Genomic DNA, 72,089 nt, shown 5'->3' with positions numbered 1-72,089 from the left:
CACAAAGGGAACGGGTTGCAGGAGAAACTTTTACTCTGTTTCCTCAGTCTGTTTCCTAGTGCCGGTTTGAAGTTCCTGCAGTTTTCAAAGTAAAACCGCGTTGGAGCTAGTACCTCCCCATATATATGTATGGAGTGGAGTTTGCAATTGAAGAGAAACTTTGTGTTCCCAACAAGCTAGGTGAAAGACGGCTTTCACACACACTTATCTCTCAGAACTGAGCATGTGGAGAGACGTTCGTTCATCTATCACAAAGGGAACGGTTTGCAGGGGAAACTTTTACTCTGGTTTCTCAGTGTGTTTCCTACTGCCGGGTTTAGTTCCTGCAGTTTTCACTGTAAAACCGAGTTGGAGCTAGTACCTCCCCATATATATGTATGGAGTGGAGTTTGCAACTGAAAAGAAACTTTGTGTTCCCAACAAGCTAGGTGAAGGAAGGCTTCCACACACACTTTTCTCTCAGAACTGAGCATGTGGAGAGACGTTCGTTCATCTAGCACAAAGGGAACGGGTTGCAGGAGAAACTTTTACTCTGGTTTCTCTGTCTGTTTCCTAGTGCCTGTTTGAAGTTCCTGCAGTTTTCACTGTAAAACCGAGTTGGAGCTTGTACCTCCCAATATATATATATGGAGTGGAGTTTGCAACTGAAGAGAAACTTTGTGTTCCCAACAAGCTAGGTGAAAGACGGCTTTCACAAAAACTTATCTCTCAGAACTGAGCATGTGGAGAGACGTTCGTTCATCTAGCACAAAGGGAACGGGTTGCAGGAGAAACTTTTACTCTGGTTTCTCAGTCTGTTTCCTAGTGCCGGTTTGAAGTTCCTGCAGTTTTCACTGTAAAACCGAGTTGGAGCTAGTACCTACCCATATATATGTATGGAGTGGAGTTTGCAACTGAAGAGAAACTTTGTGTTCCCAACAAGCTAGGTGAAGGACGGCTTTCACACACACATATCTCTTAGAACTGAGCATGTGTAGAGACGTTCGTTCATCTAGCACAAAGGGAACGGGGTGCAGGAGAAACTTTTACTCTGGTTTCTCAGTCTGTTTCCTAGTGCCGGTTTGAAGTTCCTGCAGTTTTCACTGTAAAACCGAGTTGGAGCTAGTACCTCCCCATATATATTTATGGAGTGGAGTTTGCAACTGAAGAGAAACTTTGTGTTCCCAACAAGGTATGTGAAGGACGGCTTTCACTCACACTTATCTCTCAGAACTGAGCATGTGGAGAGACGTTCGTTCATCTAGCACAAAGGGAACGGGATGCTGGACAAATTTTACTCTGGTTTCTCAGTATGTTTCCTAGTGCCGGTTTGAAGTTCCTGCAGTTTTAACTGTAAAACCGAGTTGGAGCTAATACCTCCCCATATATATGTATTGAGTGGAGTTTGCAACTGAAGAGAAACTTTGTGTTCCCAACAAGCTAGGTGAAGGACGGCTTTCACACTCACTTATCTCTCAGAACAGAGCATGTGGAGAGACGTTCGTTCATCTAGCAAAAAGGGAACGGGTTGCAGGAGAAACTTTTTCTCTGGTTCCTCAGTCTGTTTCCTAGTGCCGGTTTGAAGTTCCTGCAGTTTTCACTGTAAAACCGAGTTGGAGCTAGTACCTCCCCTTATATATGTATGGAGTGGAGTTTGCAACTGAAGAGAATCTTTGTGTTCCCTACAAGGTATGTGAAGGACGGCATTCACACACACTTATCTCTCAGAACTGAGCATGTGGAGAGACGTTCGTTCATCTAGCACAAAGGGAACGGGATGCAGTAAAAATTTTACTCTGGTTTCTCAGTATGTTTCCTAGTGCCTGTTTTAAGTTCCTGCAGTTTTCACAGTAAAACCGTGTTGGAGCTTGTACCTCCCCATATATATGTATGGAGTGGAGTTTGCAACTGAAAAGAAACTTTGTGTTCCCAACAAGCTAGGTGAAGGACGGCTTTCACAATCACTTATCTCTCAGAACTGAGCATGTGGAGAGACGTACGTTCATCTAGCACAAAGGGAACGGGTTGCAGGAGAAACTTTTACTCTGTTTCCTCAGTCTGTTTCCTAGTGCCGGTTTGAAGTTCCTGCAGTTTTCACTGTAAAACCGAGTTGGAGCTAGTACCTCCCTATATATATTTATGGAGTGGAGTTTGCAACTGAAGAGAAACTTTGTGTTCCCAACAAGGTATGTGAAGGACGGCTTTCACTCACACTTATCTCTCAGAACTGAGCATGTGGAGAGACGTTCGTTCATCTAGCACAAAGGGAACGGGATGCTGGACAAATTTTACTCTGGTTTCTCAGTATGTTTCCTAGTGCCGGTTTGAAGTTCCTGCAGTTTTAACTGTAAAACCGAGTTGGAGCTAATACCTCCCCATATATATGTATTGAGTGGAGTTTGCAACTGAAGAGAAACTTTGTGTTCCCAACAAGCTAGGTGAAGGACGGCTTTCACACTCACTTATCTCTCAGAACAGAGCATGTGGAGAGACGTTCGTTCATCTAGCAAAAAGGGAACGGGTTGCAGGAGAAACTTTTTCTCTGGTTCCTCAGTCTGTTTCCTAGTGCCGGTTTGAAGTTCCTGCAGTTTTCACTGTAAAACCGAGTTGGAGCTAGTACCTCCCCATATATATGTATGGAGTGGAGTTTGCAACTGAAGAGAATCTTTGTGTTCCCTACAAGGTATGTGAAGGACGGCATTCACACACACTTATCTCTCAGAACTGAGCATGTGGAGAGACGTTCGTTCATCTAGCACAAAGGGAACGGGATGCTGTACAAATTTACTCTGGTTTCTCAGTATGTTTCCTAGTGCCTGTTTTAAGTTCCTGCAGTTTTCACAGTAAAACCGTGTTGGAGCTTGTACCTCCCCATATATATGTATGGAGTGGAGTTTGCAACTGAAAAGAAACTTTGTGTTCCCAACAAGCTAGGTGAAGGACGGCTTTCACACTCACTTATCTCTCAGAACTGAGCATGTGGAGAGACGTACGTTCATCTAGCACAAAGGGAACGGGTTGCAGGAGAAACTTTTACTCTGTTTCCTCAGTCTGTTTCCTAGTGCCGGTTTGAAGTTCCTGCAGTTTTCAAAGTAAAACCGCGTTGCAGCTAGTACCTCCCCATATATATGTATGGAGTGGAGTTTGCAATTGAAGAGAAACTTTGTGTTCCCAAAAAGCTAGGTGAAGGACGGCTTTCACACACATTTATCTCTCAGAACTGAGCATGTGGAGAGACGTTCGTTCATCTAGCACAAAGGGAACGGGTTGCAGGAGAAACTTTACTCTGGTTTCTCAGTCTGTTTCCTAGTGCCGGTTTGAAGTTCCTGCAGTTTTCACTGTAAAACCGTGTTGGAGCTTGTACCTCCCAATATATATATATGGAGTGGAGTTTGCAACTGAAGAGAAACTTTGTGTTCCCAACAAGCTAGGTGAAAGACGGCTTTCACACACACTTATCTCTCAGAACTGAGCATGTGGAGAGACGTTCCTTCATCTAGCACAAAGGGAACGGGTTGCAGGAGAAACTTTTACTCTGGTTTCTCAGTCTGTTTCCTAGTGCCGGTTTGAAGTTCCTGCAGTTTTCACTGTAAAACCGAGTTGGAGCTAGTACCTCCCCATATATATGTATGGAATGGAGTTTGCAACTGAAGAGAAACTTTGTGTTCCCAACAAGCTAGGTGAAGGACGGCTTTCACACACACTTATCTCTCAGAATTGAGCATGTGGAGAGACGTTCGTTCATCTAGCACAAAGGTAAAGGGTTGCAGGAGAAACTTTTACTCTGGTTTCTCAGTCTGTTTCCTAGTGCCGGTTTGAAGTTCCTGCAGTTTTCACTGTAAAACCGAGTTGGAGCTAGTACCTCCCCATATATATGTATGGAGTGGAGTTTGCATCTGAAGAGAAACTTTGTGTTCCCAACAAGCTAGGTGAAGGATGGCTTCCACACACACTTATCTCTCAGGCCTGAGCATGTGGAGAGACGTTCGTTCATCTAGCACAAAGGGAACGGGTTGCAGGAGAAACTTTTACTCTGGTTTCTCAGTCTGTTTCCTAGTGCCGGTTTGAAGTTCCTGCAGTTTTCACTGTAAAATCGAGTTGGAGCTAGTACCTCCCCATATATATGTATGGAGTGGACTTTGCAACTGAAGAGAAACTTTGTGTTCCCAACAAGCTAGTTGAAGGACGGCTTTCACACACACTTATCTCTCAGAACTGAGCATGTGGAGAGACGTTCGTTCATCTAGCACAAAGGGAACGGGGTGCAGGAGAAACATTTACTCTGGTTTCTCAGTCTGTTTCCTAGTGCCGGTTTGAAGTTCCTGCAGTTTTCACTGTAAAACCGAGTTGGAGCTAGTACCTCCCCATATATATGTATGGAGTGGAGTTTGCAACTGAAGAGAAACTTTGTGTTCCCAACAAGCTAGGTGAAGTACGGCTTTCACACACACTTATCTGTCAGAACTGAGCATGTGGAGAGACGTTCGTTCATCTAGCACAAAGGGAACGGATTGCAGGAGAAACTTTTACTCTGGTTTCTCAGTCTGTTTCCTAGTGCCGGTTTGAAGTTCCTGCAGTTTTCACTGTAAAACCGAGTTGGAGCTCGTACCTCCCCATATATATGTATGGAGTGGAGATTGCAACTGAAGAGAAACTTTGTGTTCCCAACAAGCTAGGTGAAGGACGGCTTTCACACACACTTATCTCTCAGAACTGAGCATGTGGAGAGACGTTCGTTCATCTAGAACAAAGGGAAGTGGTTGCAGGATAAACGTTTACTCTGGTTTCTCAGTCTCTTTCCTAGTGCCGGTTTGAAGTTCCTGCAGTTTTCACTGTAAAACCGAGTTGGAGCTAGTACCTACCCATATATATATGTATGGTATGGAGTTTGAAACTGAAGAGAAACTTTGTGTTCCCAGCAAGCTACGTGAAGGACGGCTTTCACACACAATTATCTCTCAGAACCAAGCATGTGGAGAGACGTTCGTTCATCTAGCACAAAGGGAACGGGTTGCAGGAGAAACATTTACTCTGGTTTCTCAGTATGTTTCCTAGTGACGGTTTGAAGTTCCTGCAGTTTTCACTGTAAAACCGAGTTGGAGTTAGTACCTCCCATATATATGTATTGAGTGGATTTTGCTACTGAAGGGAAACTTTGTGTTCCCAACATCCTAGGTGAAGGACGGCTTCCACACAAACTTATCTCTCAGAACTGAGCATGTGGAGAGACGTTAGTTCATCTAGCACAAAGGGAACGGGTTGCAGGAGAAACTTTTACTCTGGTTTCTAAGTCTGTTTCCTAGTGCCGGTTTGAAGTTCCTGCAGTTTTCACTGTAAAACCGAGTTGGAGCTAGTACCTCCCCATATATATGAATGGTGTGGAGTTTGCAACTGAAGAGAAACTTTGTGTTCCCAACAAGCTAGGTGAAGGACGGCTTTCCCACACACTTATCTCTCAGAACTGAGCATGTGGAGAGACGTTCGTTCATCTAGCACAAAGGGAAAGGGTTGCAGGAGAAACTTTTACTCTGGTTTCTCAGTCTGTTTCCTAGTGCCGGTTTGAAGTTCCTGCAGTTTTCACTGTAAAACCGAGTTGGAGCTAGTACATCCCCATATATATGTATGGAGTGGAGTTTGCAACTGAAGAGAAACTTTGTGTTCCCAACAAGCTAGGTGAAGGACGGCTTCCACACACACTTATCTCTCAGAACTGAGCATGTGGAGAGACGTTCGTTCATCTAGCACAAAGGGAACGTGTTGCAGTAGAAACTTTTCTCTGGTTTCTCAGTATGTTTCCTAGTGCCGGTTTGAAGTTCCTGCAGTTTTCACTGTAAAACCGAGTTGGAGCTAGTACCTCCCCATATATATGTATGGAGTGGAGTTTGCAACTGAAGAGAAACTTTGTGTTCCCAACAAGCTAGGTGAAGGACGGCTTTCACACACACTTATCTCTCAGAACTGAGCATGTGGAGAGACGTTCGTTCATCTAGCACAAAGGGAACTGTTTGCAGGAGAAACTTTTACTCTGGTTTCTCAGTCTGTTTCCTAGTGCCGGTTTGAAGTTCCTGCAGTTTTTACTGTAAAACCGAGTTGGAGCTAGTACCTACACGTATATATATGTATGGTATGTAGTTTGAAACTGAAGAGATACTTTGTGTTCCCAACAAGCTAGGTGAAGGACGGCTTTCACACACAATTATCTCTCAGAACTGAGCATGTGGAGAGACGTTCGTTCATCTAGCACAAAGGGAACGGGTTGCAGTAGAAACATTTACTCTGGTTTCTCAGTATGTTTCCTAGTGACGGTTTGAAGTTCCTGCAGTTTTCACTGTAAAACCGAGTTGGAGTTAGTACCTCCCATATATATGTATTGAGTGGATTTTGCTTCTGAAGAGAAACTTTGTGTTCCCAACAACCTAGGTGAAGGACGGCTTCCACCCACACTTATCTCTCAGAACTGAGCATGTGGAGAGACGTTCGTTCATCTAGCACAAAGGGAACGGGTTGCAGGAGAAACTTTTACTCTGGTTTCTAAGTCTGTTTCCTAGTGCCGGTTTGAAGTTCCTGCAGTTTTCAGTGTAAAACCGAGTTGGAGCTAGTACCTCCCCATATATATGAATGGTGTGGAGTTTGCAACTGAAGAGAAACTTTGTGTTCCCAACAAGCTAGGTGAAGGACGGCTTTCACACACACTTATCTCTCAGAACTGAGCATGTGGAGAGACGTTCGTTCATCTAGCACAAAGGGAACGGATTGCAGGAGAAACTTTTACTCTGCTTTCTCAGTCTGTTTCCTAGTGCCGTTTTGAAGTTCCTTCAGTTTTCACTGTAAAACCGAGTTGGAGCTTGTACCTCCCCATATATATGTATGGAATGGCGTTTGCAACTGAAGAGAAACTTTGTGTTCCCAACAAGCTAGGTTAAGGACGGCTTTAACACACACTTATCTGTCAGAACTGAGCATGTGGAGAGACGTTCGTTCATCTAGCATAAAGGGAACTGGTTGCAGGTGAAACATTTACTCTGGTTTCTCAGTCTGTTTACTAGTGCCGGTTTGAAGTTCCTGCAGTTTTCACTGTAAAACCGAGTTGGAGCTAGTACCTCCCTATATATATGTATGGAGTGGAGTTTGCAACTGAAGAGAAATTTTGTGTTCCCAACAAGCTAGGTGAAGGAAGGCTTTCACACACACTTATCTCTCAGAGCTGAGCATGTGGAGAGACGTTCGTTCATCTAGCACAAAGGGAACGGGTTGCAGGAGAAACTTTTACTCTGGTTTCTCAGGTGTTTCCTAGTGCCGGTTTGAAGATCCTGCAGTTTTCACTGTAAAACCGAGTTGGAGATAGTACCTCCCCATATATATGTATGGAGTGGAGTTTACAACTGAAGAGAAATTTTGTGTTCCCAACAAGCTAGGTGAAGGAAGGCTTTCACACACGCTTTTCTCTCAGAACTGAGCATGTGGAGAGACGTTCGTTCATCTAGCACAAAGGGAACGGTTTGCAGTAGAAACTTTTACTCTGGTTTCTCAGTCTGTTTCCTATTGCCGGTTTGAAGTTCCTGCAGTTTTCACTGTAAAACCGAGTTGAAGCTTGACCTCCCCATATATATTTAAGGAGTGGAGTTTGCATCTGAAGAGAAACTTTGTGTTACCAACAAGCTAGGTGAAGGACGGCTTCCACACACACTTATCTCTCAGAACTGAGCATGTGGAGAGACGTTCGTTCATCTAGCACAAAGGGAACGGGTTGCAGGAGAAACTTTTACTCTGGTTTCTCAGTCTGTTTCCTAGTGCCGGTTTGAAGTTCCTGCAATTTTCATTGTAAAACCTAGTTGGAGCTAGTACCTACCCATATATATGTATGGAGTGGAGTTTGCAACTGAAGAGGAACTATGTGTTCCCAACAAGCTAGTTGAAGGACGGCTTTCACACACACTTATCTCTCAGAACTGAGCATGTGGAGAGACGTTCGTTCATCTAGCACAAAGGGAACGGGGTGCAGGAGAAACTTTTACTCTGGTTTCTCAGTCTGTTTCCTAGTGCCGGTTTGAAGTTCCTGCAGTTTTCACTGTAAAAACGAGTTGGAGCTAGTACCTCCCCATATATATGTATGGAGTGGAGTTTGCAACTGAAGAGAAACTTTGTGTTCCCAACAAGCTAGGTGAAGGACGGCTTTAACACACACTTATCTGTCAGAACTGAGCATGTGGAGAGACGTTCGTTCATCTAGCACAAAGATAACTGGTTGCAGGAGAAACGTTTACTCTGGTTTCTCAGTCTGTTTCCTAGTGCCGGTTTGAAGTTCCTGCAGTTTTCACTGTAAAACCGAGTTGGAGCTAGTACCTACCCATATATATATGTATGGTATGGAGTTTGAAACTGAAGAGAAACTTTGTGTTCCCAGCAAGCTACGTGAAGGACGGCTTTCACACACAATTATCTCTCAGAACCGAGCATGTGGAGAGACGTTCGTTCATCTAGCACAAAGGGAACGTTTTGCAGGAGAAACATTTACTCTGGTTTCACAGTATGTTTCCTAGTGACGGTTTGAAGTTCCTGCAGTTTTCACTGTAAAACCGATTTGGAGTTAGTACCTCCCATATATATGTATTGAGTGGATTTTGCTACTGAAGAGAAACTTTGTGTTCCCAACATCCTAGGTGAAGGACGACTTCCACACAGACTTATCTCTCAGAACTGAGCATGTGGAGAGACGTTCGTTCATCTAGCACAAAGGGAACGGGTTGCAGGAGAAACTTTTACTCTGGTTTCTCAGTCTGTTTCCTAGTGCCGGTTTGAAGTTCCTGCAGTTTTCACTGTAAAACCGAGTTGGAGCTAGTACCTCCCCATATATATGAATGGTGTGGAGTTTGCAACTGAAGAGAAACTTTGTGTTCCCAACAAGCTAGGTGAAGGACGGCTTTCACACACACTTATCTCTCAGAACTGAGCATGTGGAGAGACGTTCGTTCATCTAGCACAAAGGGAAAGGGTTGCAGGAGAAACTTTTACTCTGGTTTCTCAGTCTGTTTCCTAGTGCCGGTTTGAAGTTCCTGCAGTTTTCACTGTAAAACCGAGTTGGAGCTAGTACATCCCCATATATATGTATGGAGTGGAGTTTGCAACTGAAGAGAAACTTTGTGTTCCCTACAAGCTAGGTGAAGGACGGCTTCCACACACACTTATCTCTCAGATCTGAGCATGTGGAGAGACGTTCGTTCATCTAGCACAAAGGGAATGTGTTACAGTAGAAACTTTTCTCTGGTTTCTCAGTATGTTTCCTAGTGCCGGTTTGAAGTTCCTGCAGATTTAACGGTAAAACCGAGTTGGAGCTAGTACCTCCCCATATATATGTATGGAGTGGAGTTTGCAACTGAAGAGAAACTTTGTGTTCCCAACAAGCTAGTTGAAGGACGGCTTTCACACACAATTATCTCTCAGAACTGAGCATGTGGAGAGACGTTCGTTCATCTAGCACAAAGGGAACGGGGTGCAGGAGAAACTTTTACTCTGGTTTCTCAGTCTGTTTCCTAGTGCCGGTTTGAAGTTCCTGCAGTTTTCACTGTAAAACCGTGTTGGAGCTAGTATCTCCCCATATATATGTATGGAGTGGAGTTTGCAACTGAAGAGAAACTTTGTGTTCCCAACAAGCTACGTGAAGGACGGCTTTCACACACAATTATCTCTCAGAACCGAGCATGTGGAGAGACGTTCGTTCATCTAGCACAAAGGGAACGGTTTGCAGGAGAAACATTTACTCTGGTTTCACAGTATGTTTCCTAGTGCCGGTTTGAAGTTCCTGCAGTTTTCACTGTAAAACCGTGTTGGAGCTAGTATCTCCCCATATATATGTATGGAGTGGAGTTTGCAACTGAAGAGAAACTTTGTGTTCCCAACAAGCTAGGTGAAGGACGGCTTTCACACACACTTATCTGTCAGAACTGAGCATGTGGATAGACGTTCTTTCATCTAGCACAAAGGGAACGGGTTGCAGGAGTAACTATTACTCTGGTTTCTCAGTCTGTTTCCTAGTGCCGGATTGAAGTTCCTGCAGTTTTCACTGTAATACAGAGTTGGAGCTCGTACCTCCCCATATATATGTATGGAGTGGAGATTGCAACTGAAGAGAAACTTTGTGTTCCTAACAAGCTAGGTGAAGGACGGCTTTCACACACACTTATCTCTCAGAACTGAGCATGTGGAGAGACGTTCGTTCATCTAGCACAAAGGGAACTGTTTGCAGGAGAAACTTTTACTCTGGTTTCTCAGTCTGTTTCCTAGTGCCGGTTTGAAGTTCCTGCAGTTTTTACTGTAAAACCGAGTTGGAGCTAGTACCTACACATATATATATGTATGGTATGGAGTTTGAAACTGAAGAGAAACTTTGTGTTCCCAAAAAGCTAGGTGAAGGATGGCTTTCACACACAATTATCTCTCAGAACTGAGCATGTGGAGAGACGTTCGTTCATCTAGCACAAAGGGAACGGGTTGCAGTAGAAACATTTACTCTGGTTTCTCAGTATGTTTCCTAGTGACGGTTTGAAGTTCCTGCAGTTTTCACTGTAAAACCGAGTTGGAGTTAGTACCTCCCATATATATGTATTGAGTGGATTTTGCTACTGAAGAGAAACTTTGTGTTCACAACAACCTAGGTGAAGGACGGCTTCCACCCACACTTATCTCTCAGAACTGAGCATGTGGAGAGACGTTCGTTCATCTAGCACAAAGGGAACGGGTTGCAGTGGAAACTTTTACTCTGGTTTCTCAGTCTGTTTCCTAGTGCCTGTTTGATGTTCCTGCAGTTTTCACTGTAACCCCTAGTTGGAGCTAGTACCTCCCCATATATATGTATGGAGTGGAGTTTACAACTGAAGAGAAACTTTGTGTTCCCAACAAGCTAGGTGAAGGACGGCTTTCACACACACTTATCTCTCAGAATTGAGATTGTGGAGAGACGTTCGTTCATCTAGCACAAAGGGAACGGGTTGCAGGAGAAACTTTTACTCTGGTTTCTCAGTCTGTTTCCTAGTGCCGGTTTGAAGTTCCTGCAGTTTTCACTGTAAAACCGAGTTGGAGCTAGTACCTCCCCATATATATGTATGGAGTGGATTTTGCAACAGAAGAGAAACTTTGTGTTCCCAACAAGCTAGTTGAAGGACGGCTTTCACACACACTTATCTCTCAGAACTGAGCATGTGGAGAGACTTTCGTTCATCTAGCACAAAGGGAACGGGTTGCAGGGGAAACTTTTACTCTGGTTTCTCAGTCTGTTTCCTAGTGCCTGTTTGATGTTCCTGCAGTTTTCACTTTAAAACCGAGTTGGAGCTAGTACCTCCCCATATATATGTATGGAGAGGAGTTTACAACTCAAGAGAAAGTTTGTGTTCCCAACAAGCTAGGTGAAGGAAGGCTTTCACACACACTTATCTCTCAGAGCTGAGCATGTGGAGAGACGTTCGTTCATCTAGCACAAAGGGAACGGGTTGCAGGAGAAACTTTTACTCTGGTTTCTCAGGCTGTTTCCTAGTGCCGGTTTGAAGATCCTGCAGTTTTCACTGTAAAACCGAGTTGGAGATAGTACCTCCCCATATATATGTATGGAGTGGAGTTTACAACTGAAGAGAAATTTTGTGTTCCCAACAAGCTAGGTGAAGGAAGGCTTTCACACACCCTTTTCTCTCAGAACTGAGCATGTGGAGAGACGTTCGTTCATCTAGCACAAAGGGAACGGGTTGCAGTAGAAACTTTTACTCTGGTTTCTCAGTCTGTTTCCTATTGCCGGTTTGAAGTTCCTGCAGTTTTCACTGTAAAACCGAGTTGGAGCTTGACCTCCCCATATATATGTATGGAGTGGAGTTTGCAACTGAAGAGAAACTTTGTGTTCCCAACAAGCAAGGTGAAGGACGGCTTTCACACACACTTATCTCTCCGAATTGAGATTGTGGAGAGACTTTCGTTCATCTAGCAAAAAGGGAAACGGTTGCAGGAGAAACTTTTGCTCTGGTGTCTCAGTCTGTATCCTAGTGCCGGTTTGATATTCCTGCAGTTTTCACTGTAAAACCAATTTGGAGCTAGTACCTCCCCATATATATGTATGGAGTGGAGTTTGCAACTGAAGAGAAACTTTGTGTTCCCAACAAGTTAGGTGAAGGACGGCTTTAACACACACTTATCTCTCAGAACTGAGCATGTGGAGAGACGTTCGTTCATCTAGCACAAAGGGAATGTGTTGCAGGAGAAACTTTTACTCTGGTTTCTCAGTCTGTTTCCTAGTTCCGGTTTGAAATTACTGCAGTTTTCACTGTAAAACCGATTTGGAGCTAGTACCTCCCCATATATATTTAAGGAGTGGAGTTTGCATCTTAAGAGAAACTTTGTGTTACCAACAAGCTAGGTGAAGGACGGCTTCCACACACACTTATCTCTCAGAACTGAGCATGTGGAGAGACGTTCGTTCATCTAGCACAAAGGGAACGGGTTGCAGTAGAAACTTTTACTCTGGTTTCTCAGTCTGTTTCCTAGTGCCGGTTTGAAGTTCCTGCAATTTTCATTGTAAAACCTAGTTGGAGCTAGTACCTACCCATATATATGTATGGAGTGGAGTTTGCAACTGAAGAGAAACTTTGTGTTCCCAACAAGCTAGTTGAAGGACGGCTTTCACACACACTTATCTCTCAGAACTGAGCATGTGGAGAGACGTTCGTTCATCTAGCACAAAAGGAACGGTTTGCAAGAGAAAATTTTACTCTGGTTTCTCAGTCTGTTTCCTAGTGCCGGGTTGAAGTTCCTGCAATTTTCACTGTAAAACCGAGTTGGAGCTTGTAACTCTCCATATATATGTATGGAGTGGAATTTTCAACTGAAGAGAAACTTTGTGTTCCCAACAAGCTAGGTGACGGACGGCTTTCACACACACTTATCTGTCAGAACTGAGCATGTGGAGAGACGTTCGTTCATCTAGCACAAAAGGAACGGGTTGAAGGGGAAACTTTTACTCTGGTTTCTCAGTCTGTTTCCAAGTGCCGGTTTGAAGTTCCTGCAGTTTTCACTGTAAAACCGTTTTGGAGATTGTACCTCCCCATATATATGTATGGAATGGAGTTTACAACTGAAGAGAATCTTTGTGTTCCCAACAAGCTAGGTGAAGGACGGCTTTCACACTCCCTTCTCTCTCAGAACTGAGCATGTGGAGAGACGTTCGTTCATCTAGCACAAAGGGAACTGGTTGCAGGGGAAACTTTTTCTCTGGTATCTCAGTCTGTTTCCTAGTGCCGGTTTGAAGTTCCTGCAGTTTTCACTGTAAAAAAGATTTGGAGCTAGTACCACCCCATATATATGTATGGAGTGGAGTTAGCAATTGAAGAGAAACTTTGTGTTCCCAACAAGCTAGGTGAAGGACGGCTTTCACTCACACTTATCTGTCAGAACTGAGCATGTGGAGAGACGTTCGTTCATCTAGCACAAAGGGAACGGGGTGCAGGGGAAACTTTTACTCTGGTGTCTCAGTCTGTTTCCTAGTGCCGGTTTGATGTTCCTGCAGTTTTCACTGTAAAACCGATTTGGAGCTAGTACCTCCCCATATATATGTATGGAGTGGAGTTTGCAAATGAAGAGAAGCTTTGTGTTCCCAACAAGTTAGGTGAAGAACTTCTTTCACACACAATTATCTCTCAGATCTGAACATATGGAGAGACGTTCGTTCATCTAGCACAAAGGGAACGGGTTGCAGGAGAAACTTTTACTCTGGTTTCTCAGTCTGTTTCCTAGTGCCGGATTGAAGTTCCTGCAGTTTTCACTGTAAAACCGAGTTGGAGCTAGTACATCCCCATATATATATATGGAGTGGAGTTTACAACTGAAGAGAATTTTTGTGTTCCCTACAAGCTAGGTGAAGGAAGGCTTTCACACACCCTTATCTCTCAGAACTGAGCATGTGGAGAGACGTTCGTTCATTTAGCACAATGGGAACGGGTTGCAGGAGAAACTTTTACTCTGGTTTCTCAGTCTGTTTCCTATTGCCGGTTTGAAGTTCCTGCAGTTTTCACTGTAAAACTGATTTGGAGCTTGTAACTCCCCATATATATGTATGGAGTGGAGTTTGCAACTGAAGAGAAACTTTGTGTTCCCAACAAGCTAGGTGAAGGACGGCTTTCACACACACACATCTGTCAGAACTGAGCATGTGGAGAGACGTTCGTTCATCTAGCACAAAAGGAATGGGGTGCAGCGGAAACTTTTACTCTGGTTTCTCAGTCTGTTTCCTTGTGCCGGTTTGAAGTTCCTGCAGTTTACACTGTAAAACCGTGTTGGAGCTAGTACCTCCCCATATATATGTATGGAGTGGAGTTTGCAACTGAAGAGAAACTTAGTGTTCCCAACAAGCTATGTGAAGGACGGCTTTCACACACACTTATCTCTCAGAACTGAGCATGTGGAGAGACGTTCGTTCATCTAGCACAAAGGGAACGGTTTGCAGGAGAAACTTTTACTCTGGTTTCTCAGTCTGTTTCCTAGTGCCGGTTTGAATTTCCTGCAATTTTCACTGTAAAACCGAGTTGGAGCTTGTAACTCTCCATATATATGTATGGAGTGGAGTTTTCAACTGAAGAGAAACTTTGTGTTCCCAAGAAGCAAGGTGACGGACGGCTTTCACACACACTTTTCTGTCAGAACTGAGCATGTGGAGAGACGTTCGTTCATCTAGCACAAAGGGAACGGGTTGCAGGGGAAACTTTTACTCTGGTTTCTCAGTCTGTTTCCAAGTGCCGGTTTGAAGTTCCTGCAGTTTTCACTGTAAAACCGAGTTGGAGCTTGTACCTCCAAATATATATGTATGGAATGGAGTTTTCAACCGAAGAGAAACTTTGTGTTCCCAACAAGCAAGGTGACGGACGGCTTTCACACACACTTTTCTGACAGAACTGAGCATGTGGAGAGACGTTCGTTCATCTAGCACAAAGGGAACGGGTTGCAGGGGAAACTTTTACTCTGGTGTCTCAGTCTGTTTCCTAGTGCCGGTTTGAAGTTCCTGCAGTTTTCACTGTAAAACCGATTTGGAGCTAGTACCTCCCCATATATATGTATGGAGTGGAGATTGCAACTGAAGAGAAGCTTTGTGTTCCCAACAAGTTACGTGAAGAACTTCTTTCACACACACTTATCTCTCAGAACTGAGCATATGGAGAGACGTTCGTTCATCTAGCACAAAGGGAACGGGTTGAAGGAGAAACTTTTACTCTGGTTTCTCAGTCTGTTTCCTAGTGCCGGTTTGAAGTTCCTGCAGTTTTCACTGTAAAATCGAGTTGGAGCTTGTACCTGCCCATATATATGTATGGATTGGAGTTTGAAACAGAAGAGAAACTTTGTGTTCACAACAAGCTAGGTGAAGGACGGCTTTCACACACACTTATCTGTCAGAACTGAGCATGTGGAGAGACTTTCGTTCATCTAGCACAAAGGGAAAGGGGTGCAGGGGAAACTTTTACTCTGGTTTCTCAGTCTGTTTCCTAGTGCCTGTTTGATGTTCCTGCAGTTTTCACTGTAAAACCGAGTTGGAGCTAGTACCTCCCCATATATATGTATGGAGTGGAGTTTACAACTGAAGAGAAATTTTGTATTCCCAACAAGCTAGGTGAAGGACGGCTTTCACACACCCTTATGTCTCAGAACTGAGCATGTGGAGAGACGTTCGTTCATCTAGCACAAAGGGAACGGGTTGCAGGAGAAACTTTTACTCTGGTTTCTCAGTGTGTTTCCTAGTGCCGGTTTGAAGTTCCTGCAGTTTTCACTGTAAAACCGAGTTGGAGCTAGTACATCCCCATATATATATATGGAGTGGAGTTTACAACTGAAGAGAATTTTTGTGTTCCCAACAAGCTAGGTGAAGGAAGGCTTTCACACACCCTTATCTCTCAGAACTGAGCATGTGTTGAGACGTTCGTTCATCTAACACATAGGGAACGGGTTGCAGGAGAAACTTTTACTCTGGTTTCTCAGTCTGTTTCCTATTGCCGGTTTGAAGTTCCTGCAGTTTTCACTTTAAAGCTGAGTTGGAGCTTGTACCTCACCATATATATGTATGGAGTGGAGTTTGCAACTGAAGAGAAACTTTGTGTTCCCAACAAGCTAGGTGAAGGACGGCTTTCACACACACTTATCTGTCAGAACTGAGCATGTGGAGAGACGTTCGTTCATCTAGCACAAAGGGAACGGGGTGCAAGGGAAACTTTTACTCTGGTTTCTCAGTCTGTTTCCTAGTGCCGGTTTGAAGTTCCTGCAGTTTACAAAGTAAAACCGAGTTGGAGCTAGTACCTCCCCATATATATGTATGGAGTGGAGTTTGCAACTGAAGAGAAACTTAGTGTTCCCAACAAGCTATGTGAAGGACGGCTTTCACACACACTTATCTCTCAGAACTGAGCATGTGGAGAGACGTTCGTTCATCTAGCACAAAGGGAACGGTTTGCAGGAGAAACTTTTACTCTGGTTTCTCAGTCTGTTTCCTAGTGCCGTTTTGAATTTCCTGCAATTTTCACTGTAAAACCGAGTTGGAGCTTGTAACTCTCCATATATATGTATGGAGTGGAGTTTTCAACTGAAGAGAAACTTTGTTTTCCCAACAAGCTAGGTGACGGACGGCTTTCACACACACTTATCTGTCAGAACTGAGCATGTGGAGAGACGTTCGTTCATCTAGCACAAAGGGAACGGGTTGAAGGGGAAACTTTTACTCTGGTTTCTCAGTCTGTTTCCTAGTGCCGGTTTGAAGTTCCTGCAGTTTTCACTGTAAAACCGAGTTGGAGCTTGTACCTCCCCATATATATGTATGGAGTGGAGTTTGAAACTGAAGAGAAACTTTGTGTTCCCAACAAGCTAGGTGAAGGACGGCTTTCACACACACTTATCTCTCAGAACTGAGCATGTGGAGAGACGTTCGTTCATCTAGCACAAAGGGAACGGGTTGCAGGGGAAACTTTTACTCTGGTTTCTCAGTCTGTTTCCTAGTGCCTGTTTGATGTTCCTGCAGTTTTCACTTTAAAACCGAGTTGGAGCTAGTACCTCCCCATATATATGTATGGAGAGGAGTTTACAACTCAAGAGAAAGTTTGTGTTCCCAACAAGCTAGGTGAAGGAAGGCTTTCACACACACTTATCTCTCAGAGCTGAGCATGTGGAGAGACGTTCGTTCATCTAGCACAAAGGGAACGGGTTGCAGGAGAAACTTTTACTCTGGTTTCTCAGGCTGTTTCCTAGTGCCGGTTTGAAGATCCTGCAGTTTTCACTGTAAAACCGAGTTGGAGATAGTACCTCCCCATATATATGTATGGAGTGGAGTTTACAACTGAAGAGAAACTTTGTGTTCACAACAAGCTAGGTGAAGGAAGGCTTTTCCACACCCTTTTCTCTCAGAACTGAGCATGTGGAGAGACGTTCGTTCATCTAGCACAAAGGGAACGGGTTGCAGTAGAAACTTTTACTCTGGTTTCTCCGTCTGTTTCCTATTGCCGGTTTGAAGTTCCTGCAGTATTCACTGTAAAACCGAGTTGGAGCTTGACCTCCCCATATATATGTATGGAGTGGAGTTTGCAACTGAAGAGAAACTTTGTGTTCCCAACAAGCAAGGTGAAGGACGGCTTTCACACACACTTATCTCTCCGAATTGAGATTGTGGAGAGACTTTCGTTCATCTAGCACAAAGGGAAACGGTTGCAGGAGAAACTTTTGCTCTGGTGTCTCAGTCTGTATCCTAGTGCCGGTTTGATATTCCTGCAGTTTTCACTGTAAAACCAATTTGGAGCTAGTACCTCCCCATATATATGTATGGAGTGGAGTTTGCAACTGAAGAGAAACTTTGTGTTCCCAACAAGTTAGGTGAAGGACGGCTTTAACACACACTTATCTCTCAGAACTGAGCATGTGGAGAGACGTTCGTTCATCTAGCACAAAGGGAATGTGTTGCAGGAGAAACTTTTACTCTGGTTTCTCAGTCTGTTTCCTAGTGCCGGTTTGAAATTACTGCAGTTTTCACTGTAAAACCGAGTTGGAGCTAGTACCTCCCCATATATATTTAAGGAGTGGAGTTTGCATCTTAAGAGAAACTTTGTGTTACCAACAAGCTAGGTGAAGGGCGGCTTCCACACACACTTATCTCTCAGAACTGAGCATGTGGAGAGACGTTCGTTCATCTAGCACAAAGGGAACGGGTTGCAGTAGAAACTTTTACTCTGGTTTCTCAGTCTGTTTCCTAGTGCCGGTTTGAAGTTCCTGCAATTTTCATTGTAAAACCTAGTTGGAGCTAGTACCTACCCATATATATGTATGGAGTGGAGTTTGCAACTGAAGAGAAACTTTGTGTTCCCAACAAGCTAGTTGAAGGACGGCTTTCACACACACTTATCTCTCAGAACTGAGCATGTGGAGAGACGTTCGTTCATCTAGCACAAAGGGAACGGGGTGCAGGAGAAACTTTTATCTGGTTTCTCAGTCTGTTTCCTAGTGCCGGTTTGAAGTTCCTGCAGTTTTCACTGTAAAAACGAGTTGGAGCTAGTACCTCCCCATATATATGTATGGAGTGGAGTTTGCAACTCAAGAGAAACTTTGTGTTCCCAACAAGCTAGGTGAAGGACGGCTTTAACACACACTTATCTCTCAGAACTGAGCATGTGGAGAGACGTTCGTTCATCTAGCACAAAGGGAACTGGTTGCAGGAGAAACTTTTACTCTGGTTTCTCAGTCTGTTTCCTAGTGCCGGTTTGAAGTTCCTGCAGTTTTCACTTTAAAACCGAGTTGGAGCTAGTACCTACCCATATATATATGTATGGTATGGAGTTTGCAGCTGAAGAGAAACTTTGTGTTCTCAACAAGCTTGGTGAAGGACGGCTTTCACACACAATTATCTCTCAGAACTGAGCATGTGGAGAGACGTTCGTTCATCTAGCACAAAGGGAACGGGTTGCAGGAGAAACATTTACTCTCGTTTCTCAGTCTGTTTCCTAGTGCCGGTTTGAAGTTCCTGCATTTTTCACTGTAAAACCGAGTTGGAGCTAGTACCTCCCCATATATATGTATAGAGTGGAGTTTGCAACTGAAGAGAATCTTTCTTTTCCCAACAAGCTAGGTGAAGGACGGCTTTCACACACAATTATTTCTCAGAACTGAGCATGTGGAGAGACGTTCGTTCATCTAGCACAAATGGAACGGGTTGCAGGAGAAACTTTACTCTGGTTTCTCAGTCTGTTTCCTGGTGCCGGTTTGAAGTTCCGGCAGTTTTCACTGTAAAACCGAATTGGAGCTAGTACCTCCCCATATATATTTATGGAGTGGAGTTTGCAACTGAAGAGAAACTTTGTGTTCCCAACAAGCTAGGTGAAGGACGGCTTTCACACAAACTTATCTGTCAGAACTGAGCATGTGGAGAGACTTTCGTTCATCTAGCACAAAGGGATCGGGTTGCAGTGGAAACTTTTGCTCTGGTTTCTCAGTCTGTTTCCTAGTGCCTGTTTGATGTTCCTGCATTTTTCACTGTAACCCCTAGTTGGAGCTAGTACCTCCCCATATATATGTATGGAGTGGAGTTTACAACTGAACAGAAACTTTGTGTTCCCAACAAGCTAGGTGAAGGACGGCTTTCACACACACTTATCTCTCAGAATTGAGATTGTGGAGAGACGTTCGTTCATCTAGCACAAAGGGAAACGGTTTCAGGTGAAACTTTTGCTCTGGTGTCTCAGTCTGTTTCCTAGTGCCGGTTTGAAGTTCCTGCAGTTTTCTCTGTAAAACCGATTTGGAGCTATAACCTCCCCATATATATGTATGAAGTGGAGTTTGCAACTGAAGAGAAGCTTTGTGTTCCCAACAAGTTAGGTGAAGAACTTCTTTCACACACACTTATCTCTCAGAATTGAGCATATGGAGAGACGTTCGTTCATCTAGCACAAAGGGAACGGTTTGCAGGAGAAACTTTTACTCTGGTTTCTCAGTCTGTTTCCTAGTGCCGGTTTGAAGTTCCTGCAGTTTTCACTGTAAAATCGAGTTGGAGCTTGTACCTCCCCATATATATGTATGGAGTGGAGTTTGCAACTGAAGAGAAACTTTGTGTTCCCAACCAGCTAGGTGAAGGACGGCTTTCACACACACTTATCTGTCAGAATTGAGCATGTGGAGAGACGTTCGTTCATCTAACACAAAGGGAACGGGGTGCAGGGGAAACTTTTACTCTGGTTTCTCAGTCTGTTTCCTAGTGCCGGTTTGAAGTTCCTGCAGTTTACACTCTAAAACCGAGTTGGAGCTAGTACCTCCCCATATATATGTATGGAGTGGAGTTTGCAACTGAAGAGAAACTTAGTGTTCCCAACAAGCTAGGTGAAGGACGGCTTTCACACACACTTATCTCTCAGAACTGAGCATGTTGGGAGACGTTCGTCCATCTAGCACAAAGGGTACGGTTTGCAGTAGAAACTTTTACTCTGGTTTCTCAGTCTGTTTCCTAGTGCCGGTTTGAATTTCCTGCAATTTTCACTGTAAAACCGAGTTGGAGCTTGTAACTCTCCATATATATGTATGGAGTGGGTTTGCAACTGAAGAGAAACTTTGTGTTCCCAACAAGCTAGTTGACGGACGGCTTTCACACACACTTATCTGTCAGAACTGAGCATGTGGAGAGACGTTCGTTCATCTAGCACAAAGGGAACGGTTTGCTGGAGAAACTTTTACTCTGGATTCTCAGTCTGTTTCCTAGTGCCGGTTTTAAGTTCCTGCAGTTTCACTGTAAAACCGAGTTGAAGCTAGTACCTCCCCATATATATGTATAGAGTGGAGTTTGCAACTGAAGAGAATCTTTCTTTTCCCAACAAGCTAGGTGAAGGACGGCTTTCACACACAATTATTTCTCAGAACTGAGCATGTGGAGAGACGTTCGTTCATCTAGCACAAATGGAACGGGTTGCAGGAGCAACTTTACTCTGGTTTCTCAGTCTGTTTCCTGGTGCCGGTTTGAAGTTCCGGCAGTTTTCACTGTAAAACCGAATTGGAGCTAGTACCTCCCCATATATATTTATGGAGTGGAGTTTTCAACTGAAGAGAAACTTTGTGTTCCCAACAAGCTAGGTGAAGGACGGCTTTCACACAAACTTATCTGTCAGAACTGAGCATGTGGAGAGACTTTCGTTCATCTAGCACAAAGGGATCGGGTTGCAGTGGAAACTTTTACTCTGGTTTCTCAGTCTGTTTCCTAGTGCCTGTTTGATGTTCCTGCAGTTTTCACTGTAACCCCTAGTTGGAGCTAGTACCTCCCCATATATATGTATGGAGTGGAGTTTACAACTGAAGAGAAACTTTGTGTTCCCAACCAGCTAGGTGAAGGACGGCTTTCACACACACTTATCTCTCAGAACTGAGCATGTTGGGAGACGTTCGTCCATCTAGCACAAAGGGTACGGTTTGAAGTAGAAACTTTTACTCTGGTTTCTCAGTCTGTTTCCTAGTGCCGGTTTGAATTTCCTGCAATTTTCACTGTAAAACCGAGTTGGAGCTTGTAACTCTCCATATATATGTATGGAGTGGGTTTGCAACTGAAGAGAAACTTTGTGTTCCCAACAAGCTAGTTGACGGACGGCTTTCACACACACTTATCTGTCAGAACTGAGCATGTGGAGAGACGTTCGTTCATCTAGCACAAAGGGAACGGTTTGCTGGAGAAACTTTTACTCTGGATTCTCAGTCTGTTTCCTAGTGCCGGTTTTAAGTTCCTGCAGTTTCACTGTAAAACCGAGTTGAAGCTAGTACCTCCCCATATATATGTATAGAGTGGAGTTTGCAACTGAAGAGAATCTTTCTTTTCCCAACAAGCTAGGTGAAGGACGGCTTTCACACACAATTATTTCTCAGAACTGAGCATGTGGAGAGACGTTCGTTCATCTAGCACAAATGGAACGGGTTGCAGGAGAAACTTTACTCTGGTTTCTCAGTCTGTTTCCTGGTGCCGGTTTGAAGTTCCGGCAGTTTTCACTGTAAAACCGAATTGGAGCTAGTACCTCCCCATATATATTTATGGAGTGGAGTTTTCAACTGAAGAGAAACTTTGTGTTCCCAACAAGCTAGGTGAAGGACGGCTTTCACACACACTTATCTGTCAGAACTGAGCATGTGGAGAGACTTTCGTTCATCTAGCAAAAAGGGATCGGGTTGCAGTGGAAACTTTTACTCTGGTTTCTCAGTCTGTTTCCTAGTGCCTGTTTGATGTTCCTGCAGTTTTCACTGTAACCCATAGTTGGAGCTAGTACCTCCCCATATATATGTATGGAGTGGAGTTTACAACTGAAGAGAAACTTTGTGTTCCCAACAAGCTAGGTGACGGACGGCTTTCACGCACACTTATCTCTCAGAATTGAGATTGTGGAGAGACGTTCGTTCATCTAGCACAAAGGGAAACGGTTGCAGGAGAAACTTTTGCTCTGGTGTCTCAGTCTGTTTCCTAGTGCCGGTTTGAAGTTCCTGCAGTTTTCTCTGTAAAACCGATTTGGAGCTATAACCTCCCCATATATATGTATGAAGTGGAGTTTGCAACTGAAGAGAAGCTTTGTGTTCCCAACAAGTTAGGTGAAGAACTTCTTTCACACACACTTATCTCTCAGAACTGAGCATATGGAGAGACGTTCGTTCATCTAGCACAAAGGGAACGGGTTGCAGGAGAAACTTTTACTCTGGTTTCTCAGTCTGTTTCCTAGTGCCGGTTTGAAGTTCCTGCAGTTTTCACTGTAAAATCGAGTTGGAGCTTGTACCTCCCCATATATATATATATGGAGTGGAGTTTGCAACTGAAGAGAAACTTTGTGTTCCCAACCAGCTAGGTGAAGGACGGCTTTCACACACACTTATCTGTCAGAACTGAGCATGTGGAGAGACGTTCGTTCATCTAGCACAAAGGGAACGGGTTGCAGGGGAAACTTTTACTCTGGTTTCTCAGTCTGTTTCCTAGTGCCGGTTTGATGTTCCTGCAGTTTACACTCTAAAACCGAGTTGGAGCTAGTACCTCCCCATATATATGTATGGAGTGGAGTTTGCAACTGAAGAGAAACTTAGTGTTCCCAACAAGCTAGGTGAATGACGGCTTTCACACACACTTATCTCTCAGAACTGAGCATGTTGGGAGACGTTCGTCCATCTAGCACAAAGGGTACGGTTTGCAGTAGAAACTTTTACTCTGGTTTCTCAGTCTGTTTCCTAATGCCGGTTTGAATTTCCTGCAATTTTCACTGTAAAACCGAGTTGGAGCTTGTAACTCTCCATATATATGTATGGAGTGGGTTTGCAACTGAAGAGAAACTTTGTGTTCCCAACAAGCTAGTTGACGGACGGCTTTCACACACACTTATCTGTCAGAACTGAGCATGTGGAGAGACGTTCGTTCATCTAGCACAAAGGGAACGGTTTGCTGGAGAAACTTTTACTCTGGATTCTCAGTCTGTTTCCTAGTGCCGGGTTTAAGTTCCTGCAGTTTCACTGTAAAACCGAGTTGAAGCTAGTACCTCCCCATATATATGTATAGAGTGGAGTTTGCAACTGAAGAGAATCTTTCTGTTCCCAACAAGCTAGGTGAAGGACGGCTTTCACACACAATTATCTCTCAGAACTGAGCATGTGGAGAGACGTTCGTTCATCTAGCACAAAGGGAACGGGTTGCAGGAGAAACTTTTACTCTGGTTTCTCAATCTGTTTCCTATTGCCGTTTTGAAGTTCCTGCAGTTTTCACTGTAAAACTGAGTTGGAGCTTGTACCTCCCCATATATATGTATGGAGTGGAGTTTTCAACTGAAGAGAAACTTTGTGTTCCCAACAAGCTAGGTGAAGGACGGCTTTCACACACACTTATCTCTCAGAATTGAGATTGTGGAGAGACTTTCGTTCATCTAGCACAAAGGGAAACGGTTGCAGGAGAAACTTTTGCTTTGGTGTCTCAGTCTGTTTCCTAGTGCCGGTTTGAAGTTCCTGCAGTTTTCACTGTAAAACCGATTTGGAGCTAGTACCTCCCCATATATATGTATGGAGTGGAGTTTGCAACTGAAGAGAAGCTTTGTGTTCCCAACAAGTTAGGTGAAGGACTTCTTTCACACACAATTATCTCTCAGAACTGAGCATATGGAGAGACGTTCGTTCATCTAGCACAAAGGGAACGGGTTGCAGGAGAAACTTTTACTCTGGTTTCTCAGTCTGTTTCCTAGTGCCGGTTTGAAATTCCTGCAGTTTTCACTGTAAAACCGATTTGGAGCTAGTACCTCCCCATATATATGTATGGAGTGGAGTTTGCAACTGAAGAGAAACTTTGTGTTCCCAACAAGCTAGGTGAAGGACGGCTTTCACACACACTTATCTGTCAGAACTGAGCATGTGGAGAGACTTTCGTTCATCTAGCACAAAGGGATCGGGTTGCAGTGGAAACTTTTACTCTGGTTTCTCAGTCTGTTTCCTAGTGCCTGTTTGATGTTCCTGCAGTTTTCACTGTAACCCCTAGTTGGAGCTAGTACCTCCCCATATATATGTATGGAGTGGAGTTTACAACTGAAGAGAAACTTTGTGTTCCCAACCAGCTAGGTGAAGGACGGCTTTCACACACACTTATCTCTCAGAACTGAGCATGTTGGGAGACGTTCGTCCATCTAGCACAAAGGGTACGGTTTGCAGTAGAAACTTTTACTCTGGTTTCTCAGTCTGTTTCCTAGTGCCGGTTTGAATTTCCTGCAATTTTCACTGTAAAACCGAGTTGGAGCTTGTAACTCTCCATATATATGTATGGAGTGGGTTTGCAACTGAAGAGAAACTTTGTGTTCCCAACAAGCTAGTTGACGGACGGCTTTCACACACACTTATCTGTCAGAACTGAGCATGTGGAGAGACGTTCGTTCATCTAGCACAAAGGGAACGGTTTGCTGGAGAAACTTTTACTCTGGATTCTCAGTCTGTTTCCTAGTGCCGGTTTTAAGTTCCTGCAGTTTCACTGTAAAACCGAGTTGAAGCTAGTACCTCCCCATATATATGTATAGAGTGGAGTTTGCAACTGAAGAGAATCTTTCTTTTCCCAACAAGCTAGGTGAAGGACGGCTTTCACACACAATTATTTCTCAGAACTGAGCATGTGGAGAGACGTTCGTTCATCTAGCACAAATGGAACGGGTTGCAGGAGAAACTTTACTCTGGTTTCTCAGTCTGTTTCCTGGTGCCGGTTTGAAGTTCCGGCAGTTTTCACTGTAAAACCGAATTGGAGCTAGTACCTCCCCATATATATTTATGGAGTGGAGTTTTCAACTGAAGAGAAACTTTGTGTTCCCAACAAGCTAGGTGAAGGACGGCTTTCACACACACTTATCTGTCAGAACTGAGCATGTGGAGAGACTTTCGTTCATCTAGCACAAAGGGATCGGGTTGCAGTGGAAACTTTTACTCTGGTTTCTCAGTCTGTTTCCTAGTGCCTGTTTGATGTTCCTGCAGTTTTCACTGTAACCCCTAGTTGGAGCTAGTACCTCCCCATATATATGTATGGAGTGGAGTTTACAACTGAAGAGAAACTTTGTGTTCCCAACAAGCTAGGTGACGGACGGCTTTCACGCACACTTATCTCTCAGAATTGAGATTGTGGAGAGACGTTCGTTCATCTAGCACAAAGGGAAACGGTTGCAGGAGAAACTTTTGCTCTGGTGTCTCAGTCTGTTTCCTAGTGCCGGTTTGAAGTTCCTGCAGTTTTCTCTGTAAAACCGATTTGGAGCTATAACCTCCCCATATATATGTATGAAGTGGAGTTTGCAACTGAAGAGAAGCTTTGTGTTCCCAAAAAGTTAGGTGAAGAACTTCTTTCACACACACTTATCTCTCAGAACTGAGCATATGGAGAGACGTTCGTTCATCTAGCACAAAGGGAACGGGTTGCAGGAGAAACTTTTACTCTGGTTTCTCAGTCTGTTTCCTAGTGCCGGTTTGAAGTTCCTGCAGTTTTCACTGTAAAATCGAGTTGGAGCTTGTACCTCCCCATATATATATATATGGAGTGGAGTTTGCAACTGAAGAGAAACTTTGTGTTCCCAACCAGCTAGGTGAAGGACGGCTTTCACACACACTTATCTGTCAGAACTGAGCATGTGGAGAGACGTTCGTTCATCTAGCACAAAGGGAACGGTTTGCTGGAGAAACTTTTACTCTGGATTCTCAGTCTGTTTCCTAGTGCCGGGTTTAAGTTCCTGCAGTTTCACTGTAAAACCGAGTTGAAGCTAGTACCTCCCCATATATATGTATAGAGTGGAGTTTGCAACTGAAGAGAATCTTTCTGTTCCCAACAAGCTAGGTGAAGGACGGCTTTCACACACAATTATCTCTCAGAACTGAGCATGTGGAGAGACGTTCGTTCATCTAGCACAAAGGGAACGGGTTGCAGGAGAAACTTTTACTCTGGTTTCTCAATCTGTTTCCTATTGCCGTTTTGAAGTTCCTGCAGTTTTCACTGTAAAACTGAGTTGGAGCTTGTACCTCCCCATATATATGTATGGAGTGGAGTTTTCAACTGAAGAGAAACTTTGTGTTCCCAACAAGCTAGGTGAAGGACGGCTTTCACACACACTTATCTCTCAGAATTGAGATTGTGGAGAGACGTTCGTTCATCTAGCACAAAGGGAAACGGTTGCAGGAGAAACTTTTGCTTTGGTGTCTCAGTCTGTTTCCTAGTGCCGGTTTGAAGTTCCTGCAGTTTTCACTGTAAAACCGATTTGGAGCTAGTACCTCCCCATATATATGTATGGAGTGGAGTTTGCAACTGAAGAGAAGCTTTGTGTTCCCAACAAGTTAGGTGAAGGACTTCTTTCACACACAATTATCTCTCAGAACTGAGCATATGGAGAGACGTTCGTTCATCTAGCACAAAGGGAACGGGTTGCAGGAGAAACTTTTACTCTGGTTTCTCAGTCTGTTTCCTAGTGCCGGTTTGAAGTTCCTGCAGTTTTCACTGTAAAACCGATTTGGAGCTAGTACCTCCCCATATATATGTATGGAGTGGAGTTTGCAACTGAAGAGAAACTTTGTGTTCCCAACAAGCTAGGTGAAGGACGGCTTTCACACACACTTATCTGTCAGAACTGAGCATGTGGAGAGACTTTCGTTCATCTAGCACAAAGGGATCGGGTTGCAGTGGAAACTTTTACTCTGGTTTCTCAGTCTGTTTCCTAGTGCCTGTTTGATGTTCCTGCAGTTTTCACTGTAACCCCTAGTTGGAGCTAGTACCTCCCCATATATATGTATGGAGTGGAGTTTACAACTGAAGAGAAACTTTGTGTTCCCAACCAGCTAGGTGAAGGACGGCTTTCACACACACTTATCTCTCAGAACTGAGCATGTTGGGAGACGTTCGTCCATCTAGCACAAAGGGTACGGTTTGCAGTAGAAACTTTTACTCTGGTTTCTCAGTCTGTTTCCTAGTGCCGGTTTGAATTTCCTGCAATTTTCACTGTAAAACCGAGTTGGAGCTTGTAACTCTCCATATATATGTATGGAGTGGGTTTGCAACTGAAGAGAAACTTTGTGTTCCCAACAAGCTAGTTGACGGACGGCTTTCACACACACTTATCTGTCAGAACTGAGCATGTGGAGAGACGTTCGTTCATCTAGCACAAAGGGAACGGTTTGCTGGAGAAACTTTTACTCTGGATTCTCAGTCTGTTTCCTAGTGCCGGTTTTAAGTTCCTGCAGTTTCACTGTAAAACCGAGTTGAAGCTAGTACCTCCCCATATATATGTATAGAGTGGAGTTTGCAACTGAAGAGAATCTTTCTTTTCCCAACAAGCTAGGTGAAGGACGGCTTTCACACACAATTATTTCTCAGAACTGAGCATGTGGAGAGACGTTCGTTCATCTAGCACAAATGGAACGGGTTGCAGGAGAAACTTTACTCTGGTTTCTCAGTCTGTTTCCTGGTGCCGGTTTGAAGTTCCGGCAGTTTTCACTGTAAAACCGAATTGGAGCTAGTACCTCCCCATATATATTTATGGAGTGGAGTTTTCAACTGAAGAGAAACTTTGTGTTCCCAACAAGCTAGGTGAAGGACGGCTTTCACACACACTTATCTGTCAGAACTGAGCATGTGGAGAGACTTTCGTTCATCTAGCACAAAGGGATCGGGTTGCAGTGGAAACTTTTACTCTGGTTTCTCAGTCTGTTTCCTAGTGCCTGTTTGATGTTCCTGCAGTTTTCACTGTAACCCCTAGTTGGAGCTAGTACCTCCCCATATATATGTATGGAGTGGAGTTTACAACTGAAGAGAAACTTTGTGTTCCCAACAAGCTAGGTGACGGACGGCTTTCACGCACACTTACCTCTCAGAATTGAGATTGTGGAGAGACGTTCGTTCATCTAGCACAAAGGGAAACGGTTGCAGGAGAAACTTTTGCTCTGGTGTCTCAGTCTGTTTCCTAGTGCCGGTTTGAAGTTCCTGCAGTTTTCTCTGTAAAACCGATTTGGAGCTATAACCTCCCCATATATATGTATGAAGTGGAGTTTGCAACTGAAGAGAAGCTTTGTGTTCCCAACATGTTAGGTGAAGAACTTCTTTCACACACACTTATCTCTCAGAACTGAGCATATGGAGAGACGTTCGTTCATCTAGCACAAAGGGAACGGGTTGCAGGAGAAACTTTTACTCTGGTTTCTCAGTCTGTTTCCTAGTGCCGGTTTGAAGTTCCTGCAGTTTTCACTGTAAAATCGAGTTGGAGCTTGTACCTCCCCATATATATATATATGGAGTGGAGTTTGCAACTGAAGAGAAACTTTGTGTTCCCAACCAGCTAGGTGAAGGACGGCTTTCACACACACTTATCTGTCAGAACTGAGCATGTGGAGAGACGTTCGTTCATCTAGCACAAAGGGAACGGGGTGCAGGGGAAACTTTTACTCTGGTTTCTCAGTCTGTTTCCTAGTGCCGGTTTGATGTTCCTGCAGTTTACACTCTAAAACCGAGTTGGAGCTAGTACCTCCCCATATATATGTATGGAGTGGAGTTTGCAACTGAAGAGAAACTTAGTGTTCCCAACAAGCTAGGTGAATGACGGCTTTCACACACACTTATCTCTCAGAACTGAGCATGTTGGGAGACGTTCGTCCATCTAGCACAAAGGGTACGGTTTGCAGTAGAAACTTTTACTCTGGTTTCTCAGTCTGTTTCCTAATGCCGGTTTGAATTTCCTGCAATTTTCACTGTAAAACCGAGTTGGAGCTTGTAACTCTCCATATATATGTATGGAGTGGGTTTGCAACTGAAGAGAAACTTTGTGTTCCCAACAAGCTAGTTGACGGACGGCTTTCACACACACTTATCTGTCAGAACTGAGCATGTGGAGAGACGTTCGTTCATCTAGCACAAAGGGAACGGTTTGCTGGAGAAACTTTTACTCTGGATTCTCAGTCTGTTTCCTAGTGCCGGGTTTAAGTTCCTGCAGTTTCACTGTAAAACCGAGTTGAAGCTAGTACCTCCCCATATATATGTATAGAGTGGAGTTTGCAACTGAAGAGAATCTTTCTGTTCCCAACAAGCTAGGTGAAGGACGGCTTTCACACACAATTATCTCTCAGAACTGAGCATGTGGAGAGACGTTCGTTCATCTAGCACAAAGGGAACGGGTTGCAGGAGAAACTTTTACTCTGGTTTCTCAATCTGTTTCCTATTGCCGTTTTGAAGTTCCTGCAGTTTTCACTGTAAAACTGAGTTGGAGCTTGTACCTCCCCATATATATGTATGGAGTGGATTTTGCAACTGAAGAGAATCTTTGTGTTCCCAACAAGCTAGGTGAAGGACGGCTTTCACACACACTTATCTCTCAGAATTGAGATTGTGGAGAGACGTTCGTTCATCTAGCACAAAGGGAAACGGTTGCAGGAGAAACTTTTGCTTTGGTGTCTCAGTCTGTTTCCTAGTGCCGGTTTGAAGTTCCTGCAGTTTTCACTGTAAAACTGAGTTGGAACTTGTACCTCCCCATATATATTTATGGAGTGGAGTTAGCAATTGAAGAGAAACTTTGTGTTCCCAACAAGCTAGGTGAAGGACGGCTTTCACACACACACATCTGTCAGAACTGAGCATGTGGAGAGACGTTCGTTCATCTACCACAAAGGGAACGGGGTGCAGGGGAAACTTTTACTCTGGTTTCTCAGTCTGTTTCCTAGTGCCGGTTTGAAGTTCCTGCAGTTTACACTGTAAAACCGAGTTGGAGCTAGTACCTCCCCATATATATTTATGGATTGGAGTTTGCAACTGAAGAGAAACTTAGTGTTCCCAACAAGCTATGTGAAGAACGGCTTTCACACACACTTATCTCTCAGAACTGAGCATGTGGAGAGACGTTCGTTCATCTAGCACAAAAGGAACGGTTTGCAAGAGAAAATTTTACTCTGGTTTCTCAGTCTGTTTCCTAGTGCCGGTTTGAAGTTCCTGCAATTTTCACTGTAAAACCGAGTTGGAGCTTGTAACTCTCCATATATATGTATGGAGTGGAATTTTCAACTGAAGAGAAACTTTGTGTTCCCAACAAGCTAGGTGACGGACGGCTTTCACACACACTTATCTGTCAGAACTGAGCATGTGGAGAGACGTTCGTTCATCTAGCACAAAAGGAACGGGTTGAAGGGGAAACTTTTACTCTGGTTTCTCAGTCTGTTTCCAAGTGCCGGTTTGAAGTTCCTGCAGTTTTCACTGTAAAACCGTGTTGGAGATTTTACCTCCCCATATATATGTATGGAATGGAGTTTACAACTGAAGAGAATCTTTGTGTTCCCAACAAGCTAGGTGAAGGACGGCTTTCACACTCCCTTCTCTCTCAGAACTGAGCATGTGGAGAGACGTTCGTTCATCTAGCACAAAGGGAACTTTTTGCAGGGGAAACTTTTTCTCTGGTATCTCAGTCTGTTTCCTAGTGCCGGTTTGAAGTTCCTGCAGTTTTCACTGTAAAAAAGATTTGGAGCTAGTACCACCCCATATATATGTATGGAGTGGAGTTAGCAATTGAAGAGAAACTTTGTGTTACCAACAAGCTAGGTGAAGGACGGCTTTCACTCACACTTATCTGTCAGAACTGAGCATGTGGAGAGACGTTCGTTCATCTAGCACAAAGGGAACGGGGTGCAGGGGAAACTTTTACTCTGGTGTCTCAGTCTGTTTCCTAGTGCCGGTTTGAAGTTCCTGCAGTTTTCACTGTAAAACCGATTTGGAGCTAGTACCTCCCCATATATATGTATGGAGTGGAGTTTGCAAATGAAGAGAAGCTTTGTGTTCCCAACAAGTTAGGTGAAGAACTTCTTTCACACACAATTATCTCTCAGAACTGAACATATGGAGAGACGTTCGTTCATCTAGAACAAAGGGAACGGGTTGCAGGAGAAACTTTTACTCTGGTTTCTCAGTCTGTTTCCTAGTGCCGGATTGAAGTTCCTGCAGTTTTCACTGTAAAACCGAGTTGGAGCTAGTACATCCCCATATATATATATGGAGTGGAGTTTACAACTGAAGAGAATTTTTGTGTTCCCAACAAGCTAGGTGAATGAAGGCTTTCACACACCCTTATCTCTCAGAACTGAGCATGTGGAGAGACGTTCGTTCATCTAGCACAATGGGAACGGGTTGCAGGAGAAACTTTTACTCTGGTTTCTCAGTCTGTTTCCTATTGCCGGTTTGAAGTTCCTGCAGTTTTCACTGTAAAACTGAGTTGGAGCTTGTACCTCCCCATATATATGTATGGATTGGAGTTTGCAACTGAAGAGAAACTTTGTGTTCCCAACAAGCTAGGTGAAGGACGTCTTTCACACACACACATCTGTCAGAACTGAGCATGTGGAGAGACGTTCGTTCATCTAGCACAAAAGGAATGGGGTGCAGCGGAAACTTTTACTCTGGTTTCTCAGTCTGTTTCCTAGTGCCGGTTTGAAGTTCCTGCAGTTTACACTGTAAAACCGTGTTGGAGCTAGTACCTCCCCATATATATGTATGGAGTGGAGTTTGCAACTGAAGAGAAACTTAGTGTTCCCAACAAGCTATGTGAAGGACGGCTTTCACACACACTTATCTCTCAGAACTGAGCATGTGGAGAGACGTTCGTTCATCTAGCACAAAGGGAACGGTTTGCAGGAGAAACTTTACTCTGGTTTCTCAGTCTGTTTCCTAGTGCCGGTTTGAATTTCCTGCAATTTTCACTGTAAAACCGAGTTGGAGCTTGTAACTCTCCATATATATGTATGGAGTGGAGTTTTCAACTGAAGAGAAACTTTGTGTTCCCAACAAGCTAGGTGAAGGACGGCTTTCACACACCCTTATGTCTCAGAACTGAGCATGTGGAGAGACGTTCGTTCATCTAGCACAAAGGGAACGGGTTGCAGGAGAAACTTTTACTCTGGTTTCTCAGTGTGTTTCCTAGTGCCGGTTTGAAGTTCCTGCAGTTTTCACTGTAAAACCGAGTTGGAGCTAGTACATCCCCATATATATATATGGAGTGGAGTTTACAACTGAAGAGAATTTTTGTGTTCCCAACAAGCTAGGTGAAGGAAGGCTTTCACACACCCTTATCTCTCAGAACTGAGCATGTGTTGAGACGTTCGTTCATCTAACACATAGGGAACGGGTTGCAGGAGAAACTTTTACTCTGGTTTCTCAGTCTGTTTCCTATTGCCGGTTTGAAGTTCCTGCAGTTTTCACTGTAAAGCTGAGTTGGAGCTTGTACCTCACCATATATATGTATGGAGTGGAGTTTGCAACTGAAGAGAAACTTTGTGTTCCCAACAAGCTAGGTGAAGGACGGCTTTCACACACACTTATCTGTCAGAACTGAGCATGTGGAGAGACGTTCGTTCATCTAGCACAAAGGGAACGGGGTGCAAGGGAAACTTTTACTCTGGTTTCTCAGTCTGTTTCCTAGTGCCGGTTTGAAGTTCCTGCAGTTTACAAAGTAAAACCGAGTTGGAGCTAGTACCTCCCCATATATATGTATGGAGTGGAGTTTGCAACTGAAGAGAAACTTAGTGTTCCCAACAAGATATGTGAAGGACGGCTTTCACACACACTTATCTCTCAGAACTGAGCATGCGGAGAGACGTTCGTTCATCTAGCACAAAGGGAACGGTTTGCAGGAGAAACTTTTACTCTGGTTTCTCAGTCTGTTTCCTAGTGCCGGTTTGAATTTCCTGCAACTTTCACTGTAAAACCGAGTTGGAGCTTGTAACTCTCCATATATATGTATGGAGTGGAGTTTTCAACTGAAGAGAAACTTTGTGTTTCCAACAAGCTAGGTGACGGACGGCTTTCACACACACTTATCTGTCAGAACTGAGCATGTGGAGAGACGTTCGTTCATCTAGCACAAAGGGAACTGGTTGCAGGGGAAACTTTTACTCTGGTTTCTCAGTCTGTTTCCTAGTGCCTGTTTGATGTTCCTGCAGTTTTCACTGTAAAACCGAGTTGGAGCTAGTACCTCCCCATATATATGTATGGAGTGGAGTTTACAACTGAAGAGAAATTTTGTGTTCCCAACAAGCTAGGTGAAGGACGGCTTTCACACACCCTTATGTCTCAGAACTGAGCATGTGGAGAGACGTTCGTTCATCTAGCACAAAGGGAACGGGTTGCAGGAGAAACTTTTACTCTGGATTCTCAGTCTGTTTCCTAGTGCCTGTTTGAAGTTCCTGCAGTTTTCACTGTAAAACCGAGTTGGAGCTAGTACATCCCCATATATATATATGGAGTGGAGTTTACCACTGAAGAGAATTTTTGTGTTCCCAACAAGCTAGGTGAAGGAAGGCTTTCACACAACCTTATCTCTCAGAACTGAACATGTGGTGAGACGTTCGTTCATCTAGCACAAAGGGAACGGGTTGCAGGAGAAACTTTTACTCTGGTTTCTCAGTCTGTTTCCTATTGCCGGTTTGAAGTTCCTGCAGTTTTCACTGTAAAGCTGAGTTGGAGCTTGTACCACCCCATATATATGTATGGAGTGGAGTTTGCAACTGAAGAGAAACTTTGTGTTCCCAACAAGCTAGGTGAAGGACGGCTTTCACACACACTTATCTGTCAGAACTGAGCATGTGGAGAGACGTTCGTTCATCTAGCACAAAGGGAACGGGGTGCAGGGGAAACTTTTACTCTGGTTTCTCAGTCTGTTTCCTAGTGCCGGTTTGAAGTTCCTGCAGTTTACACTGTAAAACCGAGTTGGAGCTAGTACCTCCCCATATATATGTATGGAGTGGAGTTTGCAACTGAAGAGAAACTTAGTGTTCCCAACAAGCTATGTGAAGGACGGCTTTCACACACACTTATCTCTCAGAACTGAGCATGTGGAGAGACGTTCGTTCATCTAGCACAAAGGGAACGGTTTGCAGGAGAAACTTTTACTCTGGTTTCTCAGTCTGTTTCCAAGTGCCGGTTTGAAGTTCCTGCACTTTTCACTGTAAAACCGGGTTGGAGCTAGTACTTCCCCATATATATGTATGGAGTGGAGTTTGCAACTGAAGAGAAACTTTGTGTTCCCAACAAGCTAGGTGAAGGACGGCTTTCAAACACACTTATCTCTCAGAACTGAGCATGTGGAGAGACGTTCGTTCATCTAGCACAAAGGGAACGGGTTGCAGGAGAAACTTTTACTCTGGTTTCTCAGTCTGTTTCGTAGTGCCGGTTTGAAGTTCCTGCAGTTTTCACTGTAAAAACGATTTGGAGCAAGTACCACCACATACATATGTATGGAGTGGAGTTTTCAACTGAAGAGAAACTTTGTGTTCCCAACAAGCTAGGTGAAGGACGGCTTTCACACACACTTATCTCTCAGAACTGAGCATGTGGAGAGACGTTCGTTCATCTAGCACAAAGGGAACGGTTTGCAGGAGAAACTTTTACTCTGGTTTCTCAGTCTGTTTCCTAGTGCCGGTTTGAAGTTCCTGCAGTTTTCACTTTAAAACCGGGTTGGAGCTAGTACTTCCCCATATATATGTATGGAGTGGAGTTTGCATCTGAAGAGAAACTTTGTGTTCCCAACAAGCTAGGTGAAGGACGGCTTTCAAACACACTTATCTCTCAGAATTGAGCTTGTGGAGAGACGTTCGTTCATCTAGCACAAAAGGAACGGGTTGCAGGAGAAACTTTTACTCTGGTTTCTCAGTCTGTTTCCTAGTGCCGGTTTGAAGTTCCTGCAGTTTTCACTGTAAAACCGAGTTGGAGCTAGTAACTCCCCATATATATGTATGGAGTAGAGTTTGCAACTGAAGAGAAACTTTGTGTTCCCAACAAGCTAGTTGAAGAACGGCTTTCACACACAATTATCTGTCAGAACTGAGCATGTGGATAGACGTTCGTTCATCTAGCACAAAGGGAATGGGTTGCAGTAGAAACTTTTACTCTGGTTTCTCAGTCTGTTTCCTAGTGCCGGTTTGAAGTTACTGCAGTTTTCACTGTAAAACCGAGTTGGAGCTCGTACCTCCCCATATATATGTATGGAGTGGAGTTTGCAACTGAAGAGAAACTTTGTGTTCCCAACAAGCTAGGTGAAGGACGGCTTTCAAACACACTTATCTCTCAGAACTGAGCATGTGGAGAGACGATCGTTCATCTAGCACAAAGGGAACGGGTTGCAGGAGAAACTTTTACTCTCGTTTCTCAGTCTGTTTCCTAGTGCCGGTTTGAAGTTCCTGCACTTTTCACTGTAAAACCGGGTTGGAGCTAGTACTTCCCCATATATATATGTATGGTATGGAGTTTGCAACTTAAGAGAAACTTTGTGTTCCCAACAAGCTAGGTGAAGGACGGCTTTCACACACAATTATCTCTCAGAACTGAGCATGTGGAGAGACGTTCGTTCATCTAGCACAAAGGGAACGGGTTGCAGGGGAAACTTTTACTCTGGTTTCTCAGTTTGTTTCCAAGTGCCGGTTTGAAGTTCCTGCAGTTTTCACTGTAAAACCGAGTTGGAGCTTGTACCTCCAAATATATATGTATGGAATGGAGTTTTCAACCGAAGAGAAACTTTGTGTTCCCAACAAGCAAGGTGACGGACGGCTTTCACACACACTTTTCTGACAGAACTGAGCATGTGGAGAGACGTTCGTTCATCTAGCACAAAGGGAACGGGTTGCAGGGAAACTTTTACTCTGGTGTCTCAGTCTGTTTCCTAGTGCCGGTTTGAAGTTCCTGCAGTTTTCACTGTAAAACCGATTTGGAGCTAGTACCTCCCCATATATATGTATGGAGTGGAGATTGCAACTGAAGAGAAGCTTTGTGTTCCCAACAAGTTACGTGAAGAACTTCTTTCACACACATTTATCTCTCAGAACTGAGCATATGGAGAGACGTTCGTTCATCTAGCACAAAGGGAACGGGTTGCAGGAGAAACTTTTACTCTGGTTTCTCAGTCTGTTTCCTAGTGCCGGTTTGAAGTTCCTGCAGTTTTCACTGTAAAATCGAGTTGGAGCTTGTACCTCCCCATATATATGTATGGATTGGAGTTTGAAACTGAAGAGAAACTTTGTGTTCCCAACAAGCTAGGTGAAGGACGGCTTTCACACACACTTATCTGTCAGAACTGAGCATGTGGAGAGACTTTCGTTCATCTAGCACAAAGGGAAAGGGGTGCAGGGGAAACTTTTACTCTGGTTTCTCAGTCTGTTTCCTAGTGCCTGTTTGATGTTCCTGCAGTTTTCACTGTAAAACCGAGTTGGAGCTAGTACCTCCCCATATATATGTATGGAGTGGAGTTTACAACTGAAGAGAAATTTTGTGTTCCCAACAAGCTAGGTGAAGGACGGCTTTCACACACCCTTATGTCTCAGAACTGAGCATGTGGAGAGACGTTCGTTCATCTAGCACAAAGGGAACGGGTTGCAGGAGAAACCTTTACTCTGGTTTCTCAGTGTGTTTCCTAGTGCCGGTTTGAAGTTCCTGCAGTTTTCACTGTAAAACCGAGTTGGAGCTAGTATATCCCCATATATATATATGGAGTGGAGTTTACAACTGAAGAGAATTTTTGTGTTCCCAACAAGCTAGGTGAAGGAAGGCTTTCACACACCCTTATCTCTCAGAACTGAGCATGTGTTGAGACGTTCGTTCATCTAACACATAGGGAACGGGTTGCAGGAGAAACTTTTACTCTGGTTTCTCAGTCTGTTTCCTATTGCCGGTTTGAAGTTCCTGCAGTTTTCACTGTAAAGCTGAGTTGGAGCTTGTACCTCACCATATATATGTATGGAGTGGAGTTTGCAACTGAAGAGAAACTTTGTGTTCCCAACAAGCTAGGTGAAGGACGGCTTTCACACACACTTATCTGTCAGAACTGAGCATGTGGAGAGACGTTCGTTCATCTAGCACAAAGGGAACGGGGTGCAAGGGAAACTTTTACTCTGGTTTCTCAGTCTGTTTCCTAGTGCCGGTTTGAAGTTCCTGCAGTTTACAAAGTAAAACCGAGTTGGAGCTAGTACCTCCCCATATATATGTATGGAGTGGAGTTTGCAACTGAAGAGAAACTTAGTGTTCCCAACAAGCTATGTGAAGGACGGCTTTCACACACACTTATCTCTCAGAACTGAGCATGTGGAGAGACGTTCGTTCATCTAGCACAAAGGGAACGGTTTGCAGGAGAAACTTTTACTCTGGTTTCTCAGTCTGTTTCCTAGTGCCGGTTTGAATTTCCTGCAATTTTCACTGTAAAACCGAGTTGGAGCTTGTAACTCTCCATATATATGTATGGAGTGGAGTTTTCAACTGAAGAGAAACTTTGTTTTCCCAACAAGCTAGGTGACGGACGGCTTTCACACACACTTATCTGTCAGAACTGAGCATGTGGAGAGACGTTCGTTCATCTAGCACAAAGGGAACGGGTTGAAGGTGAAACTTTTACTCTGGTTTCTCAGTCTGTTTCCTAGTGCCGGTTTGAAGTTCCTGCAGTTTTCACTGTAAAACCGAGTTGGAGCTTGTACCTCCCCATATATATGTATGGAGTGGAGTTTGAAACTGAAGAGAAACTTTGTGTTCCCAACAAGCTAGGTGAAGGACGGCTTTCACACACACTTATCTCTCAGAACTGAGCATGTGGAGAGACGTTCGTTCATCTAGCACAAAGGGAACTGGTTGCAGGGGAAACTTTTACTCTGGTTTCTCAGTCTGTTTCCTAGTGCCTGTTTGATGTTCCTGCAGTTTTCACTGTAAAACCGAGTTGGAGCTAGTACATCCCCATATATATATATGGAGTGGAGTTTACCACTGAAGAGAATTTTTGTGTTCCCAACAAGCTAGGTGAAGGAAGGCTTTCACACAACCTTATCTCTCAGAACTGAGCATGTGGTGAGACGTTCGTTCATCTAGCACAAAGGGAACGGGTTGCAGGAGAAACTTTTACTCTGGTTTCTCAGTCTGTTTCCTATTGCCGGTTTGAAGTTCCTGCAGTTTTCACTGTAAAGCTGAGTTGGAGCTTGTACCACCCCATATATATGTATGGAGTGGAGTTTGCAACTGAAGAGAAACTTTGTGTTCCCAACAAGCTAGGTGAAGGACGGCTTTCACACACACTTATCTGTCAGAACTGAGCATGTGGAGAGACGTTCGTTCATCTAGCACAAAGGGAACGGGGTGCAGGGGAAACTTTTACTCTGGTTTCTCAGTCTGTTTCCTAGTGCCGGTTTGAAGTTCCTGCAGTTTTCACTGTAAAACCGAGTTGGAGTTAGTACCTCCCCATATATATGTATGGAGTGGAGTTTGCAACTGAAGAGAAACTTAGTGTTCCCAACAAGCTATGTGAAGGACGGCTTTCACACACACTTATCTCTCAGAACTGAGCATGTGGAGAGACGTTCGTTCATCTAGCACAAAGGGTACGGTTTGCAGGAGAAACTTTTACTCTGGTTTCTCAGTCTGTTTCCTAGTGCCGGTTTGAATTTCCTGCAATTTTCACTGTAAAACCGAGTTGGAGCTTGTAACTCTCCATATATATGTATGGAGTGGAGTTTTCAACTGAAGAGAAACTTTGTGTTCCCAACAAGCTAGGTGACGGACGGCTTTCACACACACTTATCTGTCAGAACTGAGCATGTGGAGAGACGTTCGTTCATCTAGCACAAAGGGAACGGGTTGAAGGGGAAACTTTTACTCTGGTTTCTCAGTCTGTTTCCAAGTGCCGGTTTGAAGTTCCTGCAGTTTTCACTGTAAAACCGAGTTGGAGCTTGTACCTCCCCATATATATGTATGGAATGGAGTTTACAACTGAAGAGAAACATTGTGTTCCCAACAAGCTAGGTGAAGGACGGCTTTCACACACCCTTCTCTCTCAGAACTGAGCATGTGGAGAGACGTTCGTTCATCTAGCACAAAGGGAACGGGTTGCAGGGGAAACTTTTTCTCTGGTTTCTCAGTCTGTTTCCAAGTGCCGGTTTGAAGTTCCTGCACTTTTCACTGTAAAACCGGGTTGGAGCTAGTACTTCCCCATATATATGTATGGAGTGGAGTTTGCAACTGAAGAGAAACTTTGTGTTCCCAACAAGCTAGGTGAAGGACGGCTTTCAAACACACTTATCTCTCAGAACTGAGCATGTGGAGAGACGTTCGTTCATCTAGCACAAAGGGAACGGGTTGCAGGAGAAACTTTTACTCTGGTTTCTCAGTCTGTTTCCTAGTGCCGGTTTGAAGTTCCTGCAGTTTTCACTGTAAAAACGATTTGGAGCAAGTACCACCACATATATATGTATGGAGTGGAGTTTTCAACTGAAGAGAAACTTTGTGTTCCCAACAAGCTAGGTGAAGGACGGCTTTCACACACACTTATCTCTCAGAACTGAGCATGTGGAGAGACGTTCGTTCATCTAGCACAAAGGGAACGGGTTGCAGGAGAAACTTTTACTCTGGTTTCTCAGTCTGTTTCCTAGTGCCGGTTTAAAGTTCCTGCAGTTTTCACTTTAAAACCGGGTTGGAGCTAGTACTTCCCCATATATATGTATGGAGTGGAGTTTGCATCTGAAGAGAAACTTTGTGTTCCCAACAAGCTAGGTGAAGGACGGCTTTCATACACACTTATCTCTCAGAATTGAGCTTGTGGAGAGACGTTCGTTCATCTAGCACAAAAGGAACGGGTTGCAGGAGAAACTTTTACTCTGGTTTCTCAGTCTGTTTCCTAGTGCCGGTTTGAAGTTCCTGCAGTTTTCACTGTAAAACCGAGTTGGAGCTAGTACCTCCCCATATATATGTATGGAGTAGAGTTTGCAACTGAAGAGAAACTTTGTGTTCCCAACAAGCTAGTTGAAGAACGGCTTTCACACACACTTATCTGTCAGAACTGAGCATGTGGATAGACGTTCGTTCATCTAGCACAAAGGAAATGGGTTGCAGTAGAAACTTTTACTCTGGTTTCTCAGTCTGTTTCCTAGTGCCGGTTTGAAGTTACTGCAGTTTTCACTGTAAAACCGAGTTGGAGCTCGTACCTCCCCATATATATGTATGGAGTGGAGTTTGCAACTGAAGAGAAACTTTGTGTTCCCAACAAGCTAGGTGAAGGACGGCTTTCAAACACACTTATCTCTCAGAACTGAGCATGTGGAGAGACGATCGTTCATCTAGCACAAAGGGAACGGGTTGCAGGAGAAACTTTTACTCTCGTTTCTCAGTCTGTTTCCTAGTGCCGGTTTGAAATTCCTGCAGTTTTCACTGTAAAACCGAGTTGGAGCTAGTACTTCCCCATATATATATGTATGGTATGGAGTTTGCAACTTAAGAGAAACTTTGTGTTCCCAACAAGCTAGGTGAAGGACGGCTTTCACACACAATTATCTCTCAGAACTGAGCATGTGGAGAGACGTTCGTTCATCTAGCACAAAGGGAACGGGTTGCAGGGGAAACTTTTACTCTGGTTTCTCAGTCTGTTTCCAAGTGCCGGTTTGAAGTTCCTGCAGTTTTCACTGTAAAACCGAGTTGGAGCTTGTACCTCCCCATATATATGTATGGAATGGAGTTTACAACTGAAGAGAAACTTTGTGTTCCCAACAAGCTAGGTAAAGGACGGCTTTCACACACACTTATCTCTCAGAACTGAGCATGTGGAGAGACGTTCGTTCATCTAGCACAAAGGGAACTGGTTGCAGGGGAAACATTTTCTCTGGTTTCTCAGTCTGTTTCCAAGTGCCGGTTTGAAGTTCCTGCAGTTTTCACTGTAAAACCGGGTTGGAGCTAGTACTTCCCCATATATATGTATGGAGTGGAGTTTGCAAATGAAGAGAAACTTTGTGTTCCCAACAAGCTAGGTGAAGGACGGCTTTCAAACACACTTATCTCTCAGAATTGAGCTTGTGGAGAGACGTTCGTTCATCTAGCACAAAGGGAACGGTTTGCAGGAGAAACTTTTACTCTGGTTTCTCAGTCTGTTTCCTAGTGCCGGTTTGAAGTTCCTGCAGTTTTCACTGTAAAAAGGATTTGGAGCTAGTACCACCCCATATATATGTATGGAGTGGAGTTTGCAACTGAAGAGAAACTTTGTGTTCCCAACAAGCTAGGTGAAGGACGGCTTTCACACACAATTATATCTCAGAACTGAGCATGTGGAGAGACGTACGTTCATCTAGCACAAAGGGAACGGGTTGCAGGAGAAACTTTTACTCTGGTTTCTCAGTCTGTTTCCTAGTGCCGGTTTGAAGTTCCTGCAGTTTTCACTGTAAAACCGAGTTGGAGCTAGTACTTGCCCATATATATGTATGGATTGGAGTTTGCACTGAAGAGAAACTTTGTGTTCCCAACAAGCTAGGTGAAGTACGGCTTTCAAACACAATTATCTCTCAGAATTGAGCTTGTGGAGAGACGTTCGTTCATCTAGCACAAAGGGAACAGGTTGCAGGGGAAACTTTTACTCTGGTTTCTCAGTCTGTTTCCTAGTGCCGGTTTGAAGTTCCTGCAGTTTTCACTGTAAAACCGAGTTGGAGCTAGTACCTCCCCATATATATGTATGGAGTGGAGTTTGCAACTGAAGAGAAACTTTGTGTTCCCAACAAGCTAGGTGAAGAACGGCTTTCACACACACTTATCTGTCAGAACTGAGCATGTGGATACACGTTCGTTCATCTAGCACAAAGGGAACGGGTTGCAGGAGAAACTTTTACTCTGGTTTCTCAGTCTGTTTCCTAGTGCCGGTTTGAAGTTCCTGCAGTTTTCACTGTAAAACCGAGTTGGAGCTCGTACCTCCCCATATATATGTATGGAGTGGAGTTTGCAACTGAAGAGAAACTTTGTGTTCCCAACAAGCTAGGTGAAGGACGGCTTTCACACACACTTATCTCTCAGAATTGAGCATGTGGAGATACGTTCGTTCATCTAGCACAAAGGGAACGGGTTGCAGGGGAAACTTTTACTGTGGTTTCTCAGTCTGTTTCCTAGTGCCGGTTTGAAATTCCTGCAGTTTTCACTGTAAAACCGATTTGGAGCTAGTACCTCCCCATATATATGTATGGAATGGAGTTTGCAACTGAAGAGAAACTTTGTGTTCCCAACAAGCTAGGTGAAGGACATCTTTCACACAAACTTATCTCTCAGATCTGAGCATGTGGAGAGACGTTCGTTCATCTAGCACAAAGGGAACGGGTTGCAGGAGAATCTTTTACTCTGGATTCTCAGTCTGTTTCCTAGTGCCGGTTTGAAGTTCCTGCAGTTTTCACTGTAAAACCGAGTTGGAGCTAGTACCTCCCCATATATATGTATGGAGTGGAGTTTGCAACTGAAGAGAAACTTTGTGTTCTGAACAAGCTAGGTGAAGGACGGCTTCCACACACAATTATCTCTCAGAACTGAGGATGTGGAGAGACGTTCGTTCATCTAGGACAAAGGGAACGGGTTGCAGGAGAAACTTTTACTCTGGTTGCTCAGTCTTTTTCCTAGTGCCGGTTTGAAGTTCCTGCAGTTTTCACTGTAAAACCGAGTTGGAGCTAGTACATCCCCATATATATGTATGGAGTGGAGTTGGGAACTGAAGAGAAACTTTGTGTTCCCAACAAACTAGGTGAAGGACGGCTTTCACACACAATTATCTCTCAGAACTGAGCATGTGGAGAGACGTTCGTTCATCTAGCACAAAGGGAACGAGTTGCAGGAGAAACTTTTACTCTGGTTTCTCAGTCTGTTTCCTAGTGCCGGTTTGAAGTTCCTGCAGTTTTCACTGTAAAACCGAGATATAGCTAGTACCACCCCATATATATGTATGGAGTGGCGTTTGCAACTGAAGAGAATCTTTGTGTTTCCAACAAGCTAGGTGAAGTACGGCTTTCACACACCCTTATGTCTCAGAACTGAGCATGTGGAGAGACGTTCGTTCATCTAGCACAAAGGGAACGGATTGCAGGGGAAACTTTTACTCTGGTTTCTCAGTCTGTTTCCTAGTGCCGGTTTGAATTTCCTGCAGTTTTCACTGTAAAACCGAGTTGGAGCTACTACCTCCCCATATATATATAGAGAGAGGAGTTTGCAACTGAAGAGAATCTTTCTGTTCCCAACAAGCTAAGTGAAGGACGGCTTTCACACACAATTATCTCTCAGAACTGAGCATGTGGAGAGACGTTCGTTCATCTAGCACAAAAGAACGGGTTGCAGGAGAAACTTTTACTCTGGTTTCTCAGTCTGTTTCCTAGTGCCTGTTTGAAGTTCCTGCTCTTTTCACTGTAAAACCGATTTGGAGCTAGTACCTCCCCATATATATGTATGGAGTGGAGTTTGCATCTGAAGAGAAACTTTGTGTTCCCAACAAGCTAGGTGAAGGACGGCTTTAACACAAACTTATCTGTCAGAACTGAGCATGTGGAGAGACGTTCGTTCATCTAGCACAAAGGGAATGGGTTGCATGAGAAACTTTTACTCTGGTTTCTCAGTCTGTTTCCTAGTGCCGGTTTGAAGTTCCTGCAGTTTTCACTGTAAAACCGAGTTAGAGCTAGTACCTACCCATATATATATGTATGGTATGGAGTTTGCAACTTAAGAGAAACTTTGTGTTCCCAACAAGCTAGGTGAAGGACGGCTTTCACACACAATTATCTCTCAGAACTGAGCATGTGGAGAGACGTTCGTTCATCTAGCACAAAGGGAACGGGTTGCAGGAGAAACATTTACTCTCGATTCTCAGTATGTTTCCTAGTGCCGGTTTGAAGTTCCTGCAGTTTTCACTGTAAAACCGAGTTGGAGTTAGTACTTTCCATATATATGTATGGAGTGGAGTTTGCAACTGAAGAGAAACTTTGTGTTCCCAACAAGCTAGGTGAAGGACGGCTTCCACACAAAATTATCTCTCAGAACTGAGCATGTGGAGAGACGTTCGTTCATCTAGCACAAAGGGAACGGGTTGCAGGAGAAACTTTTACTCTGGATTCTCAGTCTGTTTCCTAGTGCCGGTTTGAAGTTCCTGCAGTTTTCACTGTAAAACCGAGTTGGAGCTAGTACCTCCCCATATATATGAATGGTGTGGAGTTTGCAACTGAAGAGAAACTTTTTGTTCCCAACAAGCTAGGTGAAGGACGGCTTCCACACACAATTATCTCTCAGAATTGAGATTGTGGAGAGACGTTCGTTCATCTAGCACAAAGGGAACGGGTTGCAGGTGATACTTTTACTCTGGTTTCTCAGTCTGTTTCCTAGTGCCGGTTTGAAGTTCCTGCAGTTTTCACTGTAAAACCGAATTGGAGCTAGTACCTCCCCATATATATGTATGGAGTGGCGTTTGCAACTGAAGAGAAACTTTGTGTTCCCAACAAGCTAGGTGAAGGACGGCTTTCACACACACTTATCTGTCAGAACTGAGCATGTGGAGAGACGTTCGTTCATCTAGCACAAAGGGAACGGGTTGCAGGAGAAACTTTTACTCTGGTTTCTCAGTCTGTTTCCTAGTGCCGGTTTGAAGTTCCTGCAGTTTTCACTGTAAAACCGAGTTGGAGCTAGTACCTCCCCATATATATGTATGGAGTGGAGTTTACAACTGAAGAGAAACTTTGTGTTCCCAACAAGCTAGGTGAAGGACGGCTTTCACACGCGCTTATCTCTCAGAACTGAGCAGGTGGAGAGACGTTCGTTCATCTAGCACAAAGGGAACGGGTTGCAGGAGAAACTTTTACTCTGGTTTCTCAGTCTGTTTCCTAGTGCCGGTTTGAAGTTCCTGCCGTTTTCACTGTAAAACCGAGTTATAGCTAGTACCACCCCATATATATGTATGGAGTGGCGTTTGCAACTGAAGAGTAACTTTGTGTTCCCAACAAGCTAGGTGAAGGACGGCTTTCACACACACTTATCTCTCAGAACTCAGCATTTGGAGAGACGTTCGTTCATCTAGCACAAAGGGAACGTGTTGCAGGTGTAACTTTTACTCTGGTTTCTCAGTCTGTTTCCTAGTGCCGGTTTGAAGTTCCTGCAGTTTTCACTGTAAATCCGAGTTGGAGCTAGTACCTTCCCATATATATGTATGGAGTGGAGTTTGAAACTGAAGGGAAACTTTGTGTTCCCAACAAGCTAGGTGAAGGACGGCTTACACAAACAGTTATCTCTCAGAACTTAGCATGTGGAGAGACGTTCGTTCATCTAGCACAAAGAAACGGATTGCAGGGGAAACTTTTACTCTGGTTTCTCAGTCTGTTTCCTAGTGCCGGTTTGAAGTTCCTGCAGTTTTCACTGTAAAACCGAGTTGGAGCTACTACCTCCCCATATATATATATATAGAGTGGAGTTTGCAACTGAAGAGAATCTTTCTGTTCCCAACAAGCTAGGTGAAGGACGGCTTTCACACACAATTATCTCTCAGAACTGAGCATGTGGAGAGACGTTCGTTCATCTAGCACAAAGGAACGGGTTGCAGGAGAAACTTTTACTCTGGTTTCTCAGTCTGTTTCCTAGTGCCGGTTTGAAGTTCCTGCTGTTTTCACTGTAAAACCGTGTTGGAGCTAGTACCTCCCCATATATATGTATGGAGTGGAGTTTGCATCTGAAGAGAAACTTTGTGTTCCCAACAAGCTAGGTGAAGGACGGCTTTCACACACACTTATCTCTCAGAACTGAGCATGTGGAGAGACGTTCGTTCATCTAGCACAAATGGAACGGGTTGAAGTAGAAACTTTTACTCTGGTTTCTCAGTCTGTTTCCTAGTGCCGGTTTGAAGTTCCTGCAGTTTTCACTGTAAAACCGAGTTGGAGCTTGTAACTCCCCATATATATGTATGGATTGGAGTTTGCAACTGAAGAGAAACTTTGTGTTCCCAACAAGCTAGGTGAAGGACGGCTTTCACACACACTTATCTGTCTGAACTGAGCATGTGGAGAGACGTTCGTTCATCTAGCACAAAGGGAACGGGTTGCAGGAGAAACTTTTACTCTGGTTTCTCAGTCTGTTTCCTAGTGCCGGTTTGAAGTTCCTGCAGTTTTCACTGTAAAACCGAGTTGGAGCTAGTACCTACACATATATATATGTATGGTATGGAGTTTGCAACTTAAGAGAAACTTTGTGTTCCCAACAAGCTAGGTGAAGGACGGCTTTCACACACAATTGTCTCTCAGAACTGAGCATGTGGAGAGACGTTCGTTCATCTAGCACAAAGGGAACGGGTTGCAGGAGAAAGTTTTACTCTGGTTTCTAAGTCTGTTTCCTAGTGCCGGTGTGAAGTTCCTGCAGTTTTCACTGTAAAACCGAGTTGGAGCTAGTACCTCCCCATATATATGTATGGAGTGGAGTTGGGAAATGAAGAGAAACTTTGTGTTCCCAACAGGCTAGGTGAAGGACGGCTTTCACACACACTTATCTCTCAGAACTGAGCATGTGTAGAGACGTTCGTTCATCTAGCACAAAGGGAACGGGTTGCAGGAGAAATTTTACTCTGGTTTCTCAGTCTGTTTCCTAGTGCCGGTTTGAAGTTCCTGCAGTTTTCACTGAAAACCGAGTTATAGCTAGTACCACCCCATATATATGTATGGAGTGGCGTTTGCAACTGAAGAGAAACTTTGTGTTCCCTACAAGCTAGGTGAAGGACGGCTTTCACACACACTTATCTCTCAGAACTGAGCATGTGGAGAGACGTTCGTTCATCTAGCACAAAGGGAACGGGTTGCAGGAGAGACTTTTACTCTGGTTTCTCAGTCTGTTTCCTAGTGCCGGTTTGAATTTCCTGCAGTTTTCATTGTAAAACCGAGTTGGAGCTACTACCTCCCCATATATATATATAGAGTGGAGTTTGCAACTGAAGAGAATCTTTCTGTTCCCAACAAGCTAGGTGAAGGACGGCTTTCACACACAATTATCTCTCAGAACTAAGCATGTGGAGAGACGTTCGTTCATCTAGCACAAAGGAACGTGTTGCAGGAGAAACTTTTACTCTGGTTTCTCAGTCTGTTTCCTAGTGCCGGTTTGAAGTTCCTGCTGTTTTCACTGTAAAACCGAGTTGGAGCTAGTACCTCCCCATATATATGTATGGAGTGGAGTTTGCTTCTGAAGAGAAACTTTGTGTTCCCAACAAGCTAGGTGAAGGACGGCTTTCACACACACTTATCTCTCAGAACTGAGCATGTGGAGAGAAGTTCGTTCATCTAGCACAAAGGGAACGGGTTGAAGTACAAACTTTTACTCTGGTTTCTCAGTGTGTTTCCTAGTGCCGGTTTGAAGTTCCTGCAGTTTTCACTGTAAAACCGAGTTATAGCTAGTACCACCACATATATATGTATGGAGTGGCGTTTGCAACTGAAGAGAAACTTTGTGTTCCCAACAAGCTAGGTGAAGGACGGCTTTCACACACACTTATCTCTCAGAACTGAGCATGTGGAGAGACGTTCGTTCATCTAGCACAAAGGGAACGGGTTGCAGGAGATAGTTCTACTCTGCTTTCTCAGTCTGTTTCCTAGTGCCGGTTTGAAGTTCCTGCAGTTTTCACTGTAAAACCGATTTGGAGCTAGTACCTCCCCATATATATGTATGGAGTGGAGTTTGCAACTGAAGAGAAACTTTGTGTTCCCAACAAGCTAGGTGAAGGACATCTTTCACACACACTTATCTCTCAGAACTGAGCATGTGGAGAGACGTTCGTTCATCTAGCACAAAGGGAACGGGTTGCAGGAGAAACTTTTACTCTGGTTTCTCAGTCTGTTTCCTAGTGCCGGTTTGAAGTTCCTGCCGTTTTCACTGTAAAACCGAGTTATAGCTAGTACCAGCCCATATATATGTATGGAGTGGCGTTTGCAACTGAAGAGAAACTTTGTGTTCCCAACAAGCTAGGTGAAGGACGGCTTCCACACACACTTATCTCTCAGAACTGAGCATGTGGAGAGACGTTCGTTCATCTAGCACAAAGGGAACGGGTTGCAGGAGAAACTTTTACTCTGGTTTCTAAGTCTGTTTCCTAGTGCCGGTTTGAAGTTCCTGCAGTTTTCACTGTAAAACCGAGTTGGAGCTAGTACCTCCCCATATATATGAATGGTGTGGAGTTTGCAACTGAAGACAAACTTTGTGTTCCCAACAAGGTAGGTGAAGGACGGCTTTCACACACAATAATCTCTCAGAACTGAGCATGTGGAGAGACGTTCGTTCATCTAGCACAAAGGGAACGGGTTGCAGGAGAAACATTTACTCTGCTTTCTCAGTCTGTTTCCTAGTGCTGGTTTGATGTTCCTGCAGTTTTCACTGTAAAACCGAGTTGGAGCCAGTACCTCCCCATATATATATATGGAGTGGAGTTTGCAACTGAAGAGAAACTTTGTGTTCCCAACAAGCTAGGTGAAGGACGGCTTTCACACACACTTATCTCTCAGAACTGAGCATGTGGAGAGACGTTCGTTCATCTAACAAAAAGGGAACGGGTTGCTGGAGAAACCTTTACTCTGGTTTCTCAGTCTGTTTCCTAGTGCCGGTTTTAAGTTCCTGCAGTTTTCACTGTAAAATCGAGTTGGAGCTTGTACCTCCCCATATATATGTATAGAGTGGAGTTTGCAACAGAAGAGAATCTTTCTGTTCCCAACAAGCTAGGTGAAGGACGGCTTTCACACACACTTATCTGTCAGAACTGAGCATGTGGATAGACGTTCGTTCATCTAGCACAAAGGGAACGGGTTGCAGGAGAAATTTTACTCTGGTTTCTCAGTCTGTTTCCTAGTGCCGGTTTGAATTTCCTGCAGTTTTCACTGTAAAACCGAGTTATAGCTAGTACCACCCCATATATATGTATGGAGTGACGTTTGCAACTGAAGAGAAACTTTGTGTTCCCTACAAGCTAGGTGAAGGACGGCTTTCACACACACTTATCTCTCAGAACTAAGCATGTGGAGAGACGTTCGTTCATCTAGCACAAAGGGAACGGGTTGCAGGAGAGACATTTACTCTGGTTTCTCAGTCTGTTTCCTAGTGCCGGTTTGAAATTCCTGCAGTTTTCACTGTAAAACAGATTTGGAGCTACTACCTCCCCATATATATATATAGAGTGGAGTTTGCAACTGAAGAGAATCTTTCTGTTCCCAACAAGCTAGGTGAAGGACGGCTTTCACACACAATTATCTCTCAGAACTAAGCATGTGGAGAGACGTTCGTTCATATAGCACAAAGGAACGGGTTGCAGGAGAAACTTTTACTCTGGTTTCTCAGTCTGTTTCCTAGTGCCGGTTTGAAGTTCCTGCTGTTTTCACTGTAAAACCGAGTTGGAGCTAGTACCTCCCCATATATATGTATGGAGTGGAGTTTGCTTCTGAAGAGAAACTTTGTGTTCCCAACAAGATAGGTGAAAGACGGCTTTCACACACACTTATCTCTCAGAACTGAGCATGTGGAGAGAAGTTCGTTCATCTAGCACAAAGGGAACGGGTTGAAGTACAAACTTTTACTCTGGTTTCTCAGTGTGTTTCCTAGTGCCGGTTTGAAGTTCCTGCAGTTTTCACTGTAAAACCGAGTTATAGCGAGTACCACCCCATATATATGTATGGAGAGGCGTTTGCAACTGAAGAGAAACTTTGTGTTCCCAACAAGCTAGGTGAAGGACGGCTTTGACACACACTTATCTCTCAGAACTGAGCATGTGGAGAGACGTTCGTTCATCTAGCACAAAGGGAACGGGTTGCAGGAGATAGTTCTACTCTGCTTTCTCAGTCTGTTTCCTAGTGCCGGTTTGAAGTTCCTGCAGTTTTCACTGTAAAACCGATTTGGAGCTAGTACCTCCCCATATATATGTATGGAGTGGAGTTTGCAACTGAAGAGAAACTTTGTGTTCCCAAAAAGCTAGGTGAAGGACATCTTTCACACACATTTATCTCTCAGAACTGAGCATGTGGAGAGACGTTCGTTCATCTAGCACAAAGGGAACGGGTTGCAGGAGAAACTTTTACTCTGGTTTCTCAGTCTGTTTCCTAGTGCCGGTTTGAAGTTCCTGCCGTTTTCACTGTAAAACCGAGTTATAGCTAGTACCACCCCATATATATTTATGGAGTGGCGTTTGCAACTGAAGAGAAACTTTGTGTTCCCAACAAGCTAGTTGAAGTACGGCTTTCACACACACTTATCTCTCAGAACTGAATATGTGGAGAGACGTTCGTTCATCTAGCACAAAGGGAACGGGTTGCAGGTGTAACTTTTACTCTGGTTTCTCAGTCTGTTTCCTAGTGCCGGTTTGAAGTTCCTGCAGTTTTCACTTTAAATTCGATTTGGAGCTAGTACCTCCCCATATATATGTATGGAGTTGAGTTTGCAACTGAAGAGAAACTTTGTGTTCCCAACAAGCTAGGTGAAGGACGGCTTTCACAAACACTTATCTCTCAGTACTGAGCATGTGGAGAGACGTTCGTTCATCTAGCGCAAAGGGAACGGGTTGCAGTAGAAACTTTTACTCTGGTTTCTCAGTCTGTTTCCTAGTGCCGGTTTGAATTTCCTGCAGTTTTCACTGTAAAACCGAGTTGGAGCTACTACCTCCCCATATATATATATAGACTGGGTTTTGCAACTGAAGAGAATCTTTCTGTTCCCAACAAGCTAGGTGAAGGACGGCTTTCACACACAATTATCTCTCAGAACTGAGCATGTGGAGAGAAGTTCGTTCATCTAGCACAAAGCGAACGGGTTGCAGGAGAAACATTTACTCTCGATTCTCAGTATGTTTCCTAGTGCCGGTTTGAAGTTCCTGCAGTTTTCACTGTAAAACCGAGTTGGAGTTAGTACCTCCCATATATATGTAAGGAGTGGAGTTTGCAACTGAAGAGAAACTTTGTGTTCCCAACAAGCTAGGTGAAGGACGGCTTCCACACACACTTATCTCTCAGAACTGAGCATGTGGAGAGACGTTCGTTCATCTAGCACAAAGGGAACGGGTTGCAGGAGAAACTTTTACTCTGGTTTCTAAGTCTGTTTCCTAGTGCCGGTTTGAAGTTCCTGCAGTTTTCACTGTAAAACCGAGTTGGAGCTAGTACCTCCCCATATATATGAATGGTGTGGAGTTTGCAACTGAAGAGAAACTTTGTGTTCCCAACAAGCTAGGTGAAGGACGGCTTTCACACACAATTATCTCTCAGAACTGAGCATGTGGAGAGACGTTCGTTCATCTAGCACAAAGGGAACGGGTTGCAGGAGAAACATTTACTCTGCTTTCTCAGTCTGTTTCCTAGTGCTGGTTTGATGTTCCTGCAGTTTTCATTGTAAAACCGAGTTGGAGCTAGTACCTCCCCATATATATGTATGGAGTGGCGTTTGCAACTGAAGAGAAACTTTGTGTTCCCAACAAGCTAGGTGAAAGACGGCTTTAACACACACTTATCTGTCAGAACTGAGCATGTGGAGAGACGTTCGTTCATCTAGCACAAAGGGAACGGGTTGCAGGTGAAACTTTTACTCTGGTTTCTCAGTCTGTTTCCTAGTGCCGGTTTGAATTTCCTGCAGTTTTCACTGTAAAACCGATTTGGAGCCAGTACCTCCCCATATATATGTATGGAGTGGAGTTTGCAACTGAAGAGAAACTTTGTGTTCCCAACAAGCTAGGTGAAGGACGGCTTTCACACACACTTATCTCTCAGAACTGAGCATGTGGAGAGACGTTCGTTCATCTAACAAAAAGGGAACGGGTTGCTGGAGAAACTTTTACTCTGGTTTCTCAGTCTGTTTCCTAGTGCCGGTTTTAAGTTCCTGCAGTTTTCACTGTAAAATCGAGTTGGAGCTTGTACCTCCCCATATATATGTATAGAGTGGAGTTTGCAACAGAAGAGAATCTTTCTGTTCCCAACAAGCTAGGTGAAGGACGGCTTTCACACACACTTATCTGTCAGAACTGAGCATGTGGATAGACGTTCGTTCATCTAGCACAAAGGGAACGGGTTGCAGGAGAAACTTTTACTCTGGTTTCTCAGTCTGTTTCCTATTGCCGGTTTGAAGTTCCTGCAGTTTTCACTGTAAAACTGAGTTGGAGCTTGTACCTCCCCATATATATGTATGGAGTGGGGTTTGCAACTGAAGAGAAACTTTGTGTTCCCAACAAGCCAAGTGAAGGACGGCTTTCACACACACTTATCTCTCAGAATTGAGATTGTGGAGAGACGTTCTTTCATCTAGCACAAAGGGAAACGGTTGCAGGAGAAACTTTTGCTCTGGTGTATCAGTCTGTTTCCTAGTGCCGGTTTGAAGTTCCTGCAGTTTTCACTGTAAAACCGATTTGGTGCTAGTACCTCCCCATATATATGTATGGAGTGGAGTTTGCATCTGAAGAGAAACTTTGTGTTCCCAACAAGTTAAGTGAAGAACTTCTTTCACACACAATTATCTCTCAGAACTGAGCATATGGAGGGACGTTCGTTCATCTAGCACAAAGGGAACGGGTTGCAGGAGAAACTTTTACTCTGGTTTCTCAGTCTATTTCCTAGTGCCGGTTTGAAGTTCCTGCAGTTTTCACTGTAAAACCGAGTTGGAGCTAGTGCCTCCCCATATATATGAATGGTGTGGAGTTTGCAACTGAAGAGAAACTTTGTGTTCCCAACAAGCTAGGTGAAGGACGGCTTTCACACACAATTATCTCTCAGAACTGAGCATGTGGAGAGACGTTCGTTCATCTAGCACAAAGGGAACGGGTTGCAGGAGAAACATTTACTCTGTTTTCTCAGTCTGTTTCCTAGTGCTGGTTTGATGTTCCTGCAGTTTTCACTGTAAAACCGAGTTGGAGCTAGTACCTCCCCATATATATGTATGGAGTGGCGTTTGCAACTGAAGAGAAACTTTGTGTTCCCAACAAGCTAGGTGAAGGACGGCTTTAACACACACTTATCTGTCAGAACTGAGAATGTGGAGAGACGTTCGTTCATCTAGCACAAAGGGAACGGGTTGCAGGTGAAACTTTTACTCTGGTTTCTCAGTCTGTTTCCTAGTGCCGGTTTGAATTTCCTGCAGTTTTCACTGTAAAACCGATTTGGAGCCAGTACCTCCCCATATATATGTATGGAGTGGAGTTTGCAACTGAAGAGAAACTTTGTGTTCCCAACAAGCTAGGTGAAGGACGGCTTTCACACACACTTATCTCTCAGAACTGAGCATGTGGAGAGACGTTCGTTCATCTAACAAAAAGGGAACGGGTTGCTGGAGAAACTTTTACTCTGGTTTCTCAGTCTGTTTCCTAGTGCCGGTTTTAAGTTCCTGCAGTTTTCACTGTAAAATCGAGTTGGAGCTTGTACCTCCCCATATATATGTATAGAGTGGAGTTTGCAACAGAAGAGAATCTTTCTGTTCCCAACAAGCTAGGTGAAGGACGGCTTTCACACACACATATCTGTCAGAACTGAGCATGTGGATAGACGTTCGTTCATCTAGCACAAAGGGAACGGGTTGCAGGAGAAACTTTTACTCTGGTTTCTCAGTCTGTTTCCTATTGCCGGTTTGAAGTTCCTGCAGTTTTCACTGGAAAACTGTGTTGGAGCTTGTACCTCCCCATATATATGTATGGAGTGGGGTTTGCAACTGAAGAGAAACTTTGTGTTCCCAACAAGCCAAGTGAAGGACGGCTTTCACACACACTTATCTCTCAGAATTGAGATTGTGGAGAGACGTTCTTTCATCTAGCACAAAGGGAAACGGTTGCAGGAGAAACTTTTGCTCTGGTGTATCAGTCTGTTTCCTAGTGCCGGTTTGAAATTCCTGCAGTTTTCACTGTAAAACCGATTTGGTGCTAGTACCTCCCCATATATATGTATGGAGTGGAGTTTGCATCTGAAGAGAATCTTTGTGTTCCCAACAAGTTAAGTGAAGAACTTCTTTCACACACACTTATCTCTCAGAACTGAGCATATGGAGGGACGTTCGTTCATCTAGCACAAAGGGAACGGGTTGCAGGAGAAACTTTTACTCTGGTTTCTCAGTCTGTTTCCTAGTGCCGGTTTGAAGTTCCTGCAGTTTTAACTGTAAAATCGAGTTGGAGCTTGTACCTCCCCATATATATTTAAGGAGTGGAGTTTGCAACTGAAGAGAAACTTTGTGTTCCCAACAAGCTAGGTGACGGACGGCTTTCACACACACTTATCTGTCAGAACTGAGCATGTGGAGAGACGTTCGTTCATCTAGCACAAAGGGAACGGGTTGCAGGGGAAACTTTTACTCTGGTTTCTCAGTCTGTTTCCAAGTGCCGGTTTGAAGTTCCTGCAGTTTTCACTGTAAAACCGAGTTGGAGCTAGTACCTCCCCATATATATGTATGGAATGGAGTTTACAACTGAAGAAAAACTTTGTGTTCCCAACAAGCTAGGTGAAGAACGGCTTTCACACACCATTCTCTCTCAGAACTGAGCATGTGGAGAGACGTTCGTTCATCTAGCACAAAGGGAACGGGTTGCAGGAGAAACTTTTACTCTGGATTCTCAGTCTGTTTCCTAGTGCCGGTTTGAAGTTCCTGCAGTTTTCACTGTAAAACCGAGTTGGAGCTAGTACCTCCCCATAAATATGAATAGAGTGGAGTTTGCAACTGAAGAGAAACTTTGTGTTCCCAACAAGCTAGGTGAAGTACGGCTTTCACACACACATATCTCTCAGAACTGAGCATGTGGAGAAACGTTCGTTCATCTATCACAAAGGGAACGGGTTGCAGGAGAAACTTTTACTCTGCTTTCTCAGTCTGTTTCCTAGTGCCGGTTTGAAGTTCCTGCAGTTTTCACTGTAAAACCGAGTTGGAGCTAGTACCTCCCCATATATATGTATGGAATGGAGTTTACAACTGAAGAAAATCTTTGTGTTCCCAAGAAGCTAGGTGAAGAACGGCTTTCACACACCCTTCTCTCTCAGAACTGAGCATGTGGAGAGACGTTCGTTCATCTAGTACAAAGGGAACGGGTTGCAGGAGAAACTTTTACTCTGGATTCTCAGTCTGTTTCCTAGTGCCGGTTTGAAGTTCCTGCAGTTTTCACTGTAAAACCGAGTTGGAGCTAGTACCTCCCCATAAATATGAATAGAGTGGAGTTTGCAACTGAAGAGAAACTTTGTGTTCCCTACAAGCTAGGTGAAGTACGGCTTTCACACACACATATCTCTCAGAACTGAGCATGTGGAGAAACGTTCGTTCATCTATCACAAAGGGAACGGGTTGCAGGAGAAACTTTTACTCTGGTTTCTCAGTCTGTTTCCTAGTGCCGGTTTGAAGTTCCTGCAGTTTTCACTGTAAAACCGAGTTGGAGCTAGTACCTCCCCATATATATGTATGGAATGGAGTTTACAACTGAAGAAAAACTTTGTGTTCCCAACAAGCTAGGTGAAGAACGGCTTTCACACACCCTTCTCTCTCAGAACTGAGCATGTGGAGAGACGTTCGTTCATCTAGCACAAAGGGAACGGGTTGCAGGAGAAACTTTTACTCTGGATTCTCAGTCTGTTTCCTAGTGCCGGTTTGAAGTTCCTGCAGTTTTCACTGTAAAACCGAGTTGGAGCTAGTACCTCCCCATAAATATGAATAGAGTGGAGTTTGCAACTGAAGAGAAACTTTGTGTTCCCAACAAGCTAGGTGAAGTACGGCTTTCACACACACATATCTCTCAGAACTGAGCATTTGGAGAAACGTTCGTTCATCTATCACAAAGGGAACGGGTTGCAGGAGAAACTTTTACTCTGCTTTCTCAGTCTGTTTCCTAGTGCCGGTTTGAAGTTCCTGCAGTTTTCACTGTAAAACCGAGTTGGAGCTAGTACCTCCCCATATATATGTATGGAGTGGCGTTTGCAACTGAAGAGAAACTTTGTGTTCCCAACAAGCTAGGTGTAGGAAGGCTTTAACACACACTTATCTGTCAGACCTGAGCATGTGGAGAGACGTTCGTTCATCTAGCAAAAAGGTAACGGGTTGCAGGAGAAACTTTTTCTCTGGTTTCTCTGTCTGTTTCCTAGTGCCGGTTTGAAGTTCCTGCAGTTTTCACTGTAAAACCGAGTTGGAGCTATTACCTCCCCATATATATGTATGGAGTGGGGTTGGGAACTGAAGAGAAACTTTGTGTTCCCAACAAGCTAGGTGAAGGACGGCTTTCACACACACTTATCTCTCAGAACTGAGCATGTGGAGAGACGTTCGTTCATCTAGCACAAAGGGAACGGGTTGCAGGAGAAACTTTTACTCTGGTTTCTCAGTCTGTTTCCTAGTGCCGGTTTGAAGTTCCTGCAGTTTTCACTGTAAAACCGAGTTGGAGCTAGTACCTCCCCATATATATGTATGGAGTGGAGTTTGCAACTGAAGAGAATCTTTCTGTTCCCAGCAAGCTAGTTGAAGGACGGCTTTCACACACACTTATCTCTCAGAACTGAGCATGTGGATTGACGTTCGTTCATCTAGCACAAAGGGAACGGGTTGCAGGAGAAAATTTTACTCTGGTTTCTCAGTCTGTTTCCTAGTGCCGGTTTGAAGTTCCTGCAGTTTTCACTGTAAAACCGAGTTGGAGCTAGTACCTCCCCATATATATGTATGGAGTGGAGTTTGCAACTGAAGAGAAACTTTGTGTTCCCAACAAGCTAGGTGAAGGACGGCTTTAACACACACTTATCTGTCAGAACTGAGCATGTGGAGAGACGTTCGTTCATCTAGCACAAAGGGAATGGGTTGCAGTAGAAACATTTACTCTGGTTTCTCAGTGTGTTTCCTAGTGCCGGTTTGAAGTTCCTGCAGTTTTCACTGTAAAACCGTGTTAGAGCTAGTACCTCCCCATATATATGTATGGATTGGTGTTTGCAACTGAAGAGAAACTTTGTGTTCCCAACAAGCTAGTTGAAGGACGGCTTTCACACACAATAATCTCTCAGAACTGAGAATGTGGAGAGACGTTCGTTCATCTAGCACAAAGGAACGGGTTGCAGGAGAAACTTTTACTCTGGTTTCTCAGTCTGTTTACCAGTGCCGGTTTGAAGTTCCTGCTGTTTTCACTGTAAAACCGAGTTGGAGCTAGTACCTCCCCATATATATGTATGGAGTGGAGTTTGCTTCTGAAGAGAAACTTTGTGTTCCCAACAAGCTAGGTGAAGGACGGCTTTCACACACACTAATCTCTCAGAACTGAGCATGTGGAGAGACGTTCGTTCATCTAGCACAAAGGGAACGGGTTGCAGTAGAAACTTTTACTCTGGTTTCTCAGTGTGTTTCCTAGTGCCGGTTTGAAGTTCCTGCAGTTTTCACTGTAAAACCGAGTTGGATCTAGTACCTACCCATATATATATGTATGGTATTGAATTTGCAACTTAAGAGAATCTTTGTGTTCCCAACAAGCTAGGTGAAGGACGGCTTTCACACACAATTATCTCTCAGAACTGAGCATGTGGAGAGACGTTCGTTCTTCTAGCACAAAGGGAACGGGTTGCAGGAGAAACATTTACTCTCATTTCTCAGTATGTTTCCTAGTGCCGGTTTGAAGTTTCTGCAGTTTTCACTGTAAAACCGAATTGGAGTTAGTACCTCCTATATATATGTATGGAGTGGAGTTTGCAACTGAAGAGAAACTTTGTGTTCCCAAAAAGCTAGTTGAAGGACGGCTTCCACACACACTTATCTCTCAGAACTGAGCATGTGGAGAGACGTTCGTTCATCTAACAAAAAGAGAACGGGTTGCTGGAGAAACTTTTACTCTGGTTTCTCAGTCTGTTTCCTAGTGCCGGTTTTAAGTTCCTGCAGTTTCAATGTAAAACCGAGTTGGAGCTAGTACCTCCCCATATATATGTATAGAGTGGAGTTTGCAACTGAAGAGAATCTTTCTGTTCCCAACAAGCTAGGTGAAGGACGGCATTCACACACAATTATCTCTCAGAACTGAGCATGTGGAGAGACGTTCGTTCATCTAGCACAAATGGAACGGGTTGCAGGAGAAACTTTACTCTGGTTTCACAGTCTGTTTCCTGGTGCCGGTTTGAAGTTCCTGCAGTTTTCACTGTAAAACCGAATTGGAGCTAGTACCACCCCATATATATGTATGGAGTGGAGTTTGCAACTGAAGAGAAACTTTGTGTTCCCAACAAGCTAGTTGAAGGACGGCTTTCACACACACTTATCTCTCACAACTGAGCATGTGGAGAGACTTTCGTTCATCTAGCACAAAGGGAACGGGTTGCAGGGGAAACTTTAATCTGGTTTCTCAGTCTGTTTCCTAGTGCCTGTTTGATGTTCCTGCAGTTTTCACTATAAAACGGGGTTGGAGCTAGTACCTCACCATATATATGTATGGAGTGGAGTTTACAACTGAAGAGAAATTTTGTGTTCCCAACTAGCTAGGTGAAGTAAGGCTTTCACACAAACTTATCTCTCAGAACTGAGCATGTGGAGAGACGTTCGTTCATCTAGCACAAAAGGAACGAGTTGCAGGAGAAACTTTTAGTCTGGTTTCTCTCTCTGTATCCTAGTACCGGTTTGAAGTTCCTGCAGTTTTCACTGTAAAATCGAGTTGCAGCTAGTACTTCCCCATATATATGTATGGAGTGGAGTTTACAACTGAAGAGAAATTTTGTGTTCCCAACAAGCTAGGTGAAGGAAGGCTTTCACACACCCTTATCTCTCAGAACTGAGCATGTGGAGAGACGTTCGTTCATCTAGCACAAAGGGAACGGGTTGCAGGAGAAACTTTTACTCTGGTTTCTCAGTCTGTTTCCTATTGCCGGTTTGAAGTTCCTGCAGTTTTCACTGTAAAACTGAGTGGGAGCTTGTACCTCCCCATATATATGTATGGAGTGGAGTTTGCAACTGAAGAGAAACTTTGTGTTCCCAACAAGCTAGGTGAAGGACGGCTTTCACACATACTTATCTCTCAGAATTGAGATTGTGGAGAGACTTTCGTTCATCTAGCACAAAGGGAAACGGTTGCAGGAGAAACTTTTGATCTGGGGTCTCAGTCTGTTTCCTAGTGCCGGTTTGAAGTTCCTGCAGTTTTCACTGTAAAACGGATTTGGAGCTAGTACCTCCCCATATATATGTATGGAGTGGAGTTTGCATCTGAAGAGAAACTTTGTGTTTCCAACAAGTTAGGTGAAGAACTTCTTTCACACACACTTATCTCTCAGAACTGAGCATATGGAGAGACGTTCGTTCATCTAGCACAAAGGGAACGGTTTGCAGGAGAAACTATTACCCTGGTTTCTCAGTCTGTTTCCAAGTGCCGGTTTGAATTTCCTGCACTGTTCACTGTAAAACCAAGTTGGAGCTTGTAACTCTCCATATATATGTATGGAGTGGAGTTTGCAACTGAAGAGAAACTTTGTGTTCCCAACAAGCTAGGTGAAGGACGGCTTTCACACACCCTTCTCTCTCAGAACTGAGCATGTGGAGAGACGTCCGTTCATCTAGCACAAAGGGAACTGGTTGCAGGGGAAACATTTTCTCTGGTTTCTCAGTCTGTTTCCAAGTTCCGGGTTGAAGTTCCTGCAGTTTTCACTGTAAAACCGGGTTGGAGCTAGTACTTCCCCATATATATGTATGGATTGGAGTTTGCAACTGAAGAGAAACTTTGTGTTCCCAACAAGCTAGGTGTAGGACGGCTTTCAAACACACTTATCTCTCAGAATTGAGCTTGTGGAAGGCGTTCGTTCATCTAGCACAAAGGGAACGGGTTGCAGGAGAAACTTTTACTCTGGATTCTCAGTCTGTTTCCTAGTGCCGGTTTGAAGTTCCTGCAGTTTTCACTGTAAAACCGAGTTGGAGCTAGTACCTCCCCATAAATATGAATAGAGTGGAGTTTGCAACTGAAGAGAAACTTTGTGTTCCCAACAAGCTAGGTGAAGTACGGCTTTCACACACAATAATCTCTCAGAACTGAGCATGTGGAGAGACGTTCGTTCATCTAGCACAAAGGAATGTGTTGCAGGAGAAACATTTACTCTGGTTTCTCAGTCTGTTTACCAGTGCCGGTTTGAAGTTCCTGCTGTTTTCACTGTAAAACCGAGTTGGAGCTAGTACCTCCCCATATATATGTATGGAGTGGAGTTTGCATCTGAAGAGAAACTTTGTGTTCCCATCAAGCTAGGTGAAGGACGGCTTTCACACACACTAATCTCTCAGAACTGAGCATGTGGAGAGACGTTCGTTCATCTAGCACAATAGGAACGGGTTGCAGTACAAACTTTTACTCTGGTTTCTCAGTGTGTTCCCTAGTGCCGGTTTGAAGTTCCTGCAGTTTTCACTGTAAAACCGAGTTGGAGCTAGTACTCCCCATATATATGTATGGATTGGAATTTGCAACTGAAGAGAAACTTTGTGTTCCCAACAAGCTAGGTGAAGGACGGCTTTAACACACAATTATCTGTCAGAACTGAGCATGTGGAGAGACGTTCGTTCATCTAGCACAAAGATAACGGGTTGCAGGAGAAACTTTTACTCTGGTTTCTCAGTGTGTTTTCTAGTGCCGGTTTGAAGTTCCTGCAGTTTTCACTGTAAAACCGATTTGGAGCTAGTACCTTCGCATATATATATGTATGGTATTGAATTTGCAACTTAAGAGAAACTTAGTGTTCCCAACAAGCTAGGTGAAGGACGGCTTTCACACACAATTATCTCTCAGAACTGAGCATGTGGAGAGACGTTCGTTCATCTGGCACAAAGGGAACTGGTTGCAGGTGAAACATTTACTCTCATTTCTCAGTATGTTTCCTAGTGCCGGTTTGAAGTTTCTGCAGTTTTCAATGTAAAACCGAGTTGGAGTTAGTACCTCCCATATATATGTATGGAGTGGAGTTTGCAACTGAAGAGAAACTTTGTGTTCCCAAAAAGCTAGGTGAAGGACGGCTTCCACACACACTTATCTCTCAGAACTGAGCATTTGGAGAGACGTTCGTTCATCTAACAAAAAGAGAACGGGTTGCTGGAGAAACTTTTACTCTGGTTTCTCAGTCTGTTTCCTAGTGCCGGTTTTAAGTTCCTGCAGTTTCACTGTAAAACCGAGTTGGAGCTTGTACCTCCCCATATATATGTATAGAGTGGAGTTTGCAACTGAAGAGAATCTTTCTTTTCCCAACAAGCAAGGTGAAGGACGGCATTCACACACAATTATCTCTCAGAACTGAGCATGTGGAGAGACGTTCGTTCATCTAGCACAAATGGAACGGGTTGCAGGAGAAACTTTACTCTGGTTTCACTGTCTGTTTCCTGGTGCCGGTTTGAAGTTCCTGCAGTTTTCACTGTAAAACCGAATTGGAGCTAGTACCACCCCATATATATGTATGGAGTGGAGTTTGCAACTGAAGAGAAACTTTGTGTTCCCAACAATCTAGTTGAAGGACGGCTTTCACACACACTTATCTCTCACAACTGAGCATGTGGAGAGACTTTCGTTCATCTAGCACAAAGGTAACGGTTTGCAGGAGAAACTTTTACTCTGGTTTCTCAGTCTGTTTCCTAGTGCCTGTTTGATGTTCCTGCAGTTTTCACTATAAAACGGGGTTGGAGCTAGTACCTCACCATATATATGTATGGAGTGGAGTTTACAACTGAAGAGAAATTTTGTGTTCCCAACTAGCTAGGTGAAGTAAGGCTTTCACACACACTTATCTCTCAGAACTGAGCATGTGGAGAGACGTTCGTTCATCTAGCAAAAAAGGAACGGGTTGCAGGAGAAACTTTTACTCTGGTTTCTCAGTCTGTTTCCTAGTGCCGGTTTGAAGTTCCTGCAGTTTTCACTGTAAAACGGATTTGGAGCTAGTACCTCTCCATATATATGTATGGAGTGGAGTTTGCATCTGAAGAGAAACTTTGTGTTCCCAACAAGTTAGGTGAAGAACTTCTTTCACACACACTTATCTCTCAGAACTGAGCATATGGAGAGACGTTCGTTCATCTAGCACAAAGGGAACGGGTTGCAGGAGAAACTTTTACTCTGGTTTCTCAGTCTGTTTCCAAGTGCCGGTTTGAATTTCCTGCAGATTTCACTGTAAAACCAAGTTGGAGCTTGTAACTCTCCATATATATGTATGGAGAGGAGTTTGCAACTGAAGAGAAACTTTGTGTTCCCAACAAGCTAGGTGAAGGACGGCTTTCACACACCCTTCTCTCTCAGAACTGAGCATGTGGAGAGACGTTCGTTCATCTAGCACAAAGGGAACTGGTTGCAGGGGAAACTTTTTCTCTGGTTTCTAAGTCTGTTTCCAAGTTCCGTGTTGAAGTTCCTGCAGTTTTCAATGTAAAACCGGGTTGGAGCTAGTACTTCCCCATATATATGTATGGATTGGAGTTTGCACCTGAAGAGAAACTTTGTGTTCCCAACAAGCTAGGTGAAGGACGGCAGTCAAACACACTTATCTCTCAGAATTGAGCTTGTGGAAGGCGTTCGTTCATCTAGCAAAAAGGGAACGGGTTGCAGGAGAAACTTTTACTCTGGTTTCTCAGTCTGTTTCCTAGTGCTGGTTTGAAGTTCCTGCAGTTTTCACTGTAAAAAAGATTTGGAGCTAGTACCACCCCATATATATGTATGGAGTGGAGTTTGCAACTGAAGAGAAACTTTGTGTTCCCAACAAGCTAGGTGAAGGACGGCTTTCACACACACTTATCTATCAGAACTGAGCATGTGGAGAGACGTTCGTTCATCTAGCACAAAGGGAACGGGTTGCAGGAGAAACTTTTACTCTGATTTCTCAGTCTGTTTCCTAGTGCCGGTTTGAAGTTCCTGCAGTTTTCGCTGTAAAACCGAGTTGGAGCTAGTACCTGCCCATATATATGTATGGAGTGGAGTTTGCATCTGAAGAGAAACTTTGTGTTCCCAACAAGCTAGGTGAAGGACGGCTTCCACACACACTTATCTCTCAGAACTGAGCATGTGGAGAGACGTTCGTTCATCTAGCACAAAGGGAACGGGTTGCAGTATAAACTTTTACTCTGGTTTCTCAGTCTGTTTCCTTGTGCCGGTTTGAAGTTCCTGCAGTTTTCACTGTAAAACCGAGTTGGAGCTAGTACCTCCCCATATATATGTATGGAGTGGAGTTTGCAACTGAAGAGAAACTTTGTGTTCCCAAAAAGCTAGGTGAAGGACGGCTTTCACACACACTTATCTCTCAGAACTCAGCATGTGGAGAGACGTTCGTTCATCTAGCACAAAGGGAAAGGGGTGCAGGAGAAACTTTTGCTCTGGTGTCTCAGTCTGTTTCCTAGTTCCGGTTTGAAGTTCCGGCAGTTTTCACTGTAAAACCGAGTTGGAGCTAGTACCTGCCCATATATATTTATGGAGTGGAGTTTGCAACTGAAGAGAAACTTTGTGTTCCCAACAAGCTAGGTGAAGGACGGCTTTCACACACACTTATCTGTCAGAACTGAGCATGTGGATAGACGTTCGTTCATCTAGCACAAATGGAACGGGTTGCAGGAGAAACTTTTACTCTGGTTTCTCAGTGTGTTTCCTAGTGCCTGTTTGAAGTTCCTGCAGTTTTCACTGTAAAACCGAGTTGGAGCTAGTACCTACCCATATATATATGTATGTTATTGAATTTGCAACTGAAGAGAAACTTTGTGTTCCCAACAAGCTAGGTGAAGGACGGCTTCCACACACACTTATCTCTCAGAACTGAGCATGTGGAGAGACGTTCGTTCATCTAACAAAAAGAGAACGGGTTGCAGGAGGAACTTTTACTCTGGTTTCTCAGTCTGTTTCCTAGTGCCGGTTTTAAGTTCCTGCAGTTTCACTGTAAAACCGAGTTGGAGCTAGTACCTCCCCATATATATATATAGAGTGGAGTTTGCAACTGAAGAGAATCTTTCTGTTCCCAACAAGCTAGGTGAAGGACGGCATTCACACACAATTATCTCTCAGAACTGAGCATGTGGAGAGACGTTCGTTCATCTTGCACAAATGGAACGGGTTGCAGGAGAAACTTTACTCTGGTTTCACAGTCTGTTTCCTGGTGCCGGTTTGAAGTTCCTGCAGTTTTCACTGTAAAACCGAATTGGAGCTAATACCACCCCATATATATGTATGGAGTGGAGTTTGCAACTGAAGAGAAATTTTGTGTTACCAACTAGCTAGGTGAAGTAAGGCTTTCACACACACTTATCTCTCAGAACTGAGCATGTGGAGAGACGTTCTTTCATCTAGCACAAAAGGAACGGGTTGTAGGAGAAACTTTTACTCTGGTTTCTCTCTCTGTATCCTAGTGCCGGTTTGAAGTTCCTGCAGTTTTCACTGTAAAACCGAGTTGGAGCTAGTACCTCCCCATATATTTGTATGGAGTGGAGTTTACAACTGAAGAGAAATTTTGTGTTCCCAACAAGCTAGGTGAAGGAAGGCTTTCACACACCCTTATCTCTCAGAACTGAGCATGTGGAGAGACGTTCGTTCATCTAGCACAAAGGGAAACGGTTGCAGGAGAAACTTTTGCTCTGGGGTCTCAGTCTGTTTCCTAGTGCCGGATTGAAGTTCCTGCAGTTTTCACTGTAAAACGGATTTGGAGCTAGTACCTCCCCATATATATGTATGGAGTGGAGTTTGCATCTGAAGAGAAACTTTGTGTTCCCAACAAGTTAGGTGAAGAACTTCTTTCACACACACTTATCTCTCAGAACTGAGCATATGGAGAGACGTTCGTTCATCTAGCACAAAGGGAACGGGTTGCAGGAGAAACTTTTTCTCTGGTTTGTCTGTCTGTTTCCTAGTGCCGTTTTGAAGTTCCTGCAGTTTTCACTGTAAAATCGAGTTGGAGCTTGTACCTCCCCATATATATGTATGGAGTGGTGTTTGCAACTGAAGAGAAACTTTGTGTTCCCAACAAGCTAGGTGAAGGACGGCTTTCACACACACTTATCTATCAGAACTGAACATGTGGAGAGACGTTCGTTCATCTAGCACAAAGGGAACGGGTTGCAGGAGAAACTTTTACTCTGGTTTCTCAGTCTGTTTCCTAGTGCCGGATTGAAGTTCCTGCAGTTTTCACTGTAAAACCGAGTTGGAGATAGTACCTCCCCATATATATGTATGGAGTGGAATTTGCAACTGAAGAGAAACTTTGTGTTCCCAACAAGCTAGATGAAGGACGGCTTTCACACACACTTATGTCTCAGAACTGAGCATGTGGATAGAAGTTCGTTCATCTAGCACAAAGGGAACGGTTTGCAGGAGAAACTTTTACTCTGGTTTCTCAGTCTGTTTCCAAGTGCCGGTTTGAATTTCCTGCAGTTTTCACTGTAAAACCAAGTTGGAGCTTGTAACTCTCCATATATATGTATGGAGTGGAGTTTGCAACTGAAGAGAAACTTTGTGTTCCCAACAAGCTAGGTGAAGGACGGCTTTCACACACCCTTCTCTCTCATAACTGAGCATGTGGAGAGACGTTCGTTCATCTAGCACAAAGGGAACTGGTTGCAGGGGAAACTTTTTCTTTGGTTTCTAAGACTGTTTCCAAGTTCCGGGTTGAAGTTCCTGCAGTTTTCAATGTAAAACCGGGTTGGAGCTAGTACTTCCCCATATATATGTATGGATTGGAGTTTGCAACTGAAGAGAAACTTTGTGTTCCCAACAAGCTAGGTGAAGGACGGCTTTCACACACACATATCTCTCAGAACTGAGCATGTGGAGAAACGTTCGTTCATCTAGCACAAAGGGAACGGGTTGCAGGAGAAACTTTTACTCTGGTTTCTCTCTCTGTATCCTAGTGCCTGTTTGAAGTTCCTGCAGTTTTCACTGTAAAACCGAGTTGGAGCTAGTACCTCCCCATATATATGTATGGATTGGAGTTTACAACTGAAGAGAAATTTTTTGTTCCCAACAAGCTAGGTGAAGGAAGGCTTTCACACACCCTTATCTCTCAGAAATGAGCATGTGGAGAGACGTTCGTTCATCTAGCACAAAAGGAACGGGTTGCAGGAGAAACTTTTACTCTGGTTTCTCAGTCTGTTTCCTATTGCCGGTTTGAAGTTCCTGCAGTTTTCACTGTAAAACTGAGTTGGAGCTTGTACCTCCCCATATATATGTATGGAGTGGAGTTTGCAACTGAAGAGAAACTTTGTGTTCCCAACAAGCTAGGTGAAGGACGGCTTTCACACACACTTATCTCTCAGAATTGAGATTGTGGAGAGACGTTCGTTCATGTAGCACAAAGGGAAAAGGTTGCAGGAGAAACTTTTGCTCTGGGGTCTCAGTCTGTTTCCTAGTGCCGGTTTGAAGTTCCTGCAGTTTTCACTGTAAAACGGATTTTCAGCTAGTACCACCCCATATATATGTATGGAGTGGAGTTTGCATCTGAAGAGAAACTTTGTTTTTCCCAACAAGTTAGGTGAAGAACTATTTTCACACACACTTATCTCTCAGAACTGAGCATATGGAGAGACGTTCGTTCATCTAGCACAAAGGGAACGGGTTGCAGGAGAAACTTTTACTCTGGTTTCTCTGTCTGTTTCCTAGTGCCGGTTTGAAGTTCCTGCAGTTTTCACTGTAAAATCGAGTTGGAGCTTGTACCTCCCCATATATATGTATGGAGTGGAGTTTGCAACTGAAGAGAAACTTTGTGTTCCCAACAAGCTAGGTGAAGGACGGCTTTCACACAAACTTATCTATCAGAACTGAACATGTGGAGAGACGTTCGTTCATCTAGCACAAAGGGAACGGATTGCAGGAGAAACTTTTACTCTGGTTTCTCAGTCTGTTTCCTAGTGCCGGATTGAAGTTCCTGCAGTTTTCACTGTAAAACCGAGTTGGAGATAGTACCTCCCCATATATATGTATGGAGTGGAGTTTGCAACTGAAGAGAAACTTTGTGTTCCCAACAAGCTAGATGAAGGACGGCTTTCACACACACTTATCTCTCAGAACTGAGCATGTGGAGAGAAGTTCGTTCATCTAGCACAAAGGGAACGGTTTGCAGGAGAAACATTTACTCTGGTTTCTCAGTCTGTTTCCAAGTGCCGGTTTGAATTTCCTGCAGTTTTCACTGAAAAACCAAGTTGGAGCTTGTAACTCTCCATATATATGTATGGAGTGGAGTTTGCAACTGAAGAGAAACTTTGTGTTCCCAACAAGCTAGGTGAAGGACGGCTTTCACACACCCTTCTCTCTCAGAACTGAGCATGTGGAGAGACGTTCGTTCATCTAGCACAAAGGGAACTGGTTTCAGGGGAAACTTTTTCTCTGGTTTCTCAGTCTGTTTCCAAGTTCCGGGTTGAAGTTCCTGCAGTTTTCACTGTAAAACCGGGTTGGAGGTAGTACTTCCCCATATATATGTATGGATTGGAGTTTGCAACTGAAGAGAAACTTAGTGTTCCCAACAAGCTAGGTGAAGGACGGCTTTCAAAAACACTTATCTCTCAGAATTGAGCTTGTGGAAGGCGTTCGTTCATCTAGCACAAAGGGAACGGGTTGCAGGAGAAACTTTTACTCTGGATTCTCAGTCTGTTTCCTAGTGCCGGTTTGAAGTTCCTGCAGTTTTCTCTGTAAAACCGAGTTGGATCTAGTACCTCCCCATAAATATGAATAGAGTGGAGTTTGCAACTGAAGAGAAACTTTGTGTTCCCAACAAGCTATGTGAAGTACGGCTTTCACACACACATATCTCTCAGAACTGAGCATGTGAAGAAACGTTCGTTCATCTAGCACAAAGGGAACGGGTTGCAGGAGAAACTTTTACTCTGCTTTCTCAGTCTGTTTCCTAGTGCCGGTTTGAAGTTCCTGCAGTTTTCACTGTAAAACCGAATAGGAGCTAGTACCTACCCATATATATGTATGGAGTGGCGTATGCAACTGAAGAGAAACTTTGTGTTCCCAACAAGCTAGGTGTAGGAAGGCTTTAACACACACTTATCTGTCAGAGCTGAGCATGTGGAGAGACGTTCGTTCATCTAGCACAAAGGTAACTGGTTGCAGGAGAAACTTTTTCTCTGGTTTCTCAGTCTGTTTCCTAGTGCCGGTTTGAAGTTCCTGCAGTTTTCAATGTAAAACCGAGTTGGAGCTATTACCTCCCCATATATATGTATGGAGTGGGGTTGGGAACTGAAGAGAAACTTTGTGTTCCCAACAAGCTAGGTGAAGGACGGCTTTCACACACACTTATCTCTCAGAACTGAGCATGTGGAGAGACATTCGTTCATCTAGCACAAAGGGAACGGGTTGCAGGAGAAACTTTTACTCTGGTTTCTCAGTCTTTTTCCTAGTGCCGGGTGAAGTTCCTGCACTATTCACTGTAAAACCGAGTTGGAGCTAGTACCTACCCATATATATGTATGGAGTGGAGTTTGCAACTGAAGAGAATCTTTCTGTTCCCAGCAAGCTAGGTGAAGGACGGCTTTCACACACAATTATCTCTCAGAACTGAGCATGTGGATAGACGTTCGTTCATCTAGCACAAAGGGAACGGGTTGCAGGAGAAACTTTTACTCTGGTTTCTCAGTCTGTTTCCTAGTGCCGGTTTGAAGTTCCTGCAGTTTTCACTGTAAAACCGAGTTGGAGCTAGTACCTCCCCATATATATGTATGGAGTGGAGTTTGCAACTGAAGAGAAACTTTGTGTTCCCAACAAGCTAGGTGAAGGACGGCTTTAACACACACTTATCTGTCAGAACTGAGCATGTGGAGAGACGTTCGTTCATCTAGCACAAAGGGAACGGGTTGCAGTAGAAACTTTACTCTGGTTTCTCAGTGTGTTTCCTAGTGCCGGTTTGAAGTTCCTGCAGTTTTCACTGTAAAACCGAGTTAGAGCTAGTACCTCCCCATATATATGTATGGATTGGAGTTTGCAACTGAAGAGAAACTTTGTGTTCCCAACAAGCTAGGGGAAGGATGGCTTTCACACACAATAATCTCTCAGAACTGAGCATGTGGAGAGACGTTCGTTCATCTAGCACAAAGGAACGGGTTGCAGGAGAAACTTTTAATCTGGTTTCTCAGTCTGTTTCCTAGTGCCGGTTTGAAGTTCCTGCTGTTTTCACTGTAAAACCGAGTTGGAGCTAGTACCTCCCCATATATATGTATGGAGTGGAGTTTGCATCTGAAGAGAAACTTTGTGTTCCCAACAAGCTAGGTGAAGGACGGCTTTCACACACACTAATCTCTCAGAACTGAGCATGTGGAGAGACGTTCGTTCATCTAGCATAAATATAACGGGTTGCAGGAGAAACTTTTACTCTGGTTTCTCAGTGTGTTTCCAAGTGACGGTTTGAAGTTCCTGCAGTTTTCACTGTAAAACCGAGTTGGAGCTAGTACTTACCCATATATATATGTATGGTATTGAATTTGCAACTGAAGAGAAACTTTGTGTTCCCAACAAGCTAGGTGAAGGACGGCTTCCACACACACATATCTCTCAGAACTGAGCATGTGGAGAGACGTTCGTTCATCTAACAAAAAGAGAACGGGTTGCAGGAGAAACTTTTACTCTGGTTTCTCAGTCTGTTTCCTAGTGCCGGTTTTAAGTTCCTGCAGTTTCACTGTAAAACCGAGTTGGAGCTAGTACCTCCCCATATATATATATAGAGTGGAGTTTGCAACTGAAGAGAATCTTTCTGTTCCCAACAAGCTAGGTGTAGGACGGCATTCACACACAATTATCTCACAGAACTGAGCATGTGGAGAGACGTTCGTTCATCTAGCACAAATGGAACGGGTTGCAGGAGAAACTTTACTCTGGTTTCACAGTCTGTTTCCTGGTGCCGGTTTGAAGTTCCTGCAGTTTTCACTGTAAAACCGAATTGGAGCTAATACCACCCCATATATATGTATGGAGTTGAGTTTGCAACTGAAGAGAAACTTTGTGTTCCCAACAAGCTAGTTGAAGGACGGTTTTCACACACACTTATCTCTCACAACTGAGCATGTGGAGAGACTTTCGTTCATCTAGCACAAAGGGAACGGGTTGAAGGGGAAACTTTTACTCTGGTTTCTCAGTCTGTTTCCTAGTGCCTGTTTGATGTTCCTGCAGTTTTCACTATAAAACGGGGTTGGAGCTAGTACCTCCCCATATATATGTATGGAGTGGAGTTTACAACTGAAGAGAAATTTTGTGTTCCCAACTAGCTAGGTGAAGTAAGGCTTACACACACACTTATCTCTCAGAACTGAGCATGTGGAGAGACGTTCGTTCATCTAGCACAAAGGGAACGGGTTGCAGGAGAAACTTTTACTCTGGTTTCTCTCTCTGTATCCTAGTGCCGGTTTGAAGTTCCTGCAGTTTTCACTGTAAAACCGAGTTGGAGCTAGTACCTCCCCATATATATGTATGGAGTGGAGTTTACAACTGAAGAGAAATTTTGTGTTCCCAACAAGCTAGGTGAAGGAAGGCTTTCACACACCCTTATCTCTCAGAACTGAGCAAGTGGAGAGACGTTCGTTCATCTAGCACAAAGGGAACGGGTTGCAGGAGAAACTTTTTCTCTGGTTTCTCAGTCTGTTTCCTATTGCCGGTTTGAAGTTCCTGCAGTTTTCAGTGTAAAACTGAGTTGGAGCTTGTACCTCCCCATACATATGTATGGAGTGGAGTTTGCAACTGAAGAGAAACTTTGTGTTCCCAACAAGCTAGGTGAAGGACGGCTTTCACACACACTTATCTCTCAGAATTGAGATTGTGGAGAGACGTTCGTTCATCTAGCACAAAGGGAAACGGTTGCAGGAGAAACTTTTGCTCTGGTGTCTCAGTCTGTTTCCTAGTGCCGGTTTGAAGTTCCTGCAGTATTCACTGTAAAACGGATTTGGAGCTAGTACCTCCCCATATATATGTATGGAGTGGAGTTTGCATCTGAAGAGAAACTTTGTGTTCCCAACAAGTTAAGTGAAGAACTTCTTTCACACACACTTATCTCTCAGAACTGAGCATATGGAGAGACGTTCGTTCATCTAGCACAAAGGGAACGGGTTGCAGGAGAAACTTTTTCTCTGGTTTGTCTGTCTGTTTCCTAGTGCCGTTTTGAAGTTCCTGCAGTTTTCACTCTAAAATCGAGTTGGAGCTTGTACCTCCCCATATATATGTATGGAGTGGAGTTTGCAACTGAAGAGAAACTTTGTGTTCCCAACAAGCTAGGTGAAGGATGGCTTTCACACACACTTATCTATCAGAACTGAACATGTGGAGAGACGTTCGTTCATCTAGCACAAAGGGAACGGGTTGCAGGAGAAACTTTTACTCTGGTTTCTCAGTCTGTTTCCTAGTGCCGGATTGAAGTTCCTGCAGTTTTCACTGTAAAACCGAGTTGGAGATTGTACCTCCCCATATATATGTATGGAGTGGAATTTGCAACTGAAGAGAAACTTTGTGTTCCCAACAAGCTAGATGAAGGACGGCTTTCACACACACTTATGTCTCAGAACTGAGCATGTGGATAGAAGTTCGTTCATCTAGCACAAAGGGAACGGTTTGCAGGAGAAAGTTTTACTCTGGTTTCTCAGTCTGTTTCCAAGTGCCGGTTTGAATTTCCTGCAGTTTTCACTGTAAAACCAAGTTGGAGCTTGTAACTCTCCATATATATGTATGGAGTGGAGTTTGCAACTGAAGAGAAACTTTGTGTTCCCAACAAGCTAGGTGAAGGACGGCTTTCACACACCCTTCTCTCTCAGAACTGAGCATGTGGAGAGACGTTCGTTCATCTAGCACAAAGGGAACTGGTTGCAGGGGAAACTTTTTCTTTGGTTTCTAAGTCTGTTTCCAAGTTCCGGGTTGAAGTTCCTGCAGTTTTCAATGTAAAACCGGGTTGGAGCTTGTACTTCCCCATATATATGTATGGAATAGATTTTGCAACTGAAGAGAAACTTT

This window comes from Camelus bactrianus, chromosome 28 (assembly GCF_048773025.1).
Source record: "Camelus bactrianus isolate YW-2024 breed Bactrian camel chromosome 28, ASM4877302v1, whole genome shotgun sequence".
Lineage (NCBI taxonomy): Eukaryota > Metazoa > Chordata > Mammalia > Artiodactyla > Camelidae > Camelus > Camelus bactrianus.
The sequence above is the reverse complement of the archived record's forward strand: the minus strand, read 5'-3'. Positions refer to the sequence as shown.